Source organism: Sturnus vulgaris, chromosome 22 (assembly GCF_052056855.1).
Source record: "Sturnus vulgaris isolate bStuVul1 chromosome 22, bStuVul1.hap1, whole genome shotgun sequence".
NCBI classification, from domain to species: Eukaryota; Metazoa; Chordata; class Aves; order Passeriformes; family Sturnidae; genus Sturnus; species Sturnus vulgaris.
Genome location: NC_142264.1, coordinates 9,786,712 through 9,839,393, shown reverse-complemented (window position 1 = coordinate 9,839,393; position 52,682 = coordinate 9,786,712). Strand labels below are relative to the sequence as shown.

Sequence of the window (52,682 nt, the reverse complement as noted above, 5' to 3'; positions counted from 1 at the left end):
GACCCCAAAGCACTAATGCAACATCATAAACAACTTTTTTCTTCTTTTTTTTTCATCCTTTTTCCCTTTTGCCATGCCTAGCCTGCAGGATAACAGTAGGTTGGGCACACACCTGACTTAGAAACAGCACCCAACCACCTGACAATTTTCCCAGCTCAAGGCTTTGTCCTTAGTTTTGCATTTCCTTAGGGCAGTGGGACTTTCTCAGGCCAGGTGTTTAACACACACCTGTCTTACAGCCTTAACCTGATGAAAAGCCCAGTGAATTACAGCAGCACATCAGCTCACAGCACCATTCTCTGCACTCTGAACCCTCAATGACACAGAAGAGCAGCACCATGAGATATTCCAGGTCTCTTAGAGGATGTCTGATCTGAGCATCCAGTCCTGCTGCAGCATTTTGACAAATGCTGAGTATTAATCCATTGTTGATTTATTTTAATGCAATAAAAACAATGTAATAACCAAGCTGGGTCTTTAGTGACACTTCTCATAAAAGAGTTCAGTTTCAATATAGCAAAAGGTCTCTTGGGAATTATGCTTTTGGCCTTAGAATGATCAAATGCATCAAAGTAATGAAGTTAAAACAGCTTTGGAAGTTATTGCCTGTCACCTGAGCTGAACTGCTGTGCTCAGTCTGGAGCTGCAGGAAATAGCTGAGCTCTCCTCTCAGGTACCTCTCATGGGCTCTGCTCCCCAGTGTCTGACACTGCTCTGCCTCCCAGTGAGCCAGGTTAACTCACTAATTTCACAGAAAATCAAAGATTTATGGCATTTGGCACCCAAATGGATTTGACCAGGGCATGTGATGGGAGGAGACAGAGATCAAATGCCAGAAATCTCAAACTGGTTTGGGCTGGGAGAGACCTTAAAGCTCATCCAGTGCCACCTCTGCCATGGCAGGGACACCTCCCACTGTCCCAGGCTGCTCCAAGCCCCAGTGTCCAACCTGGCCTTGGGCACTGCCAGGGATCCAGGGGCAGCCTGTGCCAGGACCTGCCCACCCTGCCAGGGAACAATTCCTTCCCAGTATCTAGCTAAATATATCCTCCTTCAGTTTAAAACCATTGTCCTTTGTCCTGGGCACAACAGGAAGGGGTAAGTTGCCATTTTTCTTGACAGAGATCTCCTTTGTCATTTGGTGAGGCCCCATTCCCAGGCTGGACAAAGTAAACCAAGGTTCTTTGACATTTTTATGTCCAATTAAGCTGGTCTAGAGTGAAGCTGCTGCTCCAAGGGCAGCTGCCTCCTTTCTCCCCTCAGAACAGTGATCCTGAGTCCCCCCTTTAGCCCAAGCATGGGAACAGGCACACAGAGTCTCTCCAGTCTGAAGTGGCCCTGAAGGATCATCAAGCCCCCCTCCCTTGCAGGACTAGAATTAAATCCTATGACTAATCACATCCTCCAGATTTTTCTGGAGTTCTGGCAGCCTTGGTGCCATGACCACTTCCCCAGGGAGCTTGTGCCAGTGACCCACCACCCTCTCAGTGAGGGATCTTTACAAGAATATTTAAGGAGAGAAGCCTATTCAAGAATATTGAAGAAAATAAAAGCAGACCCATTGGGTCAGACATGACCTGAAGGTGGTGACCAGGGGAGAAAACAACAACAGAGCAGGCATGAGACATTTTCCAAAATTGCTGCCCAGCCACAAACCATTTTCAATTCAAAGACTTTCCACTCCCTTAGGGCCAACTTTAATTAGGCAGACATAGAAGGAGTTGGATCCCATTTGTGTAGTGGCACACCATTAGCCCAGCCTTACTGGGGCACCTTTAAGCCACCTCTGTGGATTAATTGGTATTCTGGACCAATTAGCCGAGCAAAGCCTGATGATTGCCTGTATTGTTTAAGCATGATCCCATTAGTGATAATCAGGAAGGCATTCCTTTCCAGGGTCATCTGTCCAGGTGAGAGGATGTCTGACCCTGCTGCACAGCTCAGCTCTGGCTGGAGCACAAACAGGAGCAAGATTCATGGTGGCACAAACCCGAGTGAACACCACCAGAGGTGACACAGAGGTTACCCTACAGCTTTCCTTCCCAAAGCACTTTCCAAAGGGAATAACAAAGTTACACTTAATGCAATAGTCGGTCCATGTGGCTCAAAATAGCTCCTGACCTGGTACACAGGATTTGTCCAAGTCTCTGTCTTAGGTCACATAGGAAAGTCCACTCAATCAGCAGAATTTGAGGCTGGTGCTTTTTTGACAGTTAAAACTGCTGAATTAGTTTATGGTTTAAAAAAGGATGCCAAGAAGATATTTTGAGAGTGAAAGTGCTGCACTCAGAGGTCTTCATCAGAGCTGAGCTAAATTTAGAGGGACTGAGGCAGGAAGAGAAGTGAGTGACACCTCCAAGGGACAGCTCCATCCTCTAGGGACCAGGCTCCTGCTACAGTGCCTGGCCTGTCTTTAGGGGAGGGAAAATGGAATAATTCCAGGCACCAGCTCTAAGTTAGAGGCCCAGTGGACTTAAAAATTTAGAGATTATAATGAGCAAGTTAAAGCTTATTTGCTTTTAGAAAGGATACTGCCAAGTGTTTCACATTCATTCTTCTTCCGCAGCCAAAAGGGAAAAAAAAATAGAAAACAGAGCAGTCATGGACAGTCTCCCAAGGAAATTGAAACTGGTAAGTGCAAACCATACAACACCAATTTGGGATGACTCCCTGTGTCCTTTCCTTCATCCAACTCCAGTTTGGGATGTGTCCCTGTGTCCCTGCCTTCAGCTGTGTGCCCCCTGTGTCTCTTGCTGTTTGTTTTGACTGTCCTGAGTGTTCCCCTGTCCCTGTGTCACCCAGAGGCTCCCAGCAGCAGCTGGGCTGGGTCTGTTCAGCACTAATGAGGAGGGAGAGGTGTGAAGTGACTCACCGGGATAGGAACGCACTGAACGCTTCTCAGGCTCAAGACCTCACAGTTAATCCTGGAACCCCAAAACATTCCGAGCAGAGCCAGGGAGTGCCCAGAGGGAGGGGTTTGCAGTTCAGAACTCTGCTGTGCACCACGTCCTGGCACACCTCAGCCCTGATTCTATGACAGGAAGAGTTATCTACTGCATCAACAGCCTCTTATTTACAGGACTTGGGTGGCACCCATCAAAACAGGGCTTCAAGAGGGCTGGAAACAACACAGGTGCTCCACAATGACTGTTTTACATTGGAATAATCTGTATTTCTGTATTATTATTTCTTTCTTTGGCCATGATGATACTGAAGTGTCGTTTTCACAGAAGTCAAGTGAGATTCAAGCCCCTCTGTACTAACAGTGGGTTCTGAGGAGTACAAACACTGCAGGGTAAGCTCTGTGCCTGCAGTTAAACCATAAATGTCACATTTTGGTGCAATTTTGTGAAAAACAAGCAAGCTAAGGGAGTGCCCACCCTCACTGCGGGCTTAAAACTCACAATGTTCATCTCCTGCATCAGTGCAGAGTCATCAAACAGAATCACAGAATGTGGAGGGGACCTTAAAGCCCACCCAGTGCCACCCCTGCCATGGCAGGGACCCCTCCCACTGTCCCAGGCTGCTCCAGCCCCAATGTCCAACCTGGCCTTGGGCACTGCCAGGGATCCAGGGGCAGCCACAGCTGCTCTGGGCACCCTGTGCCAGGGCCTGCCCACCCTGCCAGGGAAGGATGTTTCCATAATATCTAATTTAAAGGATTTAAAATCTGTTATAGCATTTCCCTGAGGTACAGAGGGATAATATTGTCCCCTGGTTTTGCTTTGCCTCTCCAGCTCCTGGTCCTCTGTCACTGTATTATACCTGTGCTACATGGAAGAACATTTTTGTTCCTGTGTAAAATGTGACTTGCAGCAGTAAACTTGAGCATTGCATGCTTAACATCTTTTGTGTTTTACACATGACAGCGAAACAAGACTAGAAAGCTGATTTAATACAAAGGCTCTAGACCTGCAGATATAAGGCCAGGATGGCTGCCTCATCCCTGGAAGTGTCCCAGGCTAGGCTGGACAGGGCTTGGAGCAGCCTGGGACAGTGGAAGGTGTCCCTGTCCATGGCAGGGGGTGGAACAGGATGGGCTTTACTGTCCTTTCCTGGGATTCAATGTACCAACCTCCAAAACTGATTAAAAACAAATACAGACTCACACCAGGGACCAAGGAGGAGCCTGCTGTGTCAAGGAGACACACAGAGCTGGATAGTCCCAGCCCAGGCTGTGGATGGGGCAGCTTTGGGCCATACCCCTGGATTTGGGCAGCCCTGCTCCATCCCAGCCCTTCCCCAGGCAGTCCCACGCCACCACCTCACTTGGTTCTCAGCTTGATGGACAAAAACATCTCATGCTCTAAAAACCAGAAACCAAAATGAGCAGCAGTGGGTCCCAAGGGCTCCAACATCTCTGAGCCACCCACCTGTCCAGAATCTGAGTCTGCCATGGTCACTGTCACAGCAGCTCAATCTGCCAGGTGTGCATGCACCTTCCCACTGCCAGCACTGCCACACCTGCCCAGGGACACCCAGCAGCCAGGGTTAACAACAGAGCACATGGAAAGGAGCTAGAAACAAAACTCACACATGATTTGTGCAGCAGGAATGGAGTTTATTAATCCTGGAACTGGAATAGAACTGTCACCCGGGGCTCACACAGGCCTGGCCCTGGTGTACTTGGTGTGTGCTTCTCCCAGCACAGCGTTATGTCCCCCACAGTTACCTTTACCTGGGCTCACAAGCTCCTGTGAACTCTCCCTGCAACAGCAACACTGCCCTTGATAATAGAAAATTCCCATTTTCCATGGAAAAGAGCTGTGCTGTCAACCACTGCTCACAATTTCAAGTATCACCCCAACACAGCACCTAATTAATCTGCCTTCTTGCACTCGGAGCTTACTTAATTACCTGGTCAGGTTATTAACAGGGATAAAGTCTCATGGAATTACAGAGTTTAGGCCAGGCATGGGGTCAGTGGGGCAGTGATGGAGGAGCTCACAGGCCCTGAGCCCTCACACAGCAACAAGGCAAGAGGCCAGAAACCAGTGTGGGGGAAAATAGCTGTTATTTCCTGTTGGAAATGATGTAACTTTCCTAACTAATTGTTTTCATTAATAGCAACCAGTTCCCACTTTCAGCTAGCACTAGTTAAGTTTCTTCACAGGCTCATACAATTACTTTGATCACTAAATAACCAAAACCTCAAGATTGCTAAAAGTAACTCTGCCAAGCTTCAATAAACAAAGCCAAAGGGAGTTGGAAACTGGACATCTGGAAGCTTAAATTTACAACTTTCAAGGGTGCTAGAGTAAGCAGAAAATGTAGAGGAGATTAAGGCCTGGGAAGTTGGAGATCCTCTGACTGAGAAAAAGATGATAAAAGTAATGAGTATACAAACTAGATTAGGAAGAAGAGTGAGAAATTAACAACCAAGAGCAGATAGAATGCTAAGTAATGAAGAGATTTATATAACTAGCCATTAGAGCCAATGAACATTAATTTGCTAAAAATGTACTAATAAGTGAAAAAGTTTTATATTTGTGCTGGTGTAGAGGCTGGAACCTTGTCAGCAACACAACTCTTGGCTATAGCAATGCCTTAGTGATTAATGCTACCGGTGTCAGACAGCCTTAGTGGGAGTCTTGGTGATCCCAAGGACTTTGGCATCTTGGTGACGTTCCCACAGGTACGAGCTCTGCCCCAGGGCTCCACCAGCTCCCCATGCCCAGGCTGCCCCTGTGCCCTGGCTCTGCCCCCAGTCCCGGCAGCCCCTGAGCCCCCACGGACCCTGGTGATGGCAGTGTAACCACCACCACCTACACCTGAACCTACACCTGAACCTGTCCTGTCCCTTCACCTGTCCCTACACCTGAGCCTGTCCTGTCCCTTCACCATCACATACACCTGAACTTGTCCTGTCCCTTCACCCGTCCCTCTCCCATCACCTGGCCCTACACCTACACTTGTCCCTACACTCTCATCTACATCTATAGCTATTCCTGCCCAATCCCCGCCCGTACCCTGTTCCTATTCCTCCCTTCCCGTTCCCCTTCCCCCGCTCCCTCACGCCGCCGCCGCCATTTCCCGCCGCTGGGCAGGGCCGCGGTGCGCGCCGGGAGCGGGCGGGGCGGCGGCGAGCGCGGGCCGGGCACGGCCGGGCTGGGTACGGCGGGGCCGGGAGCCCGAGTGCTGAGGGGATCCCCCGTCTACTGAGGGGATCCTCCTGTCCCGCTGGGATCCCCCCTGTTCCCGCGCCCCCTGACGCCGCGTTTGCCTTGCAGGAGGCCCAGGATGGCGGAGAGACCGGAGGATCTGAACCTGCCCAACGCCGTCATCACCCGCATCATCAAGGAGGCGGTGGGTGCCGGGCCCGCGGCCCAGCGGAGCGGGGCCTCTGGAGACCCCGGCCCCGGGACATCCCGGCCCCGGCTGGACCCCGCGATGTCCCGGAGGTCGCGGCCCCGGCAGGCCCCGGCCCGTGCTGTGTCCCCTGCCCTGGGCTGTCCCCCCTGGGTACACTCCGCACTCCAGCCGTGTCCCAAGGGATGCTGCACCCCTGCAGCTCGGCCGGCAGCGCAGCTCCCGCAGTGGCACTGACAGAGCCAGGCCCCCCAGAACCTCAGCACACAAGTCCACGTCTATATCAAAATCCAGAATAATTCCCAGTGGTTCATTTAGTACGTTTGGTCTGGAGCTGTGAGGTGTTGCTGAGTGGATTTGGGCCTGGCAGGCGTGTCAGGAGCTGGGTAGTCACAGGATGACTTACCTGGAGACAGTGGCCGGACCCTAAACTCCAGAGTCAGTGGGCTTCTTCTCAGCTCTGTCCCTTTGAAGGACACATTCCTACTGCCCTTGGCTTCCGCCTGGGAGCAGAGCTCCTGTGACAGCACCCCAGAGCAGTTCCCACTTCTTCTGAGCCCTCTGAGAGCTTTAACACGTGAATTATGTGAGTTTAAGTCATTTTTAGCAGCTGCTGATAAAGGTTGGATTTGTTTTTCAGCTTCCTGATGGAGTCAATATTTCCAAAGAAGCCCGGAGTGCAATCTCCCGAGCAGCGAGTGTGTTTGTGCTGTATGCAACATCATGGTAAGGGCTTGGTGCAGCACTCACTGGGGCACTTGATTGATTATTCACCTCTGCTGACCTGGGGACTCCTTCCCACTGTTGTTTTCTGTACTCTCTGTGTATATAATAAACCAGTCTGCCAGGCTGCAGCAGGTGGGTTTGGACTGCCCAGAGCAGCCCATGGGAAGATAGCTCTGGACACAGCCATGTCCCAAAAAGAGGGGTCCCAAACTGTCATTAACCTTAGAGCTTGGCTGCACAGCCTTCCTGGCAAAGGCAGGAGCACTTGACTCATTTTCAGGCCCTTCATCACAAAGCTGTGTTAGGGCAAAAGCTGCCACAGAGGACAGTCACATTTTTGGGGTGGCTTGGCATATTCTCTGCAGGCAGTCACTTTTCTAGTATCAGGTGTTTCCAGGGCTGTGTGGAACTGTCACAGTCAAGGTTCAGGCTTTCTCCTTCTCCTGCTTGTAGAAAAGGTCTGTGTGAGCAGACACTAACACTGTGGGAAAGCACAGCCAGCCAGTGTAAACAGAAATGTCTCAAACCTCCTTTAGTAAATGATAAAAAGCCCCTAAATGTTTAGGGGATGGCTTTTTAAATTTACTTATGACTTTAATAAACAAGATGGAATTACTAACAGTTCCCAATTAACCTCTCCTTTTTGGTTCTGCCTAGTGCAAATAACTTCGCCATGAAGGGGAAGAGGAAAACCCTGAATGCTGGGGACGTGCTCTCTGCCATGGAGGAGATGGAGTTCCAGAGATTCGTGGCCCCTCTGAAGGAATCCCTGGAAGGTACCGTGCTCTGTGGGTGTGCAGGGACCTGAGAGGCACCACTCGAACGCTGGACAAGCAACACTTATTGCCTGTCTTGTTTCTCTTCTCTTTGCCCAGCATCCTACACTGCAGTTTGCCTGGGGAATAACTAATGTGCACCTTAACGGGACTGGGATAACATTATTGCACAACTGATGAGGATTGGGAAAGTCTCATCTGCTCTCACTCCCCTATTATGTTTATCTAAGGAGAGCCGTAGGTGCTGCCTGTAAATGTGACCTCCTGCGTCCCTTTCAGCATTTTTCTGCTGAAATTTAACCTGATTTCCTATGGAGCTGCTCAGCACAGCTCAGCTCGTAGGGTGAGTTGTGCTCTGAGTTCCCTGCTCCCCTCGAAAGCCGGGAGAGCAAGTGGACGTTGGACCTCAGCCACTGACCTGTCCATGCCAGCACCGACCCCTCACTGTTCCCTCTCCTCCAGTTTACAGGCGTGAGCAGAAAGGAAAGAAAGAGGCCAGGAAAGATAAAGACAAGAAGGCAGACTCAGAGGAACAAGATAAGAGCCGAGAGGAGGACAACGATGACGATGATGAAAGGATGGAGGAGGAAGAACAAAACGATGAGGAAGAGGTGGACAACTGAGCTCGCTGGTGGGCAGGGGCTGGGGTGTGCTCAGAGGGACATAAACGCTGTAAATCAACCTTGCTGTGTCCCCTCACGTTTCCATTCGAGCTTTGTAGTGCCCCTCTGTGGCCTGTCCCTTTTGGCTGTAATTTGTACATAAAGGAGTCGTGCTGAAGCTTTTCCCGTGGCAGGGTGGCTCCTCCCTGTGCCTGGGGGGCTTTGGCCCTCGCCAGGCTCTGGGCAGGCAATACCTGGGCTTTTTATGCTGGGCTGGCTCTGAAAGAGAGGAAAAAAGAACTGGTGGGTGCTCAGTGCAGAAACTGGCCAGGAGAACATGAGACTCTTGAATATGAGGGGCTGAACCCTGTAGATCATTCGTAGATCACTTTTGGGCTGTAGAATGTAGGTGATGATTCCAGAGGCTTGGAAGCTGCACATTGAAGCTTTTGATCCAAGTGAGTTTTTTCCTTTTGTTTCCTTGCATCCTGGCTGTGCCTTCTCTCCCTGCTGTACTGTGACAGTGACACTGTGTCCTTCAGCCTGAGCAGCAGCACAGGGTGGCTGTTCAGGGACCATGACCTCACTCACTGACTCACCCAAACTAACCCACATCCGAAAAACGCACAGTGCTGACAGTGGAAACCGTACACTGAAAGTGGCTTTGAGAGCCCTAAGAGATAAAGAGATTATTTAATATCTGAAGCACAATGAGGGGCTAAAATGAGGAGTAGGGCTGGAAGCAGGTGGCTTTGTGCAGTGCTGGGGGTGTGACAGGTCAGTGGTGGCACTGGGGTCTGGTGGTCTCACCTGTCCCCCTGCAGCAGCAGCTCCTGCAGCAAGCTGAGATGTGGTAGAGCAGAGTGGTGAATTGTGGTTGTTGGTTTTCCCCTTTTCCCATTTGGAATGAGCTCATTGCATCCAAGGTCCCTCTGTAGCCTTCACTGGTCATTCCAGGGACACGGATGCCTCTGGGAGGGCAGCAGGGGCAGGGTGCCCATGTGGTTTCAGAAAAGGGTCCTGCAAGAAAGAAGGGTTGAGAGAAGCTGTAGGTATCCCTTGTGCTAGTGTAGGTTTGTGCTTTTCCACTTGAACTCTTAGTTCTGATGCCTTTCTCCTTCAGAAAGTTTTAGGTACATTTAAAACCCCCAAGTTTTGATGATGTGCAGTTTTAAAATACCATTTGTGAGGAATCCTGGAATCCAAACAAATGGTGGCAGTTACCCACAAGAAGCACCCTGCCTTCCTGTTTTTCTGGCATGCTGGATTTTCACATGCACAAAGGCCCAGCTTCTGAAAAGAACTGAACCAACACAGATGTTCTGCTGTCTAGTTTCTGCTGGCATTCAGTCAGGCTATGGAAAGCCTGAACTGATGTGTTCCCAACATCTCTGATAAACACCCACCTTCCAGCTCTTTTCCTCTCTTTTTTTTTTTCTTCAGCACATATCTGGGGTGCATTTTCCGGAAGGGAATGAGATCTAAATAAAAGCCAGATTTTTTTTTTTTTATAGAAACTGAGTCTTGTATTTCAGTCAGTTATAAAATGAGCAGGTTGTGGTTGCATAAGTGGGATGGGAGCATGTGGCTAAGGCAGCAGGAAATGCTCTGGGAAATGTTTTCTGGAGCAGCTGACATGGAGGAGGATGAGGGGAGGATGAAGGCTGCTGCAGCCCAGCCTCTGTGTGAGAGGAGGGAGGGAACTGTGGAGACTGGAAAGAACAAGGGGATTCCCAGGTCACTGATGTCTGCTGGGGGAAGGAGCCTTCAGCTCACCCTCGCTCCAGGGAGAGGTCCTAGGCTGGGGGGAAGATCCAAGATCTGGATCCTGGGTTTCTGCACTGGAGCGAGCCAGGGAATGATGCTCTGGTGGGGGAGCTGCACAATGTCCTGCACTAAACCTGATCCTGGCATCTCCCCTGCTCTGAGAGACCAGGGCAGGGGTCTGGACTTCCCTGGGCCTGGCCAAGCCCCAGCACCCCAAAGCCCAGCTCCAGGTGCCTCTGCAACACCCCAAAACCCTGCTCCACACCAGCACAGCCTCCCAGCCATGCTCCTTAAACCAAACACTCCAGCACTCCAAATCCTCACAGCACCCCAATGCTGTGCCCCAGGAGTGCCCCAGCCACTCTGGAGTCCTAAAACCTTGCTCCAGGTCTTCACACAGCACCCTAGAACTGGACTGCATAGACCTCCAGCATCCCAAAACCCTGCTCCGTTCCCCCTCCAAAACCTGGCTCTGGATCCTACAGCACTCCAGAGTTTTGCTCCAGCCTCCATGAACCCCCAAAACCTGCCTTGCGACTCCCCCAGAACCCCAAAGCCTTACTCTATGCCCCCCCTCAGCACCCCAAAACCTGCCTGAGTGGCCCAGGAGCACCACCCAGACCTGCCTCCAGGTGCCCCTGGAGCACCCCGGAACTGGATTGCTTGGCCGCAGCACGCAGAGCCTGTCCCCTGCCATGGCAGCGCCCCGTGCCCGCCGTGTGCCCACCCCGAATCCCCGCTCCGCCATCGCCCCCGTCCCCCCGCGCCTCCTTTCCCGCGCTGCGCCGCGCGAGACTTCCCGCCAGCCCCTCCGCGGGGGCGGGGCTATGCTAATTAGGAGCAGTGGGTATGCAAATCCGGCGGGCACCGACGCACGGCCGGAGCGGACGCGGCGATCGGTGAGTGCCGGGACCGGGAATGGGAATGGGGCTGAGGCTGAGGCTGAGGCTGAGGCTGAGGCTGAGGCTGAGGCTGAGGCTGAGAGCCGACACCGGAGCTGGGTCGTCTGCCCCTCCTCCCGTACCCGACCTCGGCCGCGTGCAAGGCTGCTGGGGAATGGCTCCAGGGACGAGGCCCGGCCGCGCTTGGGTGCAGGCAGGGAGGGCAGCCTCGGGCAGCAAGCAAGCACGAACCCAGGTTTTACTCAGTTTTGCTCGGTTTTTGCTCGGTAGCCGTGGCAACGGCGGGGGACGCAGAGAGCAGCGTGTGATGCTGCGAGCTGGCGCCGGTCCCGAGCTGCCGCCTGTCCTGGGGTGTAATTCCAGACCCCTGAGCATCCCCGTTCCCATCCTGGAGCGGGAAACCTGCCCTAACAGCTTGATCTTCGTAGGTAGCTCTTAATTAACCCTGTAATAGCTTGGCCTTCGTTAGTGCCTCTTAATTAACTCATAGCTCCTGGGGAGCTCCACTTTCCTAGAACACCCCGGTCCATCCCCAGCTGGGATTTGAGGAGCTTGCATGTCTCTGGGATTTGGCTGAATAGTTGTGCTCACGTCTGAGGCCACGTGTGCCTGTGTGTGCTGAAATGCTGGGACGCCTCTTGTTGCCAAGATGAGACGAGAGGGAACAAACGCTCCCAGCTTGTGCGGGGCTGTCGGGAGCCGGAGCAGCGCCGGGTCTGGCTCCAGCCCGACCCCGAAAATTGTCCCGTCGGCGCCGGTGCCAAGGGCCGGCGTGTGCCGGGTTCTCCCTTGGGAAGCCGCTTCCCGTCCCTCGAGAGCAGCGATGGCCCCGGACAGTGCCGCGGGCACGGGCTGGGCACCGCTGCGGGTTCGGGTGCTGCGGCTTTGGACCGGCCCCAGTGCCCAGGAGCAAAGGTGAAGCCGCTCTGCTGCCGACCTGTCCTTGAACTCCTCCGGCGTGCGCGGGCACAGAGTTTTACAAAGACAGGTTTGGGCCGTGGATGTTGAGGAAAGGTTTATTTGCTGTGCCGGGAGCCCTGCGGGATCTCGGGGGGAGCAGCCCCAGCCTGGGGCATAGCGGGTGGCGCAATGTCCCCATTGCCACACTCTGCAGCCCTCCCTCCCCCTTGTCCCCGGCTGTGCCACCCCGGTGCCCTCGTCCGACCGGCTGCCCTGCTTGTCCTGGACGCGGGGCTGGGAAGGAGGACCCGGCCCAGCAGCCTGGACGGGACCCACCCGTCCCGCTCTTATCTTGGCACTGCAATCCCAGCCGGTGCCGTCTCCTCCTTGCTCCAGAGCGCGGTTTTGGAGCTGTGGCCTCTATCTGTCCCTTCCAGTCAGGTGCCTCTGGTCCCACCCGGCCCCCTCCCCTCCCTCTGGTGGGATTAACTGTTTAAAGCATTTTTTGGATTCTCGAGGTGGGTTTTGTTCACTGAGCCCTTTGTTTGCCATTGCCTGGAGCCAGGCGCCTGCTGGAGCTGCCAGCTCTGCTTCACCCGGGGCTGTTCCCTTCCCTGAGTAAGGACTGGGGCGGCAGCGTTCCAAGGGCTAAAAATGACCTGCCAAGGGATGCCATGACACTGCCAGCGTGCCCGTCAGCTGCTCTGCATCCCCCACGAGCATCACCTGATGTTTTTATTCTGGGTTTTTATACGAGTAAGCCTCTAACCAAAGGGGCCTTTCCTCATTCCCAAGCAGCAGCGATTCCTTGTGGTGTGAGAGGCTCGATTCCAGCCCTGGACTGAACACAACTCCCCTTTGTTCCAAGTGTCCTGTGCCCTGGGGTGCTCTGATAGAGTTTGATTCCATATTAGAATACCTTAAGGGTCTTGAGTGTGTAAAATAGGTGAAACACCTCATATTAAAGGTTTTCGAGAAGAACTGAGCCATCTCCTGCCCAGCTCTGTTACTGGCTGGTGTTGTGGGTGCTGGTGTAAAACGTTTTCCCCTGGATCCTGTGCTGGGAGCTGGGAGCTGTGCCCCCAGAGAGGCTCTGATCCCACTCCTGCTCTGTTTGGATGCAGGCTGGGGCTCAGTGAGGTTTTCTGCCTGGGGAATCCCTCCTGGGATGGAACCAAGGCTGCTCCCCTGAGATGGGTCCTATCCTCCTCCTGCTCTGTCTCCCTAGGGAAGCTCTGCCCTGCCCAGGATACTCACAGGAATCCACCTGCTCCTTTCAGAATCCCATCTCAGCTCAGCTCTCCTCCTGCCCACCTCCCTCGGGTTCCAGTTCCCAAAAATCCATGCTCTTCAGCAGGAACTTGGCTCTGTCTCCCAGGGCACCTGAGCTGCTCTGCACAGGGTGTTTGGGGGATGTGGCCCTGTGTGAGCAGCCAGAAGTCCTTGGAGCTGCTGTGCACAAACAGTTCCTTGTTTGGGTTGTGCAGCTGTTGCTCTGCACTGCAGCTCGTCCCAGGAGAGCTCCCTTCCCACGGCCCCTTCCATCCCATCCAACATGGTGGTGGGAATTGAGCCTTCATGGAAATGTAATTCTGAATGTTCCGATCACAGAATTACTACTAGATGCAACAGAGAATAAAACATTGCTACAGAAGAAACTTCAACCATGAGATAGCTAATGATTGATTTATATGTGAATTTTGTTATCTGTGAAATCAGTTTTGCCCAACTCCACGGTTTTCTTTCAGCAGTAAGTGGCCACTGGATTTGTGTGAGAGCTTTAGAGCCCTGGGTGGTCTGGTGCCTTTCTCCTCCAGTGCCCCTACTCTTCTGTAACTGCACCTTCACACTGCAGCCATAAATATGTGACGCTGCACAGAATCATTGAATGGTTTGGGTTGGAAGGGACCTTAAAGATCACATAGAGCAGCTCTGTATCCTCTCCATACAAAAATTGTATCACACAATTTCTCAGCACTTAGGAAAACTAAAATGAATGAACGATGACCCTCTTGGGGCTCAGGAAAAGGAGCCTGCAGAGGGTGAACATGATTCTGCTGGGGGAGGTTGTCAGTGGCTGGAAATGGGGATTTCATACACAGAACTGGGAGGTTTGTGGGGAAGAGTCACTGATGCCCCTGTCAATGGGAAGGGCTGAGCTGTGACTGCTGGTGGGGGTCCTGCAGCACCCCAGGGTGCCTGGGGTAGGTGGGGTGGAGCTGCCTGGGCTGCAGCTCAAGGATGATCCTGGCATGGGACAGGGTCAGTCCTGCAGCCTGGATCCCAGCCCCTCCTCACGTGTGCCAAGAGCAGCAGCTCACCAGGGCCCTGCTGGTTTGTTTTGGTGTTTCAGAGTCTCCTTCCCTGCCAGCAGAGCCCACCATGCAGGCAGACTCTGTTCTCCACAGTGGCTACTTCCACCCCGTGCTGCGCTCCTGGCAGTGCACAGCCACCACCTTCGATGCCTCCAACCTCATCTACCCCATTTTTGTCACGTGAGTGAGCCCCAGCTCTCGGGTCAGGGATGGACCTGGCTCAGGGTGACTGGCTGGGCCCTGAGCTCTTAAACAGGTTCTGAGTTCCTGTGGACAAGTCTGGGAGAGAGGTTTTCCTCTCACACCGAGTGTTCATGTCTCTGTCCCATCCACCTCCCACAGTGACAGCCCTGATGCCGTGGAGCCAATTCCCAGCCTTCCTGGACAAGCCAGGTATGAATCCAGACCCCAGTTGCTGCTGTAGCCTATGTCTGGGGAGGGTTCAGTTATGCCCTGAGCACGAGCCAGGGGGAGGCTTCCAACCCTCTGGTTCCTGCTTTGGAGATGCCCCAGCATCAGGCAAAGTGGGAATGTTCATCCACTAAGGGAGTGGAGGGAATTATGCAGGGAATGCTGGAAAAGTGTCAGTTCTGGGAGGGGCAGCACCAGGGTCTGGCTCTGTCCCAGAGCACTCCCAGGCTGGGCTGGGCACACAGGGAGGCTGGAAGTAAACAGGGTTTCCAGCAGCAGCCAGAAAACCTCTACAAGGATGTGGGATCTGGTCCTGCATTGGATCCTTCTGGACTGGCAGCTCCCCTCTGCATCTGGTGCCACATTAGCAGGGCTTTGGGCAGGAGTGCTATGATGGGAAAGTGGGCTGGATCTGCACCAGGGACACCAAGATAAGGGAACCAAGGGCAGGGTATGCCCATCCCTCAGGGCAGTGTCCATGCCGGGCAGATAGCACTCCTGGAGCCCCAGATAAGGGCTCAGATTGTTCCTCCCAGTGTTCAGGCAACACCTCCCCTGGACTGGCAGCCACTGCCTGGTGATGCTGGATTGTCCAGGGCAGCATCCAGGGCCAGGGCAGCTCTCCCCACAGAGCACGTCTGGGTGCCTGGCAGCTGCTTCCCTTTGCCCTGCTCAGGTATGGAGTGAACAAGCTGGAGGGGATGCTGCGGCCCCTCGTCGAAGACGGCCTCAAGTGTGTGCTCATCTTTGGGGTGCCCAGCAAGGTCCACAAGGTCAGTGCACATGTGTGGAGGTGCTGGGATAGCCACAGGGCTGTCAGGGCAATGTGGGGCTGGGTGGGGGGTGGTCACACAGGAGCAGTTCAGGGTCTCTGGCTGTGATTATAGCCCAGTCCGCACAGCAGGTGGGGATGGGATATTGCAGTGACACCCAGAAAGTCCCCTGAGCTCTGCAGGTGGCCCCAAAACCTGCCCTAGCTGCCCATCTCCCTTTTCCCTCAGTTCAGGAAATGCTTCCCGGGCAGAGCTGCTGCCCCAGAGGAGCCAGTGCAAAGTGTCAGCTGTGCATGCTGAGGTGTTTCTGCCCTCACAGGATGAGAGAGGCTCTGCTGCTGATGCCGAGGGCACTCCTGCCATCCAGGCCATCAGGAAGATCTGCTCCACCTTCCCCGAGCTGCTGATTGCCTGTGATGTCTGCCTGTGCCCTTACACCTCGCACGGGCACTGTGGTGAGCACAGACTGCAGGCCTGAGCTGCACTCTGCGCCTTCTCCTGCCTCTGGGATCCTCTGGGATTTGCCATTTCCTGCTCAGGGTCTGGCCAGCTCCTACTCCAAGACTTGGCTTCCCTGTACTGGTGTAGTTGAGCTGGGTGACCTGTCCTGTGTTTTGACCACAGGGTGGGAGGCACGGGTGGTTCAGACCCTCCCTCAGGCCCGCTGAATCTGATCACCCCTCCATGTCCCCCATCTCTGCCTTCCCTTCCCTAGAGCACCCACATGCTGTGTCCAGTCCCCAGAGGGCTCCTGGTCCTTATCCACCTCCCTTAGCACATCAAGTTCCTCACTGCTGCTCTGAGCATCTCCACAGCTTGTCCCCAGAGCCACACTCCCCTGGGGACTGAAGCAGCAGCTGTCCCTCCCCTGTGTAACCCCAGCTTTGTCTCCCAGGCATCCTGCGTGAAGATGGCACCATCCAGAATGAGCTCAGCTGCCAGCGGCTGGCAGAGGTGGCGCTGGCTTATGCCAAAGCAGGTGGGGAGCCCTGGGCAGTGCCAGCCCAGTTTGGCTCTCACAGGGCTGCCCCTCTCTGGTGACAAAGCACACTGGGAGTGCTCCCCTGCCTGTTCCAGGCAGCACCTAAAGTCTCCAGTGCTTCCCAACATCCCTGTCCTGTCTGTCCCTGCAGGCTGCCACATCGTGGCTCCCTCAGACATGATGGACGGGCGCATTGCAGCCATCAAGCAGGCGCTGATCTCCAACGACCTGGGCAACAAGGTGAGCCAGGGACCTGTGTGTGCCATGGGCACGAGCCACATCCATGGAGGCTGCAGCACAGGACAGGGCAAGTGGCAGGAGGGGCACCCCCCCTTGGTGCCACGGGCATTGCCTTGCCCTGGCACACGCAGCAGGGGAATGTCCTTAGCTGGGCCCAGGCATGGTGAGGCTCCAGACCTGTGGCAGGGGAGGATAAAGCCGTGGGAGGGAATCTCTCCTGTCCCAGCACTGGGATGTGGCCCTGAACTCCCAGCCCTCACAGCCCCGCTCTGCCCTGCAGGTCTCAGTGATGAGCTACAGCGCCAAGTTTGCTTCGTGCTTCTACGGCCCCTTCAGGTGGGTCTGTCCTCAGCCAGGTGTGCCCAGCTGGGGCCAGGCTGGCTGGGAGTGCATTCCCAGGGAGTTACTTGGGAAAGGGGCTTGCCCAGAGCCTGGACTGCACGTGGGGCCCCACTGGTCACTTTGGAGCATCCTACTCCTACTTCTCCACGCAAAAAGGAGACAAATGTACCTTGCCCAGGAAAGGCTGGCTGGCGGGAAGGTCACTGAAGGGTGATCTTCCATCCCAACCTTTCACCTGCTCAGTGCTGCTGGCAAGGCAGACAGCGAGGGAGCTGCCTGCAGCTTACAGGAGCAGTCAGGAGTCACAGGAGTCAGTGCTGCCCTGCAGGATGACTTCAGGGACAAGCCTCAGCTTAGTCAGCTGTTAGACCTTGTCCCAGGAACAGCCTGGCAGGGTATCCCCAAGGAACCTGCTTTGGAAAAGAGCTTGACATGATTTTTCCCAGACTCTGGGCATGGGGAGAGCAGTGGATGTTGAAACAGCTCCCAGGGCCAGCCTGGGCCTGTAGGACCTCCCAGAGCAATCCCTGGGTGCTGGACTGCATCAGGAGTGTCCCTTTTTCTGGCTCAGTGACTCCAATGTTTGTCCTGGCCTCTCCTCGTGTTTCCTGAAGCTGTGGGTGAGGCAGAGGTTCCTTAACCCCCTGCCCTCTGCCCCTCTGCAGGGACGCAGCGCTGTCCAAACCTGCCTTTGGGGACCGGCGCTGTTACCAGCTGCCCCCGGGCGCACGGGGCCTGGCCGTGCGCGCTGTGGTGAGTGTGGGCTGTGGGGTGGGACACCCTCCGTGTGGGATGTGGGGTGGGACACCCTCAGTGTGGGCTGTGGGGTTATGGCTGTGGGGTGGGACACCTTCCATGTGGGGTGTGGGGTTATGGCTGTGGGGTGGGACACCTTCCGTGTGGGGTGTGGGGTAATGGCTGTGGGGTGGGACACCTTCCGTGTGGGGTGTGGGGTTATGGCTGTGGGGTGGGACACCTTCCGTGTGGGGTGTGGGGTTATGGCTGTAGGGTGGGACACTCTCAGTGGGGCCAGGGTGATCGCACCCCGCAGGGCTTGGGACGAGCAAGAGGTTGGGAGGCAAATGGTTAAGGGTTTTCCCCTTCCATGATCCAAAGAAACACGAGGCCCGTGAGTCTGGTCCCAGTGTGTGTCCCAGGACTGAGCACTGAGCTGTGCAGATGCTGTCCCCATGCCCTGCTGTGGATTGGGGTGTCAGGGGCAGGGACACAAAGCCATCAGCTCTCCCCAGGCACTATGTGTATGGCCAGGGGAGCATCGGCCACCTTGACCATGAGAGGCTCACAGCCTCCTGGGCAACACAGCCACCAGCTCCAAATCCTGGGACAAAACAAGCTTTTCTTGTCCCCGCGCTGCCTGGCAGGACCGGGACGTGCGGGAGGGCGCGGACATGCTGATGGTGAAGCCGGGGATGCCCTACCTGGACCTCGTGAGGGATGTCAAGGCTCGGGTGAGGACTCTGGCAGGGAGGGCTGGGGGGCAGGGCAGTGGTTCTGTGTGCGGGCAGGGCACAGCGCGGGGGCCGGGCTGTCCCCAGCGCTGACCCGCTCCCGCAGCACCCCACGCACCCGCTGGCCGTGTACCACGTCTCGGGGGAGTTCGCCATGCTGTGGCACGGCGCGCAGGCCGGCGCCTTCAGCCTGGAGGCGGCCGTGCAGGAGGCGATCACGGCCTTCAGGCGTGCAGGTGAGGCTGTGACCCCCGTATCCCCCTCTGTATCCCCCGTCTCCCCCCGGGCTGGCTCTAGCGTCTCGTCTCTCCGCAGGGGCCGACATCATCATCACCTACTTCACCCCGCAGCTGCTGCGCTGGCTGCGGGAAGCGGCGGGCCGGCACTGAGTGCGGCCACTGCGGCTGGGGCGGGATCTCCGGGCTGGGAGGGAATTCCGGGAGGGGAGGGTTTTCCGCGATGGGCGGGTTTTCCGGGATGGGAGGGCTCTCCGGGACGGGCGGTGTTTCCGGGCAGCGGCGCAGGTGGGCCCCGGCACTGCCGCACCCCCAGCCCGCAGTCCCCGCGCTCCGGGAGCTCGGCCCGGCGAGCGCCGGGACCGCCCCGCACCTCCGGGACCCGCGGGGACACCGCGAGTGTGCACCTGCCTTCCACCCGGACACCCCGGCCGTGCCCCGGATCCCCAGCCCGGATCGAGCTCCGGTGCCCCAGCTCGCCCCGTCCGCAGCACCCACGTGGGGAGTGGCACTGCCCCGGCCTGGCAGACTTTGCCCCTGGCACTCGGAGCTGGGTTTGCCCTCCCTGCCGCGTTCCATGCTGACCCCGGAGGGGCCCTGAGCTCCGCCGGAGGGACACCGACGCTGGTGCTGAGGTGCACAAAGGGCTGGGGTGCCCGCAGCGCTGTGATGTGAGTGGCACCGCGGGGCTGGGCTGTGTCCCCGGGCGCTGCTGAGGCCATGCTCCGGCTGCGCCTGCTGACCTGGGACGTGAAGGACACGCTGCTGCGGCTGCGGCAGCCCGTGGGCCAGAGCTACGCGGCCGAGGCCCGGGCCCAGGGGCTGCAGGTGCAGCCCGAGGCTCTGGGGCGCTCCTTCAGGGAGGTGTACGGAGCCCAGAGCCGGCGCTTCCCCAACTACGGCCACGGCCAGGGGCTCAGCTCCCGGCAGTGGTGGCTGGATGTTGTCAAGCAGAGCTTCAGGCTGTCGGGCGTGCAGGACGAGGCAGCCCTGACGAAGCTGGCAGAAAAGCTCTACCGCGACTACTGCAGCTCCCACACCTGGGAGCTGCTGCCGGGAGCCGCCGAGACCCTGGGCCGGTGCCGCCAGCTCGGCTTCCGCATGGGAGTGGTGTCCAACTTCGACAGCCGGCTGGAAGTCATCCTCTCACGGTGCAACCTGCGGCACCACTTCGAGTTCGTGCTCACCTCCGAGGCCGCGGGTTTCGCCAAGCCGGACGGGAGGATCTTCGAGCAGGCGCTGCGGCTCGGCGGGGCCCGGCCCGAGCAGGCGGCTCACATCGGCGATGACTACAGCCGGGATTACCGGGCAGCCCGGGCCGCGGGCATGCACAGCTTCCTGCTGCGGGCGGCCGGGCACGGCGACGGGCCAGAGGTGCCCCCCGAGCACGTCCTGCCCACGCTCAGCCACCTCCTGGCTCGCATCGAGAAGGAGTAGCTGCGGTTCGGAGGGGTCCAGCGCTGCTGCCCAGTGCTGAGCTGTTCTGACTGAGATTTCCTACTGCCAGGTGGGCAGGGAAGAAAAGCAGCAAGTCTGAGCTGCCTATGGAGCAGGAGGAGTGTTCATGCAATAAAACATTTCTGATGCCCAGCAGTGGAGCAGATGTGTTTCATGGCTCTAAAAACACCACAGAAGAGGGCCAGCTGTGGTGTCTTCCCCTAAGAGGGCTGTGACTGGGTCACTCCAGAGGCTCATTCTGGCAGGAGATGGAAGCAGATACTGAGATTTATCCCCTCCCAGTCAAGCATCCCCCAGTGTAAGTGCTGGCCCTGTCTCAGGGAAGGTTTGCCCACACAGAGCACCCATGACACCTCTGCCCGGGCCCTGCACCCACAGTGTACCCCAGCTTTGCCACCTCACCAACATCTCCCCCTTCCCAACAGCAGTAGGCAGGCATGAGCTGCCTGCAGATCTCTTGCTGTGGGCAAAAGAGTCTGGAGCTGCCAATTTCACTTAATGAATTGCCAATTAACTTTACTGATTTGGGTAGTGAGAAATAAAGATGACCCTTTAAAGATGATTTTAAACCCCTGTCTCTGGCTCAACTTCAGGCCTACACCTCTCCTTCCTGCCTGCTGCCAGCAGCTCCCCGTGTTTGCACCACATTACACTCAAACCCCACTCCCTTGGGACACTCAGTTTTGGTTTCTGCTGCTCTTTGCTTGTTCCTCTGCTTGGATATGGCCACAGCCCCTCAGCAGTGCCCTTGTCCCAGCATGGTTCCTCCACAGGGGACAGCCCCCTGCACTGTCCCTGCTCTGCAATGGGGTAGCTCCTCCCAAAAGCGCCTCCAGCTTCCCAATCAGGGAATCACAGAATCATTTAGATTGGAAAAGACCTTTAGATCGAGCTGTTCCCCCAACGCTGCCTAGGCCACCATTAAACCATGTCCTCAAGTGCCACATCCACAACGCCTTTTAAACCCCTCCAAGGATGGTGACTCCATCACTGTCTTGGGCAGCCTGTTCCAGGGCCTGACAACCCTTTCAGTGAAGAAATTTTCTCCACTATCCAACCTAGACCTCTCCTGGCACAACTTGAAGCCGTTTCCTCTTGTCCTTTCACTGTTCTTTGGGAGCAGAGCCTGACCCCTGCTGGCTCCACCCTCCTGTCAAGGAGTTGTAGAGTACGGTATGTCCCTTTCCACAGGCCTCCTCCCTACATATCTCTCACCACTTCTCCTCTTTTCTCCAGCCCACCAGCAGACTGGAAAGCTGCCTTTGGTGGGGCAGAAATCAAACAATTCACCTAGGAGCAGCTGGCCCAGCCAGGCATTCTCAGACCCCTCACCCCAGCACAGGGTGTAGGCTCCAGGACGAGAGAAAAGCTGCAGAAAACACGCGAGGAACAGGTGTAGTGTGAAGGCAAGTGTTGTCTGGAGGCCCCTGGACACAGCCACAGCCCTGCCCAGGCTCCTTTCCCCCCGGGCACACAGTCACACACGGCCACACCCCGCTCATGGGAGGAGCGAGATGCTCTGGTGTGCCACGGCAAAGACGGGGTAGACGGGCTCCAGGAAGGCCTGGCGGTGGGAGAAGAGGATGGCGCAGGAGTCGGGGTCGTAGAAGAGCAGCTCCCCCCCAGCAAAGTCCAGCAGGACCCCGATCTCTGCCGGGGCCTTGATCAGCTCCACGGGCTGGGGCTGCCCCGCGTGCAGGAACCGGAATTCTTTGTCATAGCGTGAGAACACCCAGGAGGCAGCATTGAAGCCCAGGCGGCCTTCGTTGGCTGAGCCCTTCCTGGGCACGGAGCTGTAGCAAACTCCCAGCTTGTAGGCACAGCTCTGCTCCACACTGACCTTCCAGGCACAGACCCCTGAGTGGAAAGGTGCAGTGGCCAAAGCGTTGGGCCAGTGGTCAAACCGCTCGGGGCAGTCCAAGTCCACTTTTGCTTTCTTGGGCCTGAAGGTCAGGGTTCTCTTGTCTTCTGACAGGCTGAGGTGGGGGCTTAGGGTTTTCTCATCGATGTGAATCTCCTGTGAGCCTGCAAGAGAAGCCACGTGGTGAGCACCGACTCAGTGACCACCACCTGAGGTAGCAGTCATGGCCATGAGAAACACAAGCACAACCAATCCCTCTTCACACATGGCTCCTGGAGCCCCCATCTGCTCCCCAGGGCGACAGTGCTGGGCGCCACAGCTTCTCCTCTCAGCCAGGGCCACAACAAGGCAGAGACTCACCAAAGCCCAGACTCACCAGACACCTCTCCACCCTGCACTAAAGGCCCTGCTCATCTTCCTCTGACCTTGGCCTGACTCCCCATAAAACAGAACTCAGCAGGTTTGATTCACCCCACTTTTGAGAGAGATCCAAACTTAGTTCCTGTCCTTTCCCACCCCCACAGTGGGTGAGCAGGATCTGGCTGCTCCTCCCCCAGCCAGGGGAGCCAAGAGCCTCGAAAGACTGGGAGGGTTGTGTGCAGAAAACCTGCAAAGCCGGAAAAACAGGACTGGAGAGGGCAAGGAAATCTTTTTCCTGCTACAGTGCCCCAGGTGTTGATCAACCCACCCTGAGGGAGCAGTGTGGGGAGGTGGCACCAGGCTTAGAGCTGAGTATGGCTGTGACTGGATCTGGCTTTGCTGTGAAAGAAGAGGGTGCTCAGCTGCACAACCCAGCCAGTAGCAGCCCAGGCTGGCCAGAGGACATGGCACCCACTGTGGGTCTGCACCACCTCAAAATCATGGAATCACAGGACTGTCAAGGTTGGAAAACACCATCATGGTGCCCTGCCCTGGCTGCATGCCCTGAGACCCCTCTGTGGGTCTGCAGGCTGTGGAACTGCACAAGTGTGTCCTTCAGTCCCCACATTCGTGAAGCAGGGATGAGGCTGATGCCCAGCAGACCCAGTTCCTGCCAGCAGGTGCCCCTCCTTTCCCTGCCTTCCACCCTCACTTTATTTTAGCTCTTAAACCACCATGAAGACAGGGCTGGAGGGGTGACTCAGTGGCTCTCCCATCCCTGCTAGCAGCTCTACCCTGTCACACCAGTGCCAGCCATTGCCCAACAGCCTCTGCTCAGCATCCAGCACACAGCACCATGAGCCCTTACAGAACCAAAGGATGACCTCAGCAGGCTCATCCCAGAGCCCAGCCCACTCAGGACCCGGGTCAGCATCTCTCTAAGAGCAAACAGCACCCAGCAGCAGCAACAATGCTCCAGGTTTTCCTCGGGCTGCACCTGCCCAGGTGCTCCCTGGCAGATGAACCAAGGCTCAATTATCCCTTTGCAAATCAGTGCCACACACCTGTGCATGTAAGGTAGGAGTTATTGCAAGAGTGAGCCCAAAGAGGAGCTGAAGCCAGCATTTCCTTCATCAGCATCTGCCAGCCTCATTCATCTGATGATTTATTTCCCCACAGAGCAGCCAAACCTGAGCTCTCCACGGGGTTCTGGGGCTGCCCACGCTGCTGGTGTGCAGGGCAGCTTTCCAGGAAGCCAAATGCTGCTCTGAATTCATAGAAAACAGAGCAGCACCAGACTTTATCTTCCTCTGGCAGAAGGAGGGCACTAAACCTCCTGTTGTGCAACACACAGCTAACCAAGGGCTGCAGCCTGGTGGTCCAAGCATGGAAACACCAGCCCAGTGACACTCACGTTGCTTTGCTGTGGAACTGCAGTTCCAGAGGAGCATCTGAGGGAGGGGAAGTGCTGCCGAAGTAACATCAGAGTAACTTGGGTCAGGAAATTTTGCCCCTCACACAAGTCTTTTGTCATGATTAAATCTGGATTTTCACATATAATTCTGATGAATGATTCCACTGGGAATTCATCTTGCCCCCAGGTCTATTTTCTTTGTATCCACCAGGGTGGCCTTGGGACATAAGGGATACTAGGACAATAAATTCCCATGGTTAACAGCTCTGGGAAGCACATTTGTGTGAGCTGCAGCACATCTGACGGCTTTTAAAAATCCTAGTTCCCATGAACCAAGATCCCTCCCAAAACGGTGCCAGGAGATTTACATCATCTCGTGGTGTAAGGAAGAAACTGCCAAACCCAAAGAGAAGTGATACAGAAGCCTGGATGCCAGGTGAAGGCATCAAATGAATAATATTTATTTTTGAGAGTGAAATGGAGGCCCTTTTGCAGCTGCTAAGTTTTTTAGAGCCTATGGAGTGAGCCATCAAGGCTTGGAATCTTCCATTTTCAAGCAAATAAACAAGACAGCCACTTGCTCACCTGCCTTTGGGAGAACTGACCACAGAGTGACACTTCACATTACTGTGTCTTAAGGCAAGCTCAGACCACTGCTGTTAATATTAAATCTTTAAGGCTTGGTCCAGGGTGGCCTGTGGACTGATGACATCCACAAGGATACACCAGGCATCCTCAGCATACAGTAATGACCTGTGAAATGTAATCACATACTCAAAAAAAAACCAAACCCAGAATTAAATTCTTGTGCAGTAAGTGTATGTGCACACCCACCACAAGAATTGAATGCCTTAAAGTCATTACATTTCACAAGGATACTGTTGGGAGGAGAATCTTTACAAAAACCCTGTCACAACAAAGAAAATTAGGGAAAGGTTTCCTGCTTGACTCCTCCATGGCTCTGAACATTGAGAACTTGCTCGACTGATTCTTTCAGGAAGAATTTCTTCACTGAATGGGCTGTTAAATACTGGAAGGGAGTGCCCAGGGAAATGGTGGAATGACAGTCCCTGGAGGTGTCCAAGGCATGACTGAATGTGGCAGTCAGTGCTCTGGGCTGGGTGACAAGGTGGTGATCACAGGTTGGATTGGATGGTCTTAGAGGTCTTTTCCAACCTGAACAATTCTGAGATTCTGTGATACTGTCAGTGCACCACTGCAGGGGCTGGCATAAAATCACAGAGTGATTTCGGTCAGAAGGGACCCTAAAGATCACCTAGTCCCAACCCCCTGCAGGGACATTTCCCCAACTGCCAGCACTCACAGATTCCAAAGAGGGAAATTAATCACAAAGGGAGAGCAGCACCAGAGTTTGCAGGAGATAAACACATGATGGTAGTGCTTGATAAGCATGGACTCTCAAGCTAGTACTTAAAACCATGACAGCAATAAAAGTCTGAAGTGCAGAACCTGGAGATGGGCCTGGAAACAGGGAAAAACTGGACACAGGGAAAAAGTGGACAGCTCATCAGAATCACAGCAAGATAAGCAGAAATCAGAAGTTTGTATAGAAGCTTTGGAAAAACCACCTTAGGGATTGTTCACAAGGCAAATTACGAAAGATACTGCCATATCTGAGAAACAAAAAATGCATTTGAAACACTCTAACAACAGACTGAAAGCCAGAGTAAAAGCAAACATTTCACAACCAGCCATTCAAGCACATCACAGCCAGAGGAAAAACTTCCTTCCCTGCTTAACACAGCCAGCACCAACCAGGTAAACCAGTCCTAGAGCCTGTCAATGGCCTGGCAAATGCTTCCAGTGCAGCCTCAGCTGTACAGCAGGAGCTGAGCCAGAGTACAAACACCTCTAGAACCACCAGCTCGTGCAGAGCCACAACCCCTGCTTGTGATCAGAACACTGCTCCATCTACTCACTGCTCCCTGCACTGGGCAGCCTCAGACACCCCACAGGTGAAATCACCCTCTCAAAGCCCCCAGCAGCCCAATGCCAAACATTGTGAACAGAGATTTCTGTGACAGTCCCACAGCAGCATCAGCTTCACTGCTGTCACCCAGAGACCCAGGAAACAGCAAAAGAAACCACACAACATTAAAGCCACAGAGCTGATAAACACACAGTCTTTTCAAACTCCAGTTCGCCCCTGAGCCACAACCTGCAATGGGGGAGCCACCATTGCACCCCCTACACCTCCCACAGCTGCTGCTGCCTCCCTGAATGGGCTCCAAGAAACAAGCAGGGGCCGGGAGAGCAGAGGGGCAGGACACAGCACAAGGAAGTTTGTACACAACATGAGGGTGTTTCTCTGGGCACAAGATGAGTGAGGGTGAAGGATCCCTGGAGCATGCGAGATCTGAGTGAGACACTCACCTGTGAGGCAGCAGAGCACAGCACAGGCCCACAGTCGATGCAGCAGTGGACTCTGAACACAGGTCTGATTAAAGTTTAACTTCAGGGACTCCTGTGGCTCCAAGATTCCCTCCGCCACCTCCGTCCTAGCAAAGGAGTTGTTTGAAAATACAATGATTTATTGTGCTGGGAGGTGTTTCAAAGACCATGAGGAGGGGTGACAGATGTCAAAGAGGAGCTCTGGCTGCAGAGAGACCACAGCAGGGGTGTCTGGGCCAGCTCTCACCCTGAGTGATACTTTCGGTTGGCTCTGCTTACAGTTTCTTGTGAAAGGGCTGCAGTGTTGTAAAACACATCCCAGCAGCCTGAGTCAACACTCCTCACTCAGCAGACACAGGGTAAACAAATGTGTCTGAGAGCAGCCATCAGGGTACCAGGGGAGCACAATGAACAGGCACAGAATCAGATTTCCCTCTATTGCCAGAGCCCCATGACCTGGGCACAGAGCAAGCCAGGACACCAGGTTTCACCCAGCACAGAGTCAGGGGTTTGCTGGCTCCTGTGGCCTGCAGCAATCACAGAACTCCTGTTTGTGAGGACAGGCTGTGGCACTGGCTGCTGGGCATGTGCTGTGGCACATTCCATGCTCTCCACAGGCACAAATACCCCCATAGGCCCTCTGGGCAGCACAGTGCAGCCAGGGCCAGCACCGTCACAGCAGCCACAGAAATAAATGACTTAAATAAAATTAAATAGATTAAATAAAAACGCAGCCACCAAGGTGCTTCCTCAGGAAGGGCAGCCCAGTGTCACTGATAGAGCTGTTGGGGACACTGAGACTTGCACCTGGCTTAGCCTGCCCATGCAGAGCAGGGGAAATGATGTGCCAGCCACCCCCAGCACAGAGCACAGACCACCCCACCTCCTGCCAACAGCCTGGCACAGGCCTGCCCCAGCAAGCCCTGTGGTTTTCTAAGGAGCTGCAGAAGTTCTCCCATAAGCAAGGACTGCTGATCTGGCAAAGCACATGGAGCATCTCCAGGTGCAGCACAGCACATGGCATCTCTGTGCTTGTCCACAACAGAAGCAGCACGAGGGACAAAGGAGGTGTCATGGGGTGCCTGAGCAGCAGAGGAGCTGTGGGGATGCAGGTGTGGAGCAGGAGCAGGGAAAGCTTGGAGTAGGGTCAGAGAAAGGACCAGGAGTAGCTGAGTACTGACCTCTCGAAGATCTCTTGTTCTGCACGCTGGAGACAAGGAGAGGAAGAGTCATCACACAGCTTAAATCCCCACAGAAGACACCCCAAACACAGCAACACAGGACCTGGGGAGCAGTGTTGCCCTGCCTGCCCCAGAGAAGCCACCCCTCAACCCAACCCCAGCCCTGGAGAGCAGGAGCATCCAACATCCATTCTCTTCAGCTGCAGCACTTCCTGACTCAGAAAATGACTGGGAATGGCTGAAGGCCATACACTGCACGTGTGGCTGGGGCACTGTCTGCTGTTCCCTCTCTGTCCCCACCCCACTAGGGCAGGCTGCAGGAACAGCCTGTGCTCCCAGCAAACAACTCCAGCAGAGGGAGGTTGCAGAGAGACTAAGCCAAGAGTCAGGTCAGTCTCACTTGTTTCTGTACCTGCTGGGCATGAGGCACTCTCAAGGTACAGCAAAGTGATAAGGAAATACCTGATCCCTGCTCAAATCCAAGCAGTGCTCTTTGCATGCCTTCAGCTTTCCTGTGGCATGGCATGTGTTGATTCCAGACAGGCACAAGTACCAACACCAAAAACCCAACGAACCCCTAATTCCCTTCCAGAAGGAGAAACTGAGGGTGTGGCTATTCTCTGCCACAGGCAGCTGATGGATCCTGCTCTCCAACCTCTCCTCTTTATGGTGCAGCTACAGCCCAGCACACCAAGGTGCTGAGGCAGCACAGGAACTGCCTTTCCCACCAAAGGAACATCTGCCCTCTTTCCATGGGATTGGGTCTGTTTTCCAAGCTGAGCTCCTGTTCCCTTCCTCACAAATTTACACATGAAGCACAGGCTGAGCATGGTGGTGGCAAGGCAGAGGTAATGCTCTCATCTAAAATGAGAGGAATCACTTGGGTGAACCCAGATGATTCAATAACCAGAGCAGGAACTGAGCAAGGGGAAGCACAGCAAATATCCCTAACAGGGCTAAGCCAGGCAACACAGGGGACTTTCCAGAAGAGCTGCAGGTGCTCCCAAGAGTGAGTTTTGATTAAAACTAGACACTAGAAAACTAACTGTTATTAGAGCAGCTCACAAACCAGAGCTGTTCTGGCTGTGCAGCCTAAGGGCAGCTACAAGCCCAGAGCTTGGAGACTTGAACCTGGGTGGTTCTGGAGCTCACTGCAAGCAAGAGCAGGATCTGGCAGAGGAACCACCAGGAAACCACAGGGGCTTATGAGGATCAGGTCAAGGAGGTTCCCTGAGCCAGATCTGCAAATGTATGTCCTGTCCACCTCTTCCTCCCTACTGTCAGCATAGCAGCTGCTGAACACTGCATTGAAGTCCCATAACAAGAAATGCAGGTCAGCTCAGGGCTGCCTGCCTCACAGTACTCACCAGCAGGCCCTGGTCATCCAGCTTGGTGATCGTGTCCACCAGGTAGGTGCGGAGGGCACCCAGCTTGTGCAGAGCCTCTGTCCAGTGCACCTGCTGGGTGAGGATGCTCTGGTGTGCCCGCTCCTCCTCGGCGTGCACCCTCTCGAGCAGCCGCTGCTCCTCGTTCTCACAGGCCTTCCCCACGAGGAGCAGCCTCTGGATCACCAGCTCCCGCGCCGCGCTGGCCGCGCTCTGCCAGGCACGACAGGGCAGGAGCATCAGCCCTGCTCCAGCCCTGACAGGAGCCCCAGCTGCTGCTGCTGGCTCTCCTGGGGCTCAGCTATTAGTGCTACTCTGTTACTACCAAGCCCAGGCCACAGAACCTCGCACCATACCAGTCCCAAACCTGCCAGCCCCAGTACCTAAGTGACAACCTGCAAAAGACCTGAGTCCTGTCGCTCAGCAAATCTCCAGACATCCACTGTTGGTGAGAAACTGAACACCCCCAGCTGTCTCAGCCTGTTCTGTTAAGAGTCCTTCCAGTGCCTAAAGGGGCTCCAGGACAGCTGGAGAGGAACCTGGGACATGAGCCTGGAAAGGACACAGGGAATGGCTTCCCACTGCCAGAGGGCATGGATGGATGGGATATTAGGAAGGAATTGTTCCCTGGGAGGGTGGGGGGGAGGGTGGGGAGGCCCTCAGGGTGCCCAGAGAAGCTGTGGCTGACCCTGGATCCCTGGCAGTGTCCAAGGCCAGGTTGGATGGAACTTGGAGAAATGTGGGATAGTGGGAGGTGTCCCTGCCCATGGTAGAGGGTTGGAACTGGGTGGTCTTTAAGGCTCCTTCCAACCCAAACTAGTCTGGGATTCTATGATTCTATCGCTGTCCTTTGCCCTCAACCTCAGTGACAGCAAGGAACAAATAAACTCAGTAATTCTAAGGCACTAATCCTACTAGGATGTTTGATTGTTGTAGACTCACACCATTGTCTGCGCACGTTTTCTAGGCAAAATGAAACCGGAATTCCAGGCACACCCTGGCACTCCACTTCCACATCCCGATGTTTCCCACCCTCCCCCAGGAGCTGAGCATCCCTGCCGGGAATGGCGAGCAGGAAGCAGCCTCGGGCCAGCCTCGGGGACTCACCAGGACTCCCTGGTCCTTGGCCGGCAGCACCTCGTCCACGTGCCGGGCGATGGCCGCGCTCTGCAGCTGGATCCGCTCGCAGCGCTCCACCAGCTTGTTCTGGGACACGGAGCAGGAGGTGATGGGTGCGGGCCGGGACGGGCCCCGAGCCCCGGCAGCCACCCCACACCCGCACCCACAGCTCCCCTGCACCGCCCCACAGAGAGCCCCTTCCCCTGAACAGCGCCACACGTGCCAGGAGCCCCTCGCAGAGCCCCCATCCCCATGCCTGGGTGGGCCCGCACCCGCCAGGGGATCCTTTAGAGAACCCAGCTCCCCATGGGATCCACCCGCATGGCCCCACACCCTGCCAGGGACCCCACACACCCCCAGGGACCCCACACTCTACCAAGGGCACCCCAGGGCCCCCACACCCCATTCGGGACCTCCACACTCTGCCAAGGGACTCCCAGGGCCCCGCACACCCCCAGGGACCCCACACTCTACCAAGGGCACCCCAGGGCCCCGCACACCCACAGGGACCCCACACGCCCCCAGTGCCCCACACAACCCCAGGGACCCCCAGTGCCCCACACAGCCCCAGGGACCCCACACAACCTCAGGGCCCCCACACCCCATCCGGGACCTCCACACGCTGCTAGGGACCCCCAGGGTCCCCACACACCCCCAGGAACCCCACACCCCGCTAAGAGACCCCCCACGGCCGCACACACCACCAAGGACCCCACACATCCCCGGGACCTCACATCCTGCCAGGGACTCCCAGGGCCCCAAACTCCTACCGGGACCCCCCCTCACCCCCAGGAGCCCTTCCCCCCCCCACAGCCCCGCACGGCCCCGCTGCCCCCCGCCCGGGGCTGCCCTCAGCCGGGCCGGGTCCGGCGCTCACCCGCAGCCGCTCGGCCCGGGCCATGCTGTGCCCGCACCTGCCGCGGGGGCGGCGGCCCCGCCCGGCCGCGCTCGGCGCTCCCGGCTCGGCTCCGCCCCGGCCCGGCCCCGCCGGAGCCAGCGGCGGGCGGCACGGGCGGGACGGCGCCGGGGCCGGTGAGTCCTTCACGAACCTTCCTTCACGAACCTTCCTTCACGGACCTTCCTTCCTTTCCCGAGGGCTGCCCCACCTCGTCACTGCCACTGCCACTTGGCACTTGAGGGGCTCCACGGGAGCATCCCACAGGGTCCCCCCCCACCCCAAGGAACCCAAGATGCTCCCATTTAACCCTACAGGGACACCCCCATCCCAATGGACCCTGGATGCTCCCATTTAACCCCACAGGGACACCCCCATCCATAGGGACCCGGGATGCTCCCATTTAACCCTACAGGGACACCCCCATCCCAATGGACCCGGGATGCTCCCATTTAACCCCACAGGGACACCCTCAGTCCCAGAGATCTGCCAGCACTGCTGTGAGGTCACACTCAGCTCTAGGAACCCAGGATGTTCCCCATTCTCCCCAAAGGCAAACACCCTCCTCGCAGGGATGCTTGTTCCCCCGTGAGGATGGGGCAGCTCTGCTGGGGTCCCTGTGCTGCTGCTGTGGTTGTTGCCATTCCCTATCCCACACTACAGGTTTCACTGCTGAGCCTGGACAGGTGTAGGCTTATTTTTCAAAAGCAATTCAGTAAAAAAAGTGTTTATTTCTGTTAAGCGATGCATTTGGGGAGAAGGGAGGATAAGGACATCCTCCAGCATGAAACTCAGGCTGCTGGAGGTGAAGCTTGGTGTGGATCAGCTGTAGGATCCCTGAGTTTTTAGAGCTTTATGGTGGAGCAGCTGATGGATGAATGTGTATTGGGGTACAGACAGCAAAGCCTGGGATTAACATCCTGCCTGAGCGCTGTTCTCATCCAGGATGCAGAAAAATCTGCTCTTTCTTGCAGTGAGGAAGAGGCAGGAGAACAGTGAGACATAGGACAAAGCTCCCACCTTCCCTGCAGCCTCCCCTGGCCTCTGGCAGCTCCCTGAGAGCTGGTGTGCAGGTAGGGATGAACATTTACTAACTGTGGCTTGGAAACAGTAACCATCAGAATTAAAAACTCAGAATTCATACCTTAGCTTTTCCTAGAATCTTGTTTTGCAACCTCTGGAGTTCTCCCACTGTCAGAGAAAAATCATATTCCTGATGGACTGAAACAATTGGGGCACTCAGTCTGATTGAAAGAATAAATTGCCAAATTATCGCAGCCCCTCAGCTGTGAGATTGATCATTCCTCACATCTTTGGAACATGCAAACTCATGGATAGAACAGCAGGAGATTAACTGGGTATTACTAATTGCTAATCACAAAGGCTGTCAGGGTAAAATTAGAAAGGGAATTTTATAGAAACCCAACCCCTTTTGCTCAGTGCTTCCAGGATTTGGTTTGCACTCTTTTTTTTTTTGTGGGCAGTGCCTTCAATCAGTTTTTTGCTGGAAAAAGAAGATTGGGGATTTTTTCCTCTGATTTTGATTAGCAGAATGCTTCAGCCATGGAAGATGGGCATGCCAGCAGACTAAATCCAATTAGTGTGCCTTGAGCTAAGCAGCAGCCAGTCATTGTCTGTGACAATTCACTGTCACTGAGACTGGTTTCTGCTCAGTTTGTGACCTTTGAGGAATGGGAGGAGATGCTGCTGCTCACCTGGATGGATCTGATGGATCTGCTGCAGGCTCTGGCTGTGCTGAGCCCTCTTGGGAGGGCTGGGGCAGCCTGGCGCCAGCCTGGCCAGCAAGTGTTTGCTGAATGCATCTGCGTTATCCACATGCTCTTGCCTGCATGGAACTGGTGTTTGGACATGGAAATTCTTCCCAAAGTGTTCCTCAGCTCATGGAAAGATCAATTCAAGTATTTCCAGGCTGGCTCAGCTGAGCTGGGGCTGCCTGTGCCTGCACTTGGTCCCACCAGCTGCTTCAGTCTGAAGGTGTTTGCCTTCACCAAGCCAAAAATTGGGTCTCCAGGGTATATGAAAGTCCAGACCAGATCCAGGAGTAAGAGGAGGTGTAAAGAATGACAGGCAGCAGCTCCATCTCAGCTCTGGCCTCACCAAGCTTGGGTATTTTTAGGCTCAGTGTGAGGTCCCAGTGACCTCACCCTGCTGCTGGCTTTGCTCTAAGCTGAAGGTTCTACTCAGGATCTCCAGATGTCCCCTCCTCTGAGGTTTTCTTCTTTGAATAGAGTTAGGATGTAGATAACACATTACCAGCACCTTATCCTGTATGTGTGACAAACAGAAACCCCTCTGGATCCCTGGTGATGCCGTGTCCCTCACCCACAGGTCGTGTCCCCACAGCAGGTACCCGAGGTGCTGATGTGACACCCACCACTGCCTGCTCCTTGCCAGGGCTATGGGGAAACTGCAGAGTAAAATCAGCTTCCACACCACCAAATACAGGTAAAGCAATGCAGAGAGATCAGGTCTTGCTAATAAACCAGATGTGAGAGTGAAGAGAGAACACAAAAGACCAAACAATATAGCAAGCACAGGGGTTTAGTTTCATTACTGGATGTTTGAACAAAGTTTTGATTTCTAACCCTCACTTATAAAGTCTGCTCAGCTTCTTTGGGAGACTGAAATCCCAAGTGTCACTCACAGGATTGGCCAAGCACATAACCATGGCCAGGGATTGTGCTCTGTAATGGCTGAGACAGAGCTCTGAATGGGAACAGCTCCAGGAGTGGCTCTTTGACCCAAATACTCAAGCTGCTTTGTTGTGCCTTCAGAGCCTGTCACCAGCTTTCATGACCAAGATGAAATAATTCAGTCCCTGGCAGCAGGGAGAGGGATCTGTGGAGAGCAGCACTGGGTGCCGTTGGGAGGGACTCGTGGCCAGGGAGGTATCACAGCAAAGAACAGCAGGGCCTGATCCCTGTGAGTGGCTGTGGAGGCTGGTGAAGTCAAAATCTCTTTTCTTCTGAAACAAATATCCAGCAGCTCTAGAGCTGGGATAGGTCTGCTCCACGCTCCATGTCACTCACAGCCTCTCTCTGGCTCTCTAAGACAGATGTTGTCGTGCCAGAAGATGCCAGAGGTGCCAGGGGATGGCCTTGCCTGCCAGCCCCTGCAGCTTCTGGCTGTCCCTGTTCCTCTGCAGGGCCGAGGGCTCCGTGGGACACACGGGACCCGCGGGAGCCTCCCAGCAGCACAGCCCTGCTCACACCGATGCTGTCACCTCTGTGGCTGCCCTCAAACCAGACCTGTGTGTGTCAGGAGGAAAGGATAAGGTGAGGTAACCCCTGGGACAGGAAAAGATATCAATATCTTCCAAAATAAGGTGAAATGTGAGCTTTGAACATTTCCATGGATGGTAGCTAGGTTGGTCCCTGGATTTAGAAAGGAAAAATGAGCTTAGAGTGATGGCACGCACTGAAACACAGGGAATCAAATGTTGTAACCTCTCCAGAGCTCATGGAGATGCTCACATCAAATGCTCCCACCCAGGCTTGGGATCGCTCCACTGACTCTTACATCACTTGTCTTTAAGGACAGCTGCACATGCTCTAGGAGCTGAAAACCAGAGGAGCCTGTTCCCTGTCCTGTGGACTGTGCACAAATCTTGGTATGATGTAACCAAGAATGGGGAAAATCCTCCCTGCCCTGCTCTTGCTGACCCCTGTCCCTGTCCCTGCAGAGCGTGGCTGTGTCCAGCTGGAGATCTGGGGCTGCCCTGCGCCGCTTCATTGGCCACGAGCGTGAGGTCACCAAGGTGAGATGTGTCCCTCTGGAGTTGGGGGGCCAGGAATGATGGAGCACTGGTTTGTCATCCACACAGAAAGGTGGGATCAGGGGATTCCCGATAACAGCTCGGGACTGTTGGGCTTGATGATCTTTAAGGTCTTTTCCAAACTTAAAGATTCATGATTCTGCGATCAGAACATATTAGGTTTTTCACAAGGTCCCAACAGATACTTTTGGAAGCAGCATGGGGTGTTGCAGGAGGTCTGTATGTGAGCTTGTCTTCCCCTCCAGGAGACTGTAGCAAAAACTCAGGATGAATCATGAGATCAAGCTTTTGATGCAGAGATGCCATTCACTTTTCTTCAGGTCTCATTCTGCTAGACTTGATGTTATTTCACAAATCAGCCATACCTGGCTGATATATTCCAGGAATACCCATGCCATGTGCCATAGCTGGCACATTCTGGGAGTAACAGGGCTTTAATTTCCTTTCTGGGATTGGGATGACAAAGCCAAGCAGGCTTCTGGGAGAGCAGATGTGCAGAGGGGGCTGCAGCTGTGTGTGGTGTGGCCAGTGCACCTCGGCAGGGCACAGCCCCTGTACTGCAAAGACAAAGGGGGCTTTGTTCACCTCAGTGCTCAAAACAACTGTGCCCTGGGCTCATTTGGTCTGTAAGGAAGTTTTTCCTGTAAAATGAATGAATGGTTTCTAAGAACAAAACCTGAGAACACCCATCCACCATCCCTGGCTCTGAGAGGACAAGGGACAGAGCTGGGAGGCCGGGCTCTCTCCAGCCATGTTCCTGTGTGTGTTGGGCCAGCAGCAGAGTTGTGCTCTCTCCCTGTGAATTGGGTGGGAGGATGAGCAGCTTCTCCTTCTGGTCCTTGGCAGGTGACCTCAGCCCTTGACTCCAGCAGAGTCTTCAGTGCATCCCGGGACAAGACAGTGATGATGTGGGAGCTTCACGGGACTGCGGGGCCAAGCCAGCACTTCCCAGGACATGACCTGGTTGTTACAGGACTGGCTGTGAGCCCCGGTGAGGGACAGCACACTCCCAGTCCCCAGGGACTGACTGGCAGTGTTTCCTGCCTTGTTTCTGACGTTAATTGTGGTTGCAGATGCCTCCCAGCTGTGCACGGGCTCCCGGGACAACACCGTGTGCAAGTGGGACACTGAGACTGGGGAGTGTCTGGGCAGAGCTGCGATCTCCAGGAATCTGGTAGGATCTGGTTCCTCCAATCCCATCCCAACATCCCCCTGCCTGTGTGGTTATTTTACACTTGGAGCTGTGCAGAGAGAATTTGCTGTGAGCTTGGTGCCAAAGGGAGCCCTCGGGACACTGCACCTGGGCAGGCTCAGCTTGAGGCTGTTACCTGGCTCCAGGTAACAACAAACCCAGGAGCACAAAGGGACTCATGGCAATTTATCAATGTTCTCAGAGCTGTTTGGAAGCACACAGAATCACAGAATCACTGAAGCTGGAAAACACCTCTAAGATGGAGTCCAGCCATTCCCCCTATGCTGCCTCAGCCGCTACTAACTCATGTCCCCAAGTGCCACATCTACCTGTCTCCTAAATCCCTCCAGGGATGGTGACTCCACCACTGCCCTGGGCAGCCTGTGCCTGACCACTCTTTTAGCAAAGAAAATTTCCCCAACATCCAACCTAAACCTCCCTTGGCACAACTTGAGGCCATTTCTTCTCATTGCTTGTTCCCTGGGAGCAGAGCCTGACCCCCACCTGGCTGCACCCTCCTGTCAGGGAGATGTGGAGAGCCAGAACGTCCCTTGAGTCTCCTTTTCTCCAGGCTGAACAAGCCCTGTGCAGTGGGGCTGCATTCCCTCCTGTAGCAGCCCAGAGCTGGTGTGGGTACCACTCCTGGTGCCTGTGCTGTCCCTGTGCCCTGCTGCTGTCACCTGCCAGCCTCAATCACCCCCAGTAACCCCACTGGGACTGGACTTGGCAGGGGAGCAGAAAATGTCTTCATCCAACATTTCCAGCTCCCAACCAGCAGGAGGAGGGAGAGGATGGGAGCTCAGTGGCTCCATCCTCAGGCAGACACAGCCTGGGCTGCACACAGAGGTGGCTCCTGCTCATCCTTCCTTCTCTGCAGGTCACACACCTGTGCTGGGTTCCTGGGGAGCCTTATGTCATCCAGACGTCAGAAGATAAAACCACCAGGTAAATTCTCCCTGTGACCAGAGGGAAGGGAGGTACAGCCTGAGGCACGTGGGGCTGTTGTGTGGTTGGTTGTCATGACCACTGCTGGTGTGGCTCAAAGCCACCTGCCAGCTCACCTGGGCCTTGGAGTGCGATGTCCTGACAGGGACAGGGGCTGGGAGCAGCTCTGGGTGGTGAAAAGGAGAATTTGTGAGACAGAAAGCTGGAGAGCGATCCAGCATGCATAAATGCAGGGATGCAGGGAGAGTTTGGGAGCAGCCAGGGTGTGTGGGAGGGCACGGAGGGAAACCATGGTGGTGATGATGCCTCAGGGTCCCCTTGGGCTCTGTGGTTCCCTGCAGGGTGTGGGACAGCCGGGAGCTGCAGGTGGCACACACGTTCCCAGCCAAGCAGCACATCCAGACGTGCTGTGACGTGAGCCAGGACGGGCGGTACTGCCTGAGCAGCAGCAGCGGCTCCGCCGGCCACGGCGCCGAGGCCACCGTGAGTGCCTGAGCCACGCCTGGCTCCTGTCCCCTTCCCTGCCACACACAGGCAGAGCAGCACTCACTGCTCAAGGGTCTGAGAGCTCCCACGGCCTTGGGCTGGTGTCACACCAGTGCTTGGTGTCTCCCTGCCTGTCCCTTTGGGAAGTTCTGCTCAGGGAATATCAGCAGTTACTCTTCCTGATTAAACTAATGGGATTTGCCCCATCCCTGGAAGTGTCCAAGGCAAACTTGGATGGGGCTTGGAGCACCCTGATCTAGTGAGTGGCATCTGTGCCCACAGCAGGGAGTTGAAACTCTTTAAGGTTCTTTAAGGTTTCTTCCGTCCCAAACCAGTCTGGAATTTCATTTCAGTAAAACACACAAAAAAAAAAAAACCAATGGATGGCATTAAGGAACACAAGGTTCTTGCAGAAAGCCTGTAAGGGATCCCTTGCTCCAGGTCTTTCCATACCAGGGATTCAATCCTGCAGGTTTTCAGCCTTGTGTGTGAGGTCAAGAGGATGAAACTATCCCAGCCCAGGGTGGGCACGGCTGAGGGTGGGAGCAGGCTGGACACTTCTTACCTGCCTGCACAGCCTTAGCTTGTTGGCTCTGATGGGTGTGGCCAGGTGCTCAGTTACCAGTGGTGAAAAATCCTATGAGCTTTGACGTTCTCCAGGACTGTGAGCATGAGCAGGGACAAGGGCAGTAGCCATGGCACTCTGAGGATTGATGAGGAGCTCTTTTATCCCAACTCATCTTCCTGTCTCGGTAAAACAACTCCATGCTGGCAGAGCTGGGGCTCTACCACTGCCTGTTTCCTGCAGCTCTGGGACCTGAGGCAGACCAAGGGCCGAGTGTGTGAGTACAAAGGGCATTTCCAGACCACCACCTCGTGTGTTTTCCTGCCCCGGAGCCCAGCCCTCGCCCCCAGCATTGCCACGTCCTCCAGCGACAGCACAGTGAAGGTCTGGGACCAAGACACTGCAGGTAGGGGGGGCTCCTGCCCACTCCGTGTTCCTTTGTCCTGGATAACAAACCCACTTCCCTCAGTCCTGTCTCCTGGTGGTGATGGGCAGGGTGAGTGCTGCAATCTCTGGAGTTTACTCCAAGCCAGATGCAGGGCAGGGTAGAGAAATGCCGCAGGGCAAACCCAGATCTCCACAAACACGAAGGGGCTGCACATCAGAGATGAGGGGTTTTCCCTCAGCTAAAAGGAGGAATTACCAGGCAGCTTTTAAAGATACATCCAAGTTAAGCCATGAGAGGACAAATGATAAAGAGGAACAGGGGAACTCCAGAGATTTCTGCAGGTACAAATAGAAGGTGGTAAGGAACAGAATTTGTGCTGGAGGGCTGAGGGCTGATCAGCCAACACCCTCATTTTGGTTGTCCTCTTGAAGGGGAATCATGGGCATTTTGGGGTTAAACCTGGTGGTGAGGGTGAGTCCTTTCCTGAGCTGGACACAAGGGTGTTTGTGTCCATGGCTGCAGGTTCTTAGTAACCCTTGTGCTGCAGGCAGAGACCTCTTGAGAGCTGTTCAGGTTCACAGCATTAGACACTGCCCGGGGCTAACCCCCTCTCCAAGGGAACTTGTTTAAGATGGGCTGAAAATAGAAACACGAGGCTCTCCTGCAGACAAGGACCTTCTGTTCTCTTACCTGTTCCTTTGCCTGGTTCCTGTGCACCCAGGGTGGCTGTGGGGCTGGCAGCAGCTTTGATCCTCCTCTTGCCTTCCCAGCTGGGTGAGCCATAATCCAGCTGCTCTGGGAAGAGTGCAGGGCACCAGGAGAGGCACAGCTGTCTCTGGGTCCAGGCCAAGTGCAGCTCTGTTTGCAGCTCAGCCTGGGGCTGGGGTCTCTGCACAAAGTGTCCTCAGGGGGTTTAATAACAGACACAAACAGAAAGGCTCATGTGGCATTGGATATTGTACATCTTACTTTTTTTCCCTTTTGGAGATTCATCAAAACTGTGTGGTGAATGTTGCACAGCCCTTAGGAAAACTGTGAGAAATTAGGGAGAAAAAGGCATGTTGGAAATGGCTCCAGGCACACCCTGCAGCTCTGCCCAGTGGGGTCTGTAGGTCCATCCAGTCCTGCTTCCTCTCCCAGGAAGGGGCAGAGCCTGACCCCAGCCTGGATCCCTGTCAGCCAGTGCCTGACTGGGCAATGCACAGGGGTGAGAGTTTCTCTTGCAGGGGCACATCCCAGTGTGTTGGATGTGTGGATCCAGGACAGTGAGGGCAGCAGCTCGGGCAAGCAGAGTCTGGAGGTGGGAGATTGATGTGGCCCTGCCTCATCTCAGCAAACCCAGCATCCCTCTCTTGTCCCTTCCCCTGCAGCCTGCCTGGCCACGCTGTGCCTTGAGGGCTCGGGCCCGCTGGCCTCACTGGCCGCCTGTGACAGCTGCACCCTGCTCTGTGCCAGCTCCAACTCCGGCATCCACGTGCTCCGTGTGAGCGGCAGCACAGAGCTGGCCCTGGAGGAGGTGGCAGCGTTCTGAGCACTGGAGCCTCTGTCACACACTGTCCCAGGAGGAGGTGGCAGCGTTCTGAGGACTGAATTGTCACACATTGCCCCAGGATGAGGTGGCAGCGTTCTGAGCACTGGAGCCCCTGTCACACACTGTCCCAGGATGTGACCCCCAAGAGCTGCCCTGGCAGTGGGCAGCAGGAACTCTGTGCCTGTGGGACATCTGTGGGCAGCAGGGCTGGGGGAGTTGCTCGTTGGCTTGTGGGTGACAGGGAGGCACCAGAGCTGTCCAGGAGAAAATCCAAACCCTGGGGGCCTTCAGGCCAAGCTCTTGCTCCTGACTGAGCCTCCCTGCAGCCAGAGGGAAGAAATGAGACACCAGGACCAAGGAACAGATACTTGAGCACCAGGCACACAGCTGGACCTGGGCTTGGACCAGAGGAGACTGCAATTAAATAATTCTATGTTAGTTGCTGGCCTCTCATTCCATCCTATATTCCCTGGAAAGAACTGTGCTGATGTTACCAAGGAACAGACAGCTCCTCTTCAGCTGACAAAAGGGAGGTGAATCCATCTTCTCTTTACTCCTGAAGGTTTTCATCCAATCACAGAATATCCTGAGCTGGAGGGATCCACAGGATCCCCCAGGGCAGCCCCTGTCCCTGCCCAGACCCCCCAACAATCCCAGCCTGTCCATCCCTGGCAGCGCTGTCCAAACGCTCCTGGAGCTCTGGCAGCCTCGGGGCCGTGCCCATTCCCTGGGGAGCCTGGGCAGTGCCCAGCACCCTCTGGGGAAGAACCTTGCCCTGAGCTCCAGCCTGAGCCTGCCCTGGCCCAGCTCCAGCCATTCCCTGGCTCCTGTCCCCGTCACAGGGAGCAGAGATTGGAGCTGCCCCTCAGGAGGAAGCTGCAGCCCCGATAAATCTCCCCTCAGCCTCTCCTTCTCCAGGCTGAAACAATGACTTCACCCGTCCTCAGCTGATTTTTACACCAGCAGAAATCAAACTTTGCATTGTGAAATTCCTGTAATTTCTCCATTTCTTCTGAGAGCCAGAGCCCAGGATACACATTCAAAACCTGTTTAGATTTTCCAGGGTGCAACATTTGCAAAACCTCAATTTAAACAAACAAGTACAAAAGTTCTCCCCAGGGCAGAACAAGACAATCCTGCACTGAGTGACCTCACACAGCAAACCCTAAAAAGGAGATGCTGACATGTATTTGAACACCCAGTCCATGGGACAACTCAAGGAGTAGGACACAAGGTGGTACCTGGAAAAGATTCCCTGGCCTTGGACATCTACTGTAAGTGAATCCAGGGGGATGCAGATCTTCCAGACACACCCATGTGGAGGCAGGGGAAGGAGGGCACCACGTGCTTCTCCCTCTGAGCTCTCTCTCTAAATGCAAATCAAGTTTGAAGTCACACTCCTACCAAAAAGGAAGGTGAGAAGGGCAGTAACAGAAGCTGAACAACACACCAAACCTGAGGGGCTCTGTGGTTACTGCAAATGTTTGGAGGACACCTGGGAGCTGAACTTGGAAGGGAGGGTAGGAAGTACACGGATCAAAATTAGAGCAGAAAGTGTACCTGCAGTATAAAAACAGTCCAAAAAGAGGGAAATGCCCCAAGACTTGACACCAACCAAGCCTGGGCCAACACTGGTGCTTCAAACACACCCAAATTCCAGAGCAGCTGCAGCTGCTGTAACACATTGGATTCCTATTTTTTTCTTTAATATAAAAAGGCAACCGAAAGTCATTAATGTCCCTGTCCCAGTCCATAACCGCTCCCTCTGAGCTACTCGGCTGTCCAGAGCTTGAAGGTTCTGTCGTAGGAGCAGGTGGCAATGAGCTGCCCATCCAGGGAGATGTCCAGGCCCATCACCTTCCCCTCGTGCCCTGCCAGTGTCTTCAGCGGGGACCAGCCAGGGTGGGTCCAGATCTTGGCCGTGTTGTCGTAGGCGCCCGTGAGCAGGAAATTCCCGTGGTTGGCTGCATAGGTGGAGAAAAGGGGAGAAGTGAGACTTGCAAATGAAAACATGTCTGCTCCCCAGCACAGGCCTTGCTGAGCTGCAGGTGTGGATTTGAGCTGCTGGAGGGCAGGGACAGGGAGCAGCAGGCACTCACGTTCAAACCTGACACCGGTGACCAGGTTCTGGTGGGCAGGGATGGTGTAGATGCATTTCCTCTGCCGCAGGTCCCACACCTTGCAGGTGTTGTCCCCACTGCCCGTGGCCACGTGGTACCTGCCAAGGAGGGGAGGGAGAGCAGCGTTTGGGGAGTGGGCTTTGCACTCAGAGCTCCCACATCAGTGCCAGCTCCCTCCTTACCCGTTAGGGGAGAAGTTGATCCCGTAGATCTCCTTCAGGTGCCCTTCCAGGAACATGATACAGCGGCCTGTGCGCAGGTCCCACACCCGGCCAAAGGCATCCAGGCCTCTGCAATCACAGGATCACACACTGGGCTGGGCTGGGTGGGACCTTACACATGGCAGGGACACCTCCCACCGTCCCAGGCTGCTCCCAGCCCCAGTGTCCAACCTGTCCCGGGACACTTCCAGAGATCCAGGGGCAGCCACAGCTGCTCTGGGCACCCTGTGCCAGGGCCTGCCCACCCTGCCAGGGAACAATTCCTGCCCAATATCCCATCCAGCCCTGCCCTCTGGCAGTAGGAAGCCGTTCCCCTAGCAGGGATCTCTGGTCAGAGCAAGCCCTGAGTAAGGTTTCCCAGCCCTGCAGAGCCAAGGGCAGCTCACCCCGTGCCAGCGAGGGAGCCATCAGTGTGGAAGGCGATGTCATAGACCCCCTTGCTGTGCCCCTCCTGGTGCAGGATCTCCTCCTGGGCCTCCAGGTCCCACAGGCGCCACGAGTGATCGTAGCTGCAAGAACAAAGCACTCCTTAAATCACGGAGGTTGGGGTTGGAAAAGCCCTCCAGGACCATCGAGTCCAAGTGTTAATCCAGCACCACCACATTCACCACTAACCCACGTCCCCAGGTGCCACATCCAGATGTTCCTGAACACTTCCAGGATGGTGACTCCACCCCTGGGCTGCCTGTTCCAGTGCCTGACCACCCTTTCTGTGAAGACGTTTTTTCCCAATATCCAACCTAAACCGTCCCTGGTGTAACTTGAGGCCATTTCCTCTGGTCTCCATGTAACTCCAGGGAGAATTTAAAGATATTTTACCAACTCTGGGAACATTTTATTCCCACCTGAGACCAACAGTGTCTCACAGAGGGGCCGGGATAGGAAGCCAATGACCTGCTGTCAATTACACTGCAACAGCCCAGCTGTGGTCACCAATGGCCATGCCCTGCCCTGCTGTGGACAAGCCCTGGCACCCCAGGGCCACCAGCGGGGCAGCCCATGGTCATTTCTGAAAGCCAATGCCCAGGTGTCCGTACCAGGTGGTGCCCAGGAACCTCCCAGACGGGTGCCACATCACACGGGCCACTCTCATGCTGTGTCCCTCGATGTCTGCCACGGGCTCATCACTGAAACACACAACAAACCATTGGCCACTGGCCACAGGCCTCTGCCAGGCCTTTGCCCACACATTGTGATGGCAGCAAAAGCTCTGCTGATCAAATCAAACCAGGCAGGAACACGAGAGCTGTAGCCAATGACTCTGAATTCTGCCTTTGGGTCACACTCACAAAGCTCTGAGTGAAACCCTTTCTCCACACCTCCTGTTGGTTGTAAAGCTCTCCTGGGATGATGATGATGATTATTAATTAAAATTAACAAGACCCCTGTCATTAGCACTTTTGGAAGTACAGAAACAAACCAAAGACTAACTGAACTGCAGGGAGTTCTGAGAACACAACATCCTGAACTGCAGCAACTCCTGCTGTTCTGAAGGATGCAGGGAGACAGGGTGGAGGGAATGTTTATTCTCTCACAGTGACAGGCAGCAGGTCAGGAGCCTTCACACACCATCTGAACAGCAGTGAAGTTTATTTCCAACAGGTTAATTAAGAGACGTGGTCACATGAGCCTAGCAACCCCCCTGTCCCTTTGCACAGGGACACTTCTGCTGTTACAAACTGTGATTTTCAGCTAAGGATAAACAACTGGGGCTCTGGGAGCTGCCCACCCTTCCCAGGAGCACTGCAGGCTCCACTTCTCAGTCAGGTGATGCAGAGGCTCAGTACCTGAACCAGTCTCCTATTCCCAGGCCTGAGAGAGGTGCTGGCCATTTGCCAGAGCTACTCTGTGCAGTGACAGTCACTTGTTTGCAGCACAGGCAGAAGTTTTTGTGCCTGTATTTGGTCAATCACTCTCCAGATTCCAGTGCTTTCCAATCACCAAAAAATTCATTGCTTAATATGCAAGAGGGGCAATTTTCTCCTAGGTGAGATGTTGGAATGAAACAGTCCCCAAACCTTCCATCCATCAGCCCCAGCAGTTCACCAATGCTCAGCAGCAATTCTGCCTCAATCCCTGTCAGACAATCTCCTTCACCTTGACTCCCTAATCAGGGTGATCTCTCTTCCTGCTGAAGAGGCTGGCACATACTGAGGCCAAGGAGTGCACTGGGGTAGCTACAAGGAAAGGTCATATTGGCAGGAGGATGGTAAATGTCTGGAGGGACATGGAATAAACCCCAGCACAGCAATGCTGCAGCTGTGCACATCTGGAACAGTCCTGACCTTTCCAGGTTCCAGAGTTTGACAGAGCCATCAGCTGCACACGAGGCCAGGCTCACATCCTTCTTGTCCAGGGACACTGTGGCCTTGGGGTGGAACACGATTGCCCCCACGTTGGTGCTGTGACCTGAAGGGCAAGGAAAACCAAATTTCACAATCTGCTATGGGATCTTGGCTAGTTCTTCAGAAAAGCAGCATTTCCTTGGTACTGGTGGGGGCGGTGCCAGTAAACACTTTCACTGTGTCCTCACTGATGGGTGACACTGCTTGGTGCCCTGTCACTCCAACCCAAACTGCACTTCCAGGAGCACCCAAGGCAGAGCATCCAACATTAAGGTTTGGAACCCTCAAAGTGCAGACGAAATTAAATGTATGAATCAAAGGATTTGTCCTCACATCTGTATTTAGTCCAAGTTGTGATCACTGCTCGAAGAACCTCACTGTTGTCAAGTGACCTGCCTAAAACTGCTGCTGTTTGTAACTCAAGTAACTGAAACCAGGTTTGGAAACCAAACCAAACTGTTCAAAATAGAAACAGCAAACTTGGAGCTGAGGTTTGAGCTAAAGGACAGGTCTCCCTTCTCATTATATGACACATTCCCATGCTCCCAAGCCAAGGGATGCTCTCAGTAAGACAGAAATCTGCCCAGACACAACATTTTAAATCACAAAGTAATTCAGATGTGGGAGCTCAGCACAGAGAGGAACAAAAGAATCAAAAGTCTCAGTGAGAGCCGCTTGCTACCTCGTAAGGTGTGAACCAGGTTGCAGTCAGGCACAGACCAGAGCTTGCACAGCCCACTCCTGTGGAAGACAAGGAATGGATGTCAGTGCAGATGGAACATCAAGGAACAGATCAGTGCTCCTTGTTCAACCAGCTCACATCAGTGAATCTCTGCCCAGCTCTGAAATGAAGTGATGAGAGCTCAGAGCAGCCTCTCACAATTCCCAAGCCTCCAAAAATATTGCTGTGCTCTCCCAGCCCCCAAAACAGGTGCTGCCAAGGCAGTCTCACCAGCAGGCTGTGGCCAGGAGTTTGGAGTTGGGACTGAAGTGGCAGTAGGACAGTGGGCGATCATCCCCAATCTGACTGCAGAAATTATTCAAGGACTGTAAAAAATACAAAGAAAACCATCAATAAATGACTAAAGTGCAACCAGCCCAGAGCTATCCCCAGCCAAAGCTTGAGGTGAGGGAGGCAAATGTGCCCAGAAGGAGGCAGAGGCCCTTGGAAAGTCACTTTCAAAGGAGGAACTGCCTCGGAGCCAGGCAGGAGGGCCAGCATGGCCTGGGGGCACAGCTCAGCCCCCCAGGGTCATCCAATCTATGTTCCCCTCCAGCCCAGAGCTCTGCAGCTGCAGCTCTGACACAGAACTGCCTGGAGTTTGGCATCTTTCCACAACTCATCCAAAGAATCCAAGCAGACAGACGGGGCAGAGGGGAGAAGCAAATCCTCTGGAGTAAACAGGATTAGGGGGGCAGCACACTCTGTGCCTGAGCTCTCTGCCTGGTTAAGCTGGGAATCTGGCTTAGCATGCTCAGAAAGGGCAGCTCAGCCATGTTCAGCACCTGGAGCTGGGTATTTCCCTTGGATTCCCTGGCTCCCCAGACCTGTGCCAAAGCCAGGAATACATTCCTTTAGCTCACAGGCAAGTGGCAAGGCAAGGCAGGGATGTCTCTGCATCCCTCTGCCATGCACAGGGACAAATTACACCTCCCTGGAGCACTCTGAACATGCTTTAGAGACACAGGGAAAGAGAGGAAAAGCAGAACTTCCCAAGACTGCAGAGACTGTGGACATGTGGACAGCACCTCAGGCAGCTGAATTCCTGCTGAGCTCTTTGGAGGATCAGCCAAACGTTGTGAACACAGCAGTGGAGCTGCTGCCAGACTTACCCTCAGGGATTTGTGCAGCTCCTGCCTCTGGGATGTCCTGGTGGCCTCGGGAATCTCTTTGAGCAGCCGTGCCTCCTCCAGCCGCTTGGCTGCCCTGGGGAGAGCAAAGGGGGGTGAGAAGCCTCAGCACTGCCCCTTCCCTGCTGCTGGAAATGCTTTTCCCTGATCTTCCCCCAAACTGGGCTCATGCTGGATCAGTCCCTGACTGCTCAAGCTCGGGCTCACTGGACTTGCCTCCCCATTCCCTGGATTTCCTGTGCTGTGGGATCTGCACTTGGATTTGACAAATGAAATGGGAGTGAATTTTATTGAAGTGATGGCCACATGAAAAGGCCATCAAAGACGTTATTTCCAAACAAAATACTTTTCTATCCAGACTGGCAGTTCTGAAATAACTACAACAAATATATTTTATCTCTTCATACATTTAGTTTCTCAGCTTGTGAGTGGTGACTGCTATTTGCAAGGCTTCTAAGGGAGATATTTTCACAGTACCAACAATAGTAGAACTAACAGGTAGTTTAGGAAGTATTGATGCAATGGGTGAAGCTAAGGCATAAGACAAATGAAGCATGTTCTGTTTTAAGCTGCCTTCACAGTCACTTAGTACAAACTAAGGAGAGTTTTTAGGCATTCCTCCACAATTTCATGATATATCATCTCTTATCACAGCGAAAGGATAGAGGGAGATAGACAAAGGAGGATTTAAATTTAGAAAATAATCTAACCCTGTATTCTCACAGTTATACTTTGGGGAAGGAGGGTCAGGAAAGAAAAAAAGCAACTTTACTCTCTTGGGTATAATTTCTAACACGGTTCCCTTTGGCCAAAATTCACTCCCTCCTCCTCTGTGCTGTTTTCTCTCACCTGGGGAGTGAGTAGTTGGCCAGCCACAGCCTGGCTGTCTTCAGACTGCGTGGGCCCTCGTGGTACCAGGTTTGCTGATACTGTAAAAGCAGGAATAAAACTGATAGAAAAGCTCTGGTGCTGCTGCCCCTGCATTCATTCCCCTCAGCTCCTCCCAGCACCTGCCCCCAAACCCTGCTGTATTCTGGCCTCTCTTTAAGGGCCTTCTGCACAACTGTAAGCCCCAGGAAAATGGAGATAAATGGAGAGATAAATCAAATTCTCTGCCCTACAGATCCAATCCTGACATTCTGCCACTTCACTCAGCATTCCAGCTGAACTCATCTGCATTTACTGACATGTAACTCTCCCCTTGTTTACACATCACCCAGTAAAGAGAAAGCCCAGAGCTGCAGAAATTATTTCTTACAGTACAGCTCAAAAATAATAAGGTAAAATGGACTCCGCAGAGAGACAGAAGCAGAAAGAGTAATCAAAGGCAGAAACAGATGCAGCAGCAGGAACAAAAGTAAGGGACTTGCTACACTAGGTAAGAGCCCACACATCTGCTCTCCTGTCTGCACACTGAGTGCAGCACTGAGCTCGGTCTGTGAGTAAAAACCACACGTGGTGCTCCCTACTGAGACCAAGCATTGCCATAGCTTTGCTGAAATGGGCAACACAGAAAAAGCCTGAAGGGATGACATGAGAATCCACAGGCTGGCCAAAGCCAGGAGTCCTGTTTGTGTCCGACCTGGATACACCATCCCTCCCTCAGCACTGAGAGGACAGGAGACATCTTTACCTCTTCTTTGGACTTCTTGGACCTGTCATCATCTTTCCTGGTCTTTTTTAACGCATCTGTGCCGACCACTGAGAGGATGTTCCTTAACCTGGAAAAAAGACATGAAGCTGGATTTAGTCAGTGAATTCCTAGCTCACCTGACAAATAGCAGTGTGACATTCCCTCTGCCTCGGGGCTCTTAGAACAGAAATCCACACTGAGTTGGGTTGGAAGGGACCTTGAAGCCCATCCAGTGCCACCCCTGCCATGGACACTTTCCACTGCCCCAAGCTGCTCCAGGCCCCAATGTCCAACCTGGCCTTGGGCACTGCCAGGGATCCAGGAGCAGCCACAGCTGCTCTGGGCACCCTGTGCCAGGGCCTGCCCACCCTGCCAGGGAACAATTCCTGCCCAATATCCCATCCATTCCTGCCCTCTGGCAGTGGAAGCCATTCTCTGTGTCCTGTCTCTCCATCCCTCCTGGAGCCCCTTTAGGCCCTGGCAGGGGCTCTCCAGAGCCTTCTCTTCCCCAGACTGAACACCCACAGCTCTCCCAGCTGCCCTGTGGCACAGCACTGCTGCCTGCCAGAGCTCACTGCACCCCAATGCCCAGGAAAACCTGAGGGATTTGCTAAGTGGCCAATCCCTGTTGGCAGACACAGCACCTCTCCCTGCGCTCTGCAGGCCCCTCTCCGAAGAGCGTGATGGGCTCTCCCAGGGCCCTCAGGCACGCCTTGACCTCGGAGTCATCCGTGGACACGTTGATCTGCCGGGCGCGCTTGCGGCGCTCGAACTCCGCCAGCACCTCGGCCTGGCGCTCGCTCATGTGGTCCTCGAGGTCAAACACCTCCCCTGGGACAGACACAGCCCTGAGCACACGGAACAGCTGGGAATGGGAGGGACCCCTGGGAATCACCCAGTGTGTCCCCCTGCCAAGGCAGGGTCACCCAGAGCAGGTGACACAGGAACGTGTCCAGGTGGGTTTAGGATGCCTCCAGGGAGGGACATTCCACACCCTCCCTGGGCACCTGTCCCAGAGCCTCTCTGCCCCTGGATTCCTCCCGAATGGGAAGATTCAAGCAAGGAGCCACCCATCTCTGACTGGTTTGAGGAGATGCCCCGAGAGCAAGCAGAGACATTTGGAAGTGTCACATCTGCGGGGAGGGATAACAAAGGGTGGTTGCACATCCTCACCACTGCTGATGTTGATGTTGCCAGCCTCCATGGCAGCCTTCATGCCCTCCTTGCCCAGCAGCCCCGCCTCGCCCTTGGCCAGGCGCTCGCGCTCCTTCTCCTCCAGGCTCCCGTAGAAGATGGGCGCCCGCTTGGCCGGGGGTGCCTCGCCCTCCTCTGCAGGCTTGGCCTTGGGGGGCTGCAGGGAGAGGCAGAGTGTGGAGTGTGTCTGGGGATACAGGAGCCAACCAACAGCCTGGCTGTGCCACAGAGCCCAGCTGTGCCCGGGAAACCGCGCTGGCCACCATGCAAAGACCCTCTCAGAATCCCAGACTGCTCTGAGTTGGAAGAAGCATTAAAGATCACCCAGTCCCACCCCTGCCAAGGCAGGGACACCTTCCACTATCCCAGGCTCCTCCAAGCCCCAGTCAACCTGGCCTGGGATGGAGCAGCCACTGGACATTGAGGTTTTTGCCCAAAGGTCAAAGCGCAAAAGTAAAATACCACATTAAATTGCTTAAATCAGGCAGTGTTTTGTCACTATTATTTATTATCTGCAGAGGTAGGATTTATAAAAGCTTTAGAACACGAAGCTTTTCCTCCTGCTGAGCGCCAGCACAGCCAGGAGCGATGTCATCCTCCAGCTCCCGGCGCCCGCCCTAGAAGGCTGGGGAAAGTGAACGATGCCCGGATCCCTCCCTTCGGAGAGGCTCCTCTCGCGAACTTCCCGGGAAAACAATCAGGATTGTGTAAAAATGCAGGAAAACACGTGAGCCTTCAGGCTCCTTTAAATGGCTCCGGTGTCACCGGTGCATCGTAAACCCCACACAACAAGAGCAGTCCGACCCCCGCGGCCTCTCCCGCTCCTGAGCAGGCGGGGAACGGGCCCGGAGCCGCTCCCATCAACCGGGCACTCACCTCGGGGGGCCGGGCCGCGCCGCGAGCCGCCGGTGCTCGCGCGGTGGCCATGGCGGGAGCCGGACCGGGAACAAGACCAGGAATCGATAACAAGTCTGGAAGGGGAGCGGGAACAGGAACCAGACAACGTGAACAGAGCGAGATCCGCCGGGCTCGGGCTCCGGCGCCTCACAGCCACTTCCGGGTCGCGCGGGGCATGCCGGGAGGTGTGGCGGGGCAAGTGGTGCGCGCAGGGCACGGCGGGAGATGTGGTGCCTCTCTAAGGGCGGGACGCGCGGGGCACGCCGGGAAGCGTGGCGGGGTGAGCGGCCCGCGATGGGAAATGCAGTGCCCCTCTAAGGGCGAGACGCGCAGGGCACGCCGGGAGATGTGACGGGATGGGCGGGGCTCGCTGAGAGCGGGAGCGCTCGGTCCTGTCGCGGGTCGTCGGTCGCGATGCTCCGTCGGAAGCCGACTCGACTGGAGCTGAAGCTGGACGACATCGAGGAGTTCGAGAGCGTCAGGAAGGAGCTGGAGGTGCGCGCGGGGCCGGACGCGGGGGGTTCGGCCCGCCCCCGGCCCTGACGGCCCGTTCGCCCGCAGAGCCGCAGGAAACAGCGGGACGAGGCGGAGGCGGCGGCGGGTGGCGAGGAGGCGGCGGCGATCGGAGCGCTGGGCACGGAGCACAAGAGCCGCGAGCAGCTCATCAATGACCGCATCGGGTACAAGCCGCAGCCCAAGGCCAGCGGCCGCACCGCGCACTTCGGCACCTTCGAGTTCTAACGGGAGCTGCCCCGGCACGCCGGGCCCCAGCCCCGCTCAGCCGGGGCCGAACCGTCCCCCCTCTGAGCTGTTACGTTTTTTGGTTATGTCCGTGAACGCCCCTTGCCCCAGTGTTTTGTTTTAAATAAACACGTGTTTTTTTTAAGAAAATAATAATAATCCTACGAGCTGCTGTAATCGGCTGCAGTGGCCAGGTGGGGATGGGAACACCTGGACCACCCGTTCCCTGCTCCTGTGGGCAGAGGGATAAAACACTGCGGGAGGATCCTCTGGGAAAGGCATTTGGTGATCTTAAACCAGACAGTGGAGTGTGGCCACCTGAACCTCCAGCCCTACCTGCTGGCGGCCCCACTGAGGAGAAGTGTCTGATGAGTGTTTTGGGATAAAGGTGCCACAGTTTTGGGTGGCAGGCGCTTCTCTGTCCCGAGGCAACCGGGAAAGAATCCCCTGTCTGTTAAATCACCCAGTCCCAAATACATCCCAGAGCTGCTTCCCAATCTTTGTCACAGCTGGCATGTGGTCTGGACCCTGAGCAGGGAATGGTTGCAGACCTGGATGATGGGCTGAGCCCATGGATGTGGAGTGATAGTCCGTATTTTCTGACTGAGCAACTTCTCTTTTACACTTCCCTGTTCCACCTCCATCCAGCCCTGCTGCCCTGGTTTGTCCTTGGAATGGAGCTCAGGGCTGTTTGCTGCTTGGATCAAAAGCCACCAAATAGCTCCTTATGGATGGTGTCACGTGAAAAGACCAAGGGCACGTTGATTTCTTCAGCAGGTCCCTGGATTTACCCTCATCAGGTGCCTGGGCAGGTCAGGTATGATTTAGATGAGAGGAAGGTGAGATTTGGGGCAGAGCCCACCCAAGAGGAGTCTGGAACACAGTGGGGTGAGCTGAAGGAAGCAACTTAAAAATCTGAGCAGCTTCTTGCTGCTCCCTGCAGCCTGGGGAAGGAGCAGGGCAGGCTGCTACAGCTCTGGGCCTGCACCAGGACACCTGCAGAGAATTCAGGAATTGGAGGGTCTTGCCTCTGGCCAGGGCTGTTTCCTACCATCTTCTGCACAATGACCAAGTCTGGTTTTTCAGCACTCCCAAGTGGACTTCAGTTAAATTCAGGCTTCCCATGTTGTAGGTGCATCCAATTTCAGGTCAGGCTGGGGAAATGTACAGAACTTCAAACTTTTCCAACTGGAAAGAGCCCCAGACTGGCCTAGGAAAGAGCTGCTTTTCCCGTTTAACACCACATAAAATGATCAAGGGCTGCTCTGCTGGCATTCCCAGCAGGCCCCAGCTCTGAGAGGACACCACCTCAGGAGGTTGTTACAGCTCCCTAGAACTCCTTTCCCCAACTCTTCCTTCTCCAGGGCAGGCAGATCTGGGGTGAAACCAATTCCTCTTCTCATCCCTCCCACACCTGCAAAGTGTGATTGAGCTGGAACAGAGAGTTCTCAGTGAATCCCCACATTCCCATTCCAGCAGCTTCAGGGCATGTTCTGGGGAGCTGGAGAGGCCCAGGCCAGGCTGCTTTTCACTCCCATCCCACAGCACCTGAACAGGAACACTGGGCCCTGCTGCTCCCTCTGAGGGTTGCACTGAGGACTGTTCCCAAAATACACCCCCACCACAGTAAAATGCAATCTATTTTATTGGTTAATTATGTACAGGAGATTCTTGATATTCACAGTAACATCAGAGAAGTTACCGCCACAAAGAGCAAGAGTAAAAACAAAACTGACAGTCCACTGTAAACAAAACTAGAAATCCTGCTGGATTGGGTGGGACTGGCTCCAGACAAACTCAAAAGGCACTCAAAGAAAAGCAACAAAAGCCCACTGAGGGACACAGCCTGGATGCTCTGAGGTCCCTCCTCCACGATAACCGGAGGCACAGCATGTGCAGAGCAAACATCAGGGCACAGACACAGGCACAGGATGTTATCCCC

The 52,682-nt window shown here is 55.1% G+C and overlaps 7 protein-coding genes across 7 annotated transcripts; 5 read left to right on the top strand and 2 right to left on the bottom strand.

Annotated features, from left to right (window-relative positions):
- The first annotated feature begins 6,066 nt into the window (after positions 1 to 6,066).
- POLE3 (DNA polymerase epsilon 3, accessory subunit) lies at positions 6,067 to 9,930 on the top strand. Its single transcript, XM_014881051.2, has 5 exons — positions 6,067 to 6,112; positions 6,231 to 6,306; positions 6,950 to 7,035; positions 7,693 to 7,811; positions 8,274 to 9,930. The coding sequence occupies exons 2-5, from the start codon at positions 6,241 to 6,243 to the stop codon at positions 8,432 to 8,434; spliced, it is 432 nt and encodes a 143-aa protein (XP_014736537.1). The 5' UTR covers positions 6,067 to 6,112; positions 6,231 to 6,240; the 3' UTR covers positions 8,435 to 9,930.
- A 1,040-nt stretch (positions 9,931 to 10,970) lies between these two features.
- ALAD (aminolevulinate dehydratase) lies at positions 10,971 to 18,966 on the top strand. The gene is made up of 12 exons (XM_014880972.2): positions 10,971 to 11,079; positions 14,336 to 14,477; positions 14,640 to 14,690; positions 15,385 to 15,481; positions 15,801 to 15,936; positions 16,377 to 16,460; positions 16,615 to 16,703; positions 16,984 to 17,039; positions 17,711 to 17,798; positions 18,428 to 18,514; positions 18,621 to 18,750; positions 18,830 to 18,966. The coding sequence occupies exons 2-12, from the start codon at positions 14,365 to 14,367 to the stop codon at positions 18,901 to 18,903; spliced, it is 1,005 nt and encodes a 334-aa protein (XP_014736458.1). The 5' UTR covers positions 10,971 to 11,079; positions 14,336 to 14,364; the 3' UTR covers positions 18,904 to 18,966.
- Positions 18,967 to 19,466: 500 nt separating this feature from the next.
- HDHD3 (haloacid dehalogenase like hydrolase domain containing 3) lies at positions 19,467 to 20,343 on the top strand. The gene has a single exon (XM_014880980.2). It carries the CDS (start codon positions 19,471 to 19,473, stop codon positions 20,185 to 20,187), a length of 717 nt encoding a protein of 238 aa, XP_014736466.2. The 5' UTR covers positions 19,467 to 19,470; the 3' UTR covers positions 20,188 to 20,343.
- Positions 20,344 to 21,604: 1,261 nt separating this feature from the next.
- BSPRY (B-box and SPRY domain containing) lies at positions 21,605 to 30,874 on the bottom strand. Its single transcript, XM_014880971.2, has 6 exons — positions 30,818 to 30,874; positions 29,929 to 30,027; positions 28,804 to 29,034; positions 27,437 to 27,462; positions 26,238 to 26,362; positions 21,605 to 22,233 (listed from the first exon to the last, which is right to left on the bottom strand). The coding sequence occupies exons 1-6, from the start codon at positions 30,839 to 30,841 to the stop codon at positions 21,707 to 21,709; spliced, it is 1,032 nt and encodes a 343-aa protein (XP_014736457.1). The 5' UTR covers positions 30,842 to 30,874; the 3' UTR covers positions 21,605 to 21,706.
- A 56-nt stretch (positions 30,875 to 30,930) lies between these two features.
- On the top strand, positions 30,931 to 40,176 carry WDR31 (WD repeat domain 31). The gene is made up of 11 exons (XM_014881062.2): positions 30,931 to 30,972; positions 31,810 to 31,908; positions 33,185 to 33,301; positions 34,002 to 34,131; positions 34,539 to 34,613; positions 35,478 to 35,622; positions 35,705 to 35,805; positions 36,701 to 36,768; positions 37,110 to 37,251; positions 38,063 to 38,225; positions 39,578 to 40,176. The coding sequence occupies exons 3-11, from the start codon at positions 33,255 to 33,257 to the stop codon at positions 39,736 to 39,738; spliced, it is 1,032 nt and encodes a 343-aa protein (XP_014736548.1). The 5' UTR covers positions 30,931 to 30,972; positions 31,810 to 31,908; positions 33,185 to 33,254; the 3' UTR covers positions 39,739 to 40,176.
- Positions 40,177 to 40,713: 537 nt separating this feature from the next.
- PRPF4 (pre-mRNA splicing tri-snRNP complex factor PRPF4) lies at positions 40,714 to 50,157 on the bottom strand. Its single transcript, XM_014880970.2, has 14 exons — positions 49,979 to 50,157; positions 49,082 to 49,259; positions 48,553 to 48,739; positions 47,909 to 47,996; positions 47,125 to 47,204; positions 46,258 to 46,351; positions 45,377 to 45,471; positions 45,107 to 45,165; positions 44,365 to 44,488; positions 43,117 to 43,206; positions 42,466 to 42,588; positions 42,041 to 42,148; positions 41,838 to 41,956; positions 40,714 to 41,702 (listed from the first exon to the last, which is right to left on the bottom strand). The coding sequence occupies exons 1-14, from the start codon at positions 50,027 to 50,029 to the stop codon at positions 41,509 to 41,511; spliced, it is 1,590 nt and encodes a 529-aa protein (XP_014736456.1). The 5' UTR covers positions 50,030 to 50,157; the 3' UTR covers positions 40,714 to 41,508.
- A 183-nt stretch (positions 50,158 to 50,340) lies between these two features.
- Positions 50,341 to 50,893, top strand: CDC26 (cell division cycle 26). The gene is made up of 2 exons (XM_014880984.2): positions 50,341 to 50,494; positions 50,561 to 50,893. Exons 1-2 carry the CDS (start codon positions 50,414 to 50,416, stop codon positions 50,738 to 50,740), a joined length of 261 nt encoding a protein of 86 aa, XP_014736470.1. The 5' UTR covers positions 50,341 to 50,413; the 3' UTR covers positions 50,741 to 50,893.
- The last annotated feature ends 1,789 nt before the right edge of the window (positions 50,894 to 52,682 follow it).

Coding starts and splice junctions, on each gene's coding strand:
- WDR31 (XM_014881062.2), top strand. CDS start 33,255: ATGGGGAAACTGCAGAGTAAAATCAGCTTCCACACCACCAAATACAG. Junction 33,302..34,001: donor TTCCACACCACCAAATACAG/GTAAAGCAATGC, acceptor GTTCCTCTGCAG/GGCCGAGGGCTCCGTGGGAC. Junction 34,132..34,538: donor TGTCAGGAGGAAAGGATAAG/GTGAGGTAACCC, acceptor CTGTCCCTGCAG/AGCGTGGCTGTGTCCAGCTG.
- BSPRY (XM_014880971.2), bottom strand. CDS start 30,841: ATGGCCCGGGCCGAGCGGCTGCGG. Junction 27,463..28,803: donor TGGATGACCAGGGCCTGCTG/GTGAGTACTGTG, acceptor CCTTGTCTCCAG/CGTGCAGAACAAGAGATCTT. Junction 26,363..27,436: donor GAACAAGAGATCTTCGAGAG/GTCAGTACTCAG, acceptor CTCCTTTGCTAG/GACGGAGGTGGCGGAGGGAA.
- ALAD (XM_014880972.2), top strand. CDS start 14,365: ATGCAGGCAGACTCTGTTCTCCACAGTGGCTACTTCCACCCCGTGCTG. Junction 14,478..14,639: donor ATCTACCCCATTTTTGTCAC/GTGAGTGAGCCC, acceptor CACCTCCCACAG/TGACAGCCCTGATGCCGTGG. Junction 16,461..16,614: donor GCTGGCTTATGCCAAAGCAG/GTGGGGAGCCCT, acceptor CTGTCCCTGCAG/GCTGCCACATCGTGGCTCCC.
- PRPF4 (XM_014880970.2), bottom strand. CDS start 50,029: ATGGCCACCGCGCGAGCACCGGCGGCTCGCGGCGCGGCCCGGCCCCCC. Junction 44,489..45,106: donor CCTGGTTCACACCTTACGAG/GTAGCAAGCGGC, acceptor CTTGCCCTTCAG/GTCACAGCACCAACGTGGGG. Junction 43,207..44,364: donor AAACTCTGGAACCTGGAAAG/GTCAGGACTGTT, acceptor TGTGTGTTTCAG/TGATGAGCCCGTGGCAGACA.
- HDHD3 (XM_014880980.2), top strand. CDS start 19,471: ATGCTCCGGCTGCGCCTGCTGACCTGGGACGTGAAGGACACGCTGCTG.
- CDC26 (XM_014880984.2), top strand. CDS start 50,414: ATGCTCCGTCGGAAGCCGACTCGACTGGAGCTGAAGCTGGACGACATC. Junction 50,495..50,560: donor GCGTCAGGAAGGAGCTGGAG/GTGCGCGCGGGG, acceptor GTTCGCCCGCAG/AGCCGCAGGAAACAGCGGGA.
- POLE3 (XM_014881051.2), top strand. CDS start 6,241: ATGGCGGAGAGACCGGAGGATCTGAACCTGCCCAACGCCGTCATCACC. Junction 6,307..6,949: donor CCCGCATCATCAAGGAGGCG/GTGGGTGCCGGG, acceptor TTTGTTTTTCAG/CTTCCTGATGGAGTCAATAT. Junction 7,812..8,273: donor TCTGAAGGAATCCCTGGAAG/GTACCGTGCTCT, acceptor CCTCTCCTCCAG/TTTACAGGCGTGAGCAGAAA.